At 36.6% G+C, this 72,089-nt stretch overlaps 1 protein-coding gene across 1 annotated transcript; it reads left to right on the forward strand.

Annotated features, from left to right (window-relative positions):
• The first annotated feature begins 14,291 nt into the window (after positions 1–14,291).
• On the forward strand, positions 14,292–27,536 carry TMPRSS11B (transmembrane serine protease 11B). The gene is made up of 10 exons (XM_042936717.1): positions 14,292–14,296; positions 17,226–17,341; positions 20,384–20,502; positions 20,599–20,666; positions 22,970–23,130; positions 23,838–23,876; positions 24,403–24,577; positions 25,689–25,948; positions 26,396–26,538; positions 27,375–27,536. Exons 1-10 carry the CDS (start codon positions 14,292–14,294, stop codon positions 27,534–27,536), a joined length of 1,248 nt encoding a protein of 415 aa, XP_042792651.1.
• The last annotated feature ends 44,553 nt before the right edge of the window (positions 27,537–72,089 follow it).

Below are 72,089 nucleotides of genomic sequence, written 5' to 3' on the forward strand. Positions count from 1 at the left end.
ATAATGTGCGTAGTTCTAAATTGTCCATGTTGTCAGTATTTATACCATAGAAATTGACCAATGTCACAAATTAGTGACACAAACCCCTAACCCTGACACCTGGTTTAAATACGTACCAGTACATCACTGAATGTACCTATTCTTCATTTATGCTTTAAAAAAAACCACCAGATAATGCAACTGGAGCACAATTTCTATATCTTGACATTACAAACTGGGTTTTTGGTCATTGTGCCAGATGTTTTATTGAGTGCCTTAAGTGCTCATCACTGAGGTGAATGAGGCTTGATACTGGTTTTCATTTTTCGTAATTTTAATGCAAAAGGAAGTTCCAGAAGAAGCTATCTTTGAAACATGTCATAATGATTTGTCAAGGACATTTCAGATTTGCAGTTTGTAGTGATTAAAGGATTCCAGAAAAGACAATTATTTATTATTACAATGTGTTGTATCCTCTACAATTATTACATTTAATTATGGAAATAAAATAATCCTATCTTATTTTCTTATGTTGTTTCTTCAAAAAATTTAATTATCTTCACTTAAAATTTGTCACAGTTGACATAGCTGAGTAAAAAAATTTTATTTACACTAAATATAGGAGTACGTATTATGTGAGAATTCAATTAAATAACCATCTCTGGTTTTAAAAGCCTATGTTTATACTCTTTAAGTCACATTTATCTCTGAAAAAGTGATTCAGCAAGGGAGGAATTACTAGCCAGGGTAATGGGAGATTGTCTGCACATTTTCCTTCTAGCTCACTGATAAAAGAGAATTAGGAGCAATCAAACAAAGCCACAATCAGAGGAAGGACAAAGTTTTAGTAATAGGGAGAATTAGTCTAGGAGCATCTCTTTCTCCTCCTTAATTAACATCCTACTCCACCCTAACCTCAACACCCTCAGAGAATAAAACCTAAACTCTGTATTATGACTTGTGAATCCATAAAAGCCTTGACTCACTCTTCCTATTCTTCATTCAAGACACAGTTCAGGTGTTACTTTACCTGGAAGCTTTTCCTGACATCCCCCGGCTGGTGCTCCAGATTGCCCCAGGCGTACATCTGGTCCTTATGCTTTCCACAAGATGCAAAACTTTTATTTATGCATCTGAATATCCTACTAGACCATGAGCTTCTCAAGGGCTCTTTTTCATCTCTGTGTTCCTGGACCTGTGGCTGGTTCAATGGAGGTAATCATTGTGTCCAAAGGAATGATGCTGAAATGCACTGTTGGGATCTGGCTGTTACATATATTTCTGTTATATCACCCATTGGGCCCTTGCATTTAACCTGTTCTCCAATCTCCTGTTACTGGAGATTTCTGAAATGTGCTATCCCAGGCCTTTCCAAATGATATACTCCTTGTCTAGAATGTCTTTCCCTGATTTTTTTTTCTGGTAAACCCCTTCCATCCTTTAAAAATTATCTGACACCTTTGGGAGATTTTTATCCTTTGTGCTCTCATGGATTTTGTGCTTATTGTCATCAAGCCATCATCTCACCCTGGAAAGTCCTACAAAGCCAACAGATATGATTTATTTTTAGTCAGTATTAACTTGACCTGACTCCCTGGGAGCTTGTCTTTTTTTTTTTTTTTTTTTTATATATTTTTTTTTTATTTTTTAATATATGAAATTTACTGTCAAATTGGTTTCCATACAACACCCAGTGCTCATCCCAAAAGGTGCCCTCCTCAATACAATACCCATCACCCACCCTGCCCTCCCTCCCACCCCCCATCAACCCTCAGTTTGTTCTCAGTTTTTAACAGTCTCTTATGCTTTGGCTCTCTCCCACTCTAACCTCTTTTTTTTTTTTTTTTCCTTCCCCTCCCCCATGGGTTTCTGTTATGTTTCTCAGGATCCACCTAAGAGTGAAACCATATGGTATCTGTCTTTCTCTGTATGGCTTATTTCACTTAGCATCACACTCTCCAGTTCCATCCATGTTGCTACAAAAGGCCATATTTCATTTTTTCTCATTGCCACGTAGTATTCCATTGTCTATATAAACCACAATTTCTTTATCCATTCATCAGTTGATGGACATTTAGGCTCTTTCCATAATTTGGCTATTGTTGAGAGTGCCGCTATAAACATTGGGGTACAGGTGCCCCTATGCATCAGTACTCCTGTATCCCTTGGATAAATTCCTAGCAGTGCTATTGCTGGGTCATAGGGTAGGTCTATTTTTAATTTTCTGAGGAACCTCCACACTGCTTTCCAGAGCGGCTGCACCAATTTGCATTCCCACCAACAGTGCAAGAGGGTTCCTGTTTCTCCACATCCTCTCCAGCATCTATAGTCTCCTGATTTCTTCATTTTGGCCACTCTGACTGGCGTGAGGTGGTATCTGAGTGTGGTTTTGATTTGTATTTCCCTGATAAGGAGCGACGTTGAACATCTTTTCATGTGCCTGTTGGCCATCCGGATGTCTTCTTTAGAGAAGTGTCTATTCATGTTTTCTGCCCATTTCTTCACTGGGTTATTTGTTTTTCGGGTGTGGAGTTTGATGAGCTCTTTATAGATTTTGGATACTAGCCCTTTGTCCGATGTGTCATTTGCAAATATCTTTTCCGATTCCGTTGGTTGCCTTTTAGTTTTGTTGGTTGTTTCCTTTGCTGTGCAGAAGCTTTTTATCTTCATAAGGTCCCAGTAATTCACTTTTGCTTTTAATTCCCTTGCCTTTGGGGATGTGCCGAGTAAGAGATTGCTACGGCTGAGGTCAGAGAGGTCTTTTCCTGCTTTCTCCTCTAAGGTTTTGATGGTTTCCTGTCTCACATTCAGGTCCTTTATCCATTTTGAGTTTATTTTTGTGAATGGTGTGAGAAAGTGGTCTAGTTTCAACCTTCTGCATGTTGCTGTCCAGTTCTCCCAGCACCATTTGTTAAAGAGACTGTCTTTTTTCCATTGGATGTTCTTTCCTGCTTTGTCAAAGATGAGTTGGCCATACGTTTGTGGGTCTAGTTCTGGGGTTTCTATTCTATTCCATTGGTCTATGTGTCTGTTTTTATGCCAATACCATGCTGTCTTGATGATGACAGCTTTGTAGTAGAGGCTAAAGTCTGGGATTGTGATGCCTCCTGCTTTGGTCTTCTTCAAAATTACTTTGGCTATTCGGGGCCTTTTGTGGTTCCATATGAATTTTAGGATTGCTTGTTCTAGTTTCGAGAAGAATGCTGGTGCAATTTTGATTGGGATTGCATTGAATGTGTAGATAGCTTTGGGTAGTATTGACATTTTGACAATATTTATTCTTCCAATCCATGAGCAGGGAATGTCTTTCCATTTCTTTATATCTTCTTCAATTACCTGCATAAGCTTTCTATAGTTTTCAGCATACAGATCTTTTACATCTTTGGTTAGATTTATTCCTAGGTATTTTATGCTTCTTGGTGCAATTGTGAATGGGATCAGTTTCTTCATTTGTCTTTCTGTTGCTTCATTGTTAGTGTATAAGAATGCAACTGATTTCTGCACATTGATTTTGTATCCTGCAACTTTGCTGAATTCATGTATCAGTTCTAGCAGACTTTTGGTGGAGTCTATCGGATTTTCCATGTATAATATCATGTCATCTGCAAAAAGCGAAAGCTTGACTTCATCTTTGCCAATTTTGATGCCTTTGATTTCCTTTTGTTGTCTGATTGCTGATGCTAGAATTTCCAGCACTATATTAAACAACAGCGGTGACAGTGGGCATCCCTGTCGTGTTCCTGATCTCAGGGAAAAAGCTCTGTTTTTCCCCGTTGAGGATGATGTTAGCTGTGGGCTTTTCATAAATGGCCTTTATGATCTTTAAGTATGTTCCTTCTATCCCGACTTTCTCAAGGGTTTTTATTAAGAAAGGGTGCTGGATTTTGTCAAAGGCCTTTTCTGCATCGATTGACAGGATCATATGGTTCTTCTCTTTTTTTTTGTTAATGTGATGTATCACGTTGATCGATTTGCGAATGTTGAACCAGCCCTGCATCCCAGGAATGAATCCCACTTGATCATGGTGAATAATTCTTTTTATATGCTGTTGAATTCGATTTGCTAGTATCTTATTAAGAATTTTTGCATCCATATTTATCAGGGATATTGGCCTGTAGTTCTCTTTTTTTACTGGGTCTCTGTCTGGTTTAGGAATCAAAGTAATACTGGCTTCATAGAATGAGTCTGGAAGTTTTCCTTCCCTTTCTATTTCTTGGAATAGCTTGAGAAGGATAGGTATTATCTCTGCTTTAAATGTCTGGTAGAACTCCCCTGGGAAGCCATCTGGTCCTGGACTCTTATTTGTTGGGAGATTTTTGATAACCGATTCAATTTCTTCACTGGTTATGGGTCTGTTCAAGCTTTCTATTTCCTCCTGATTGAGTTTTGGAAGAGTGTGGGTGTTTAGAAATTTGTCCATTTCTTCCAGGTTGTCCAATTTGCTGGCATATAATTTTTCATAGTATTCCCTGATAATTGTTTGTATCTCTGAGGGATTGGTTGTAATCATTCCATTTTCATTCATGATTTTATCTATTTGGGTCATCTCCCTTTTCTTTTTGAGAAGCCTGGCTAGAGGTTTGTCAATTTTGTTTATTTTTTCAAAAAACCAACTCTTGGTTTCGTTGATCTGCTCTACAGTTTTTTTAGATTCTATATTGTTTATTTCTGCTCTGATCTTTATTATTTCTCTTCTGCTGCTGGGTTTAGGCTGCCTTTGCTGTTCTGCTTCTATTTCCTTTAGGTGTGTTGTTAGATTTTGTATTTGGGATTTTTCTTGTTTCTTGAGATAGGCCTGGATTGCAATGTATTTTCCTCTCAGGACTGCCTTCGCTGCATCCCAAAGCGTTTGGATTGTTGTATTTTCATTTTCGTTTGTTTCCATATATATTTTAATTTCTTCTCTAATTGCCTGGTTGACCCACTCATTCGTGAGTAGGGTGTTCTTTAACCTCCATGCTTTTGGAGGTTTTCCAGACTTTTTCCTGTGGTTGATTTCAAGCTTCATAGCATTGTGGTCTGAAAGTATGCATGGTATAATTTCAATTCTTGTAAACTTATGAAGGGCTGTTTTGTGACCCAGTATATGATCTATCTTGGAGAATGTTCCATGTGCACTCGAGAAGAAAGTATATTCTGTTGCTTTGGGATGCAGAGTTCTAAATATATCTGTCAAGTCCATCTGATCCAATGTATCATTCAGAGGCCCTTGTTTCTTTATTGACTGTGTGTCTAGATGATCTATCCATTTCTGTAAGTGGGGTGTTAAAGTCCCCTGCAATGACCACATTCTTATCAATAAGGTTGCTTATGTTTATGAGTAATTGTTTTATATATCTGGGGGCTCGGGTATTTGGCGCATAGACATTTATAATAGTTAGCTCTTCCTGGTGGATAGACCCTGTGATTATTATATAATGCCCTTCTTCATCTCTTGTTACAGCCTTTAATTTAAAGTCTAGTTTGTCTGATATAAGTATGGCTACAGGGAGCTTGTCTTTTATTGCCAATTTCACTTTTTTCCTCGACTCAGATCATATTAAGGACAAAGTTTTATTTCATTTCAATAAGCATACTTGAAAAAAAAATAATATTTCATAAATTAATACATCGATTTAAGTACACATATTAGCATCCATTTAAATGTGAAGTATTATTTACTCTTCCTTTGAAGTATTAATGATATCATATTGAATTATCATTCCGTATTTTCTTTTTTTTAAGTTTATTTATTTAGTTTGGGGAGAAAGAGAGAGCACATGCATGCAAGTGACAGAGAGAAGGGAGGAAGAGAGAATCCCAAACAGGCTCCACACTGTCTGCATGGAGACATGCTTGAACCCACAAATTGTGAGGTCATGATCTTAGCTGAAATCAAGTGTCGGACATTTAACCAATGAGCCACCCAGGTGCACCTCTGCATTTCATATTTTCACTCAATACTTTTTCTTGAAGTCTTTCTATATTGATCTACAAATGTATCAGTCATAGTTCAGAGCAGGAAAGGCTTGTTAAACAGAAAGGAGTTTGAAGCAGAAAACTATGTTGTCAAAAATTGTCATAACAGCTGGGGATGAAGGCTCTAGGCTAAGCCTCAAGGGTAATTCATAGAATAATGGAAAACTGATGCCAGGGGAAGGGATAGAAACTGGCATTTCTGATTTTAATAGTTAAGATCCAAAGGACAGAAAGCATTGGCAACACTTTGTTTTGTTAATAGTACCCTTCACTGTGCAAAAGCATTTATTTTGGTGTGGTCTCAGTTTAATGTTGCTTTTGTGTCCCTTGCCTGAGGATACATATCTAGAAAAATATTTCTATGGCTGATTTCAAAGAAATTACTGCTACATTTTCTTCTAGGAGTTTTATGGTTTCCTGTCTTCTATTTAGGTCTATAATCTATTTTGAATTTATTTTGTGTATAGTGTAAGAAAGTGGTCTAGTTTCAATCTTTTGCATGTAGCTTTCCAGTTTTCCCAGCACCACTTGTTGAAGAGAAAACCACTTGTTTTCCCCATTGTATATTCTTGCCTCCTTTGTTGTAGATTAATTGATCATATAATCATGGGTTTATTTCTGGGCTCTTTATTCTGTCCTATTGGTCTATGTGTCTACTTCTGTATCAGTACCACACTGTCTTGATTGCCACAGCTTTGTAGCATATCTTGAAATATGGGATTGTGGTAACTCCAGCCCCATTCTTTTTTCTCAAGACTGCTTTGGCTATTCAGGGTCTTCTGCACAGCAAAAGAAACCATCAACAGAACTGAAAGGCAACTTCTTCAATGGGAGAAGATATTTGCAAATGATATATCTGACAAGGGTTTAATATACAAAATATATAAAGGGCTTATACAACTCAACACCAAAATAAAATGATCCAATTTAAAAATGGGCAGAGGATCTGAACAGACATTTTTCCAAAGAAGACATACAGATGGTTAACAGACATACTAATCATTAGGGAAATGTAAATAAAAACCATAATGAGATATTACCTTACAACTGTCAGAATGGCTAGAATGAAAAACGTAAGAAATAACGAGTGTTGATGAGAATGTGGAAAGAAATGAACACTCATGCACTGCTGGTGGGAATGCAAATTGGTGCAGCCATTGTGGAATATCGCATGAAAGTTCCTCAAAAAATTAAAAATAGAATTACCATATGACCCAGTAATTCTACTACTGGGCATTTACCCAAAGAATACAAAAACAATAATTCAAAAAGATACATAAACCCTTGTATTTATTGCAGCATTATTTATAATAGACAAGATATGGAAGCAACCCAATGTCTACCCATAGATGAATGGATAAAGAAGATGTGATAGAGAAGATACATTGGAATATTACTCAACCACAAAAAAGAATGTGCCATTTAAATGTTGCCATTTAAAACAACATGGATGGAGCTAAAGGGTATTATGCTAAGCAAAATACATCAGTATATACTATATACACTATATACTTTCACTCATATGTAAAATGTAAGAAACAAAACAAATGAACAAAAAAGAGACCAACAAAAAAAGACTTCTAAAAAAAAGTTCATTTATTTAATTTAGGGAGGAAGGGAAGAGAGAGAGGGAGAGAGAGAATCCCAAGCAGTCTCTGCACTGATAGCTTGATCCCACAAAGTGTGAGATATGATCTGTGCTGAAATCAAGAGTCCAAAGCTTAACCAGCTGAACCACCTGGGTGTCCCCCCCAAAAGATTCTTATATACAGAGAACAACCTAGTGGCTGCCAGAGGGGAAATGGTGGGGTGAGGGGTGAATCAGATAAATGAGATCAATAGCACACTTATTTTTTTTTAAGTTTAATTATTTATTTTGAGAGAGAGAGAGAGCGCACATGAGAATGCACAGAAGGGTTAGAGAGGGGAAGAGAGAGAATCCTAAGCAGGTTCCATAATGTCAGCACAGAGCCTGATGTGGGGCTCAATCTTAGGAATCATGAGATCATGACTTGAGCCAAAATCAAGAGTTGAATGCTTAACCAACTGAGCCACTCAGATGCCCCAAGAGCACACTTATCTTGATGAGCACTGAGTAATGGATAGAATTGTTGAGTCACTATTTTTGTACACCTGAAACTAATATAACACTGTATGTTAATTATACTTCAAAAGAAAAACAGGATAGAGGTTACTTTTGGGGGAGGGTGGGAGGCTAAGGCTGTGATAGGGTACTGGGGAGCGGTTGAGGTGGCAGACAAAGTTCCTTTTTTTAAAAAAAAAATATTTTTAGAGAGAGAGAGAGTGAGAGCGAATGGGGAAGAGGGGCAGAGGGGGAGAGAGAGAGAGAATCCCAAGCAGGCTCCACACTTGGTGCAGAGCCCGACTTGGGGCTCATGACCTGAGCCAAAATCGAGATTTGGTGCTTAACCAACTGAGCCACCCAGGTGCCCCCAAAATTCCATTTCTTAACCGTGACAGTGGATACGTGGATATTTTCCTTACACCAACTAACTCATTAAACTTATTAAGTAATACCGAAAGAAAGAAAGAAAGAAAGAAAGAAAGAAAGAAAAGAAAGAAAAGAAAAAAAGGAAAAGAAAGGAAGAGAGAGAACAACAGGGAAGGAGGCAGGGGAAAGAAAAAAGAAAAATGAAAAGGAAAGGAAAGAAAAGAAAAGAAAAGAAAAGAAAAGAAAAGAAAAAAGAAAGCACCAGCACTGATGATATTATCACTGCATCCTCCTGATACTCACAAGCTGGTCTGGTCTTTTGTCTCTAAAATTATTTCTTGGCCCCCAGAAAGCTGAAGAACAGAGAGTGAAATGCTGCTACAGAACACATCATATATCCATGAGCTTTTACCAGCATAAATCCACAAGTGACTTCATTTCTGCCTTAGAAGGCATCTGACATGCTTCTCCCTTTCAAGTTTCATGTGAGTGGATCTAGCTGGCAAAACCCAAATTGTAGCCAGAATCCTAAATGCAAAGGAGTCTGGGAGATGTCATGTTTAGCTTTCCAATCTCTGCAGCAGAAAAAGGGATCTTAGAATGAGGATGAGCACATCAACCCACTATATTTTACTATAAACTCTTTCCTTTTAACACCTAATAACATTCCAGAATATTGATACACCACTGTATGTTTGTTTAATTTTTTTTTGAGAGAGAGAGACAGACAGAGAGACAGACAGACAGTGGGGAGGGGCAGAGGGAGACGGAGAGGGAGAGGGGGACGGAGAGAGGGAGAGGGAGAGGGGGACGGAGAGAGGGAGAGGGAGAGGGAGAGGGAGAGGGAGAGAGAGAGAGAGAGAGAGAGAGAGAGAGAGAGAGAATCTTAAGCAAGCTCCATGCTCAGCACGGAGCCCGACTTGGAGCTCAATCCCATGGCCCTGGGATCATGACCTGAGCTGAAATCAAGAAGCAGAGGCTTAACCGACTGAGCCACCGAGGTGTCTCGATATGTCATAGTTTATTTAACCGTTTTTCTTCCAATTAATAGTTTCCTTTTTTTTTGCTATTGCAAACTTTTTAATAAATATTTTCATATAATCCTGTTTGATTACCTATGCCAGGATAGAAATCTAGGTGGATACCTAAAAGTGAAACTGCCTGGTTATAGGGGATAAAGGTATAAAATTAAACAGGTTCTCCCTCTAAGGTTGCTGCTTTGATTCTCCTACCGTCAACATATGGGGGCCCATTTCCCCACATGCTTACCAAATCTTAAAATAAAATGTTTGATCTGGGTAGTGCTGTATTATTGTGCTGATGTATATTTACATAATTATTAATGGATGATATTAAGCATTTTTTATATTGTCCATACACATTTCTTCTGTGAATATTCTTTTAAAACCCTATCTACACTTAATACTGAGTTTTTAAAATATTTTATTAGCTTTTAGGAGATCTACATATATTTTGGTTGTTAATCAGTATTTTAAACATATAGTTTATTTACTGAACATCTACTGGATACCAAGCACTCTGATGATCATTATGAAAAATAGAAATACAAGATATAGTCTTTGCCTTTAAGTTCAAGCAGGTTACACTTTCACTGGGGTCATAGGACCATCCACAGGACATATTTAAGTAGAAATCAATACAACATAGATGATTAAATCTAAAATGAGCACTAATGACAGTAAATATTAGAAGCCAGAAAAAAAGAGATCAAAGAGAATAATACTTTACAGGGAAAGCTTCATGAAGGAAGTGGCAATTAAGTTGGACCATGACGCATGAATAAACATTGAATGGGTAGAAATGACAATCCTGAGAGTATTAAACAGCATGAATAAATGCATGGATGTAGGAAAACACTTGCCATTCAAGGAATGGAACTGTCAGAAATGGCTAAAGTAAAGTCAAGTTTTGGGCAAAGTCATTATTAAGGTAATACAATGTCCTGGATATTGTGCCAAGCACTTGGTCTCAGCTGATATAACAAACTTACAGGTATGATATTGTTAGACTGCATTTTTACCTATAAGAAAGCTGAAGCTCAAAAGATTTATACCAATAGCTAGTTACCAGTAGACCTGGCATTGGGATAGAGGTCATGCCCTTTGTTTCACCAAACTACTTTGGAACAACATAAATAAAAAGAAATGATGTTCTAGAGAGCCTTGAATATTAACCAGAGAAATTTATATTTTATCCTGAAAGCAGTTGAAAATTTTGAAGATTTTAAATAGACAAGTGTCATGAATATGTGTTTTAGGAAGATGATTCATGTTAATATCATCATTCAGGTCTCTGTTCAAAAGCCTCCTCTTCAGAGATGCCTTTCCTGACCACCCTAAAGATAGCTGCTACCCTCCGCCCTCCCAACACACACAGCACTCTCTATCCAATTGCCCTGCTTCATTTTCTTTATAACATATATAAATATATTAAATTATGCATTTACTATTTTGAGTGTTTATCTGTTTTTCTCATTAAAGTGTAAGCTCCATGAAGACAGGGACTTTATCATATTCCTTGTTGTATTTCCACTACTAGGAACGATATGTAAACCTCAGGAAGTTTTCAACAAGTATTTATTAAATGAATGAATGAAGTGAATAAATGGTGAAATATATGAAAGATAGTGCCAATAGTCTATATATTTATATCCAAAATATCTTAATGACCTCCTGATTTTTTTGTTTTCATAAGAAGTTGGTGTCACCCAAAAGCCTAATCCATATTCATTTAGTAAAACAACTCTTGACTAGATTAATTCCTATAAACATTTACCAAAATAGGACTGATATTTCTTACACCAAAACCTATCTCCACCTGCAAATCCATTTCTACAAAAGTATGTACACAGTTCCAGAGAGAATTTTTAGATTAAGCATGTTTCAAATAGTAATGCTGTAGTAGAATTTTCATATCAAAAAAAAAAAAAACACAACAAAATAATGTATATTTGTCATTTGTCAGAGACTGCTCTGGTGGATACAGCTGGTTTCACTGAGGAGGAGTTTTCCATGAAAGGAATGGATGGGGTTTGAGTCAGAACACTGATTCATCAAACTGTGGTAGTATTTCCTGGGTGGATCTCTCAGCGACCAATCCAAGTTATGTCTATTCTTTTTCTAAGTATCCAACTCAAAGATAATTTTCACGTCTTCCTTTAAACCACAGATCCATAGCTGTCATCAACACTTGCTAAACGAGTTTCCTTTTAATTGCTTTCTGCTATTGCAACCCAACCCTTAAAACCCCAAGTATCATTGTGGTTAGCACAGTTACTGAGAACCACCGACCAGGACAAAGGAAGTGCAGAAGTTTCCTTTATCTTCATTAACGTCAACAGCCATTATATCAGCACATTATGTACAGGTAAGTAGAGATTTGCTTGCCCAGAATTCTGACATAATTAGAATTAACTGTTTCGCCAATGACTCCCACCCAAGGGTTGCAGTAAAATAACTCACTTTAGAGGGGGTTTGTAATATTTTTCTACAGCATTTTGGATTTTCTGCATGGAGACACTCCTGTCACATACGTGCATTTGTGTCTGGAATCTGTAGTTTTATGTCATGTTTTGGAGAATGCTTCAGAAGGGTGACAGGTAGCTTAACATCCTATGAATGAAAAATGACGGTGTGACTGTTGTAGAGAGGAGGAAACAGAGAGAAAAATTTCCCTTATAAACCAAATATTAAATTGTTATTAATGATGATTATGACTCCTCTGATTTGTTTAATATCTTGTGTTTTCTAAACTGCTTTCATAAATATTGCCTTGATTCTCACAGTACCATTTCTTTATAGGTACACTCTGTAGAATTGCATATAAACCATGTATTTTTATCTGTAAAATGTTCATGAACTAGAATAGAATCATTATGCATAGACATGTGCTATTTATTTTCAAAGTATATAACTAGATAGTTATTATGTTAAGTGAACAGTGATCATCAATGCCATTTTGAAAATACACTTTTAGCTTACAAGACGTTTTCATCAAAATATATGCAAATAGCAAAATGAAGTGGAACTAATTATAAAATATTTAATGTTCAGATAAGTGTAAAATATAAATGCAGGCCTTACACAAATATTTCTCTTAAAATTTGCATCTTGAGTCAAATTTTTAGCCCTCTAAGTACACATACACACACACAAACACACACAATTTACAGTGTCAGTATTCATGTAAAAATGTGATTAGAAAGAGCATACTCACAGAGACAGAATATACTAAGAACATTTTTTGAACTAAAGTAAATAATTTACTTTTGTGCAATTTCTTTATTAAAAATATCATATTATTCATAACCCTGATGTTTTCTTTTAGTCACATCTCTGATTTATCAGTAAAGGAAAGGGTGATCATACACATTTAATAAGTGGAAAGTAAACAGCATAATTATTTTTTTTTAATTATTTTTTTTTTTTTAACGATTATTTATTTTTGAGACAGAGAGAGACAGAGCATGAACGGGGGAGGGGCAGAGAGAGAGGGAGACACAGAATCGGAAGCAGGCTCCAGGCTCTGAGCCATCAGCCCAGAGCCCGACGCGGGGCTCGAACTCACGGACCGTGAGATCGTGACCTGGGCTGAAGTCGGACGCTTAACCGACTGAGCCACCCAGGCGCCCCATAAACAGCATAATTATTAAAAGACATCACTTTTATGCTGGATAGATGTGGATTTTTTTTTTTTTTGATTTTGGTTAGGTTTGGTTTTGTGTTTATAGTGTCCCTTCTTCTTTTTGTACACCTTAACACTTTTGTGAAGTCTTCACCTGAAAGATTTCAAAGGATTATTAATGCATTGTTTACAAGCACTCCTAGTTACTTAGAAAAGTTTCAAACCTTAATTTAGTGGTTAGTTTCAGGCTGAGGCATTAATCTGCCCAGAAGAACTTAAAGGGATTTGGAAACATGGTTGTTTCTGCAGGTGCTTTTGAGGAGACCTTAATCAATTTTGTGGTTGCATTTGGGTGCCTAAACAATGAATAGCCAAGAGGAAGAAAAGAAACACTAGACATGGAAATAAAAACTTCAATGCCATATTATATCAATTTCAATTGTTCTCTTAGGGTTAGTTCTCTAGGACAGAACGGAAAAGGTCTCAGAAGAAAGTGATGTTTTAGATCCTTGCCAAGGTAGCATTGAGAATTCACAGCCAAGAGTTTGTTATTTTTATATTTTTTAATGGCAAGATATAATTGATATTCTGTATCCTCTTATGTATCCTCTATTCAGTAATTCCCCTTATGTGATTTTTCAGAATTTATAGTATGCAGTACCAGAAATATTGGCTGAATAGCTGAGTGGTTTTTCTGCGTGGGAAGTATTTCATTTTTAAGCAGATATTTCATCTGCATCATGGTTCGTAAGATCTTTAGGTTATCAGTTAAAGGTAGCTACAACTGGGAGAAGCATCTGAGCTGGTGACAAGCAATAATCAAAATGGAAAAAGAGGATAGGCAACATAAATATGAAATTCTACAGCATTTTCAATGAAGGGCAACTGGAAATTAGGAAGTGATTTCAGTCCTCCACTTTCAAGCCATAGCGTCTGGATGAATTCTAAGATAGCTTATTTGATCACATTTTAATAGATTTATTTATGTTCTTATAAAAATACCAGTTCTAAAACAGATTGCAAAGATAAAAGAAAAAAATTGCCCAAATCTATATGAAGTCGTGTCCGGAGGTAAAGTTCTAAAAATAAAACTAGACAAAACAAGAAATGTACCAGTATATCCCCAGTTAAGACACTCCTAAGAAAAGTAATTCGTGAGAGTTTATGGGAGACAGAAAAGTAAGGAAAGGGTGTGGAACAAAGATTAGAGAATCAAGCAGTGAGCAAAGTAGTCTTGGTGGAGCCAAATGCCTAGGAGATGAGGTAAGTACTTACCCATCTCTGAAAGGTGGACAAGATTTTGAATTGGACAGTTAAGGAACATATGCTGACAATTTAAAGTCTTTTGAGTGATTTCAAACAATGAGACTGTGAAATTCAGGAAAGCCACGAAACATGGAGATAAATTAGTTGTAGTCAGAATGGAAACAAATGTTTGCCTTGGAAAGAGAAGTGTCGATTCTGTACTATGTTTTATATAACAAGCACTGTAATTTACTAATTCAGTTTCACAGCTTTGTTTGTTCCCTGTTTTCAGATGAATCCTAAATTAACCCCAACTATGGTTCCTCAGTTAACTACTGGTGTGACATCTCCATTTGTGTACTAGAAATTTAAATGTCTCTTAAATTCCAGATACATATCTCTTAGGCTTCATCTGACTCTCTTTTACCTATTCTTTACAAACATAGCTAACTAATTACCAAATTCTGACAAAGATTCTACTGTAAATGTTCTCAAATTCATCACTTTGTTTCTTTTCTTACTACCACAATCCAGAATGCTATCATTCCATTCCCATTGATTATATTAGCCTCTTTGCTCATTGGTCCTCCCCTTTCATTTTTCTCCCTCCTTTAAACTACAGTTATCCAGACTGAAGATTCATCTTCCTAAGCACTGCATGTCCTCATGTTAGTCATTTCCACCAGATAAAATCAAAATCTCTTCTGATTAGCACTGAAGGCCTTCCATAATTTGTAACCCTCTGATCTATTTATCCTTCAGAGTCTCATTGTCCTTGATATCCCTTGGCTTCATTTATATACTATTTCAACAAATATTATCAATAATGTGCTAGACACCACAATATGGCCTGGGTATAAAATAATAACATCATGAATAACAAATAATGACATGGGCCAGATGATAACAAGACCTCGACCAGAGGTGAAAAGACTGCCATGTAAAAATAAAAAATACTCTCAGTGTAGATCCATATTAGGGTGAGCCATGGAAGGCCTCAAGAAAGAGGAGATGACAGAGTTGAGGATAAAGTTTGAGTGGGGGCTCACTGGGTAGGCTTGAGGCAGACATTTTAGGCAGAAGGACCAGAGCGTGCAAGGCCATGGAGGTGTGGAAGAGTCTGGTTGTTTGTGGAACTCTGAGTAGTTTGAAATGGCTGAAACATAGATTAGAAACAGGCTTGGAATGAGATGAGATGGTGGAGGGCTTGTCTTAAGTCAGGGGCACAATTTATATGTGGAAACACGAGGAAAAAGAAGGATGTGGGGTACAGATGAAGAGAAGTTCACAAATGTGATGATGGAGTTGTAAATATTCTCTTCTGATGCTTTTCATTTTCTCAGTGGACTAGGAAGTAAGGTTACCAGCTAAGCTTGAGAATGGGGCAAATGGTGCTGGAGGTTTGAGGTAAAAAGGAGAAGTATGAAGTCATTTTTAAAGAGAGTGGAAAAAACTCCGTAGAGGATGTATTTAAAACAACAACAACAACAACAAACTTGTTCTCCTGGAAGTATCAACCCAATTTATTTTTATCTGAGACCTAATACATCATACATACTCCTCTCCAATGCCGTTTCTAATCTGAAAACTCTCACAATATGTCCAGCTATATTAAAGTTTTCCAGTTTTGCCATGAAGATAGCATACAGTTTAGTAAGAATCTGTATCACTAACAGTGTTAAACTGAAGATTCTCAGACTCTTTTGGGAATTTGAGTTAATTAGATCTGGGGTAGGATACCATAATCTGCATATGTAACAACCACTCTCAGGTGATTTTGATAAAAGCCATCCTCCAACCATACTTGGAGGAGCCTCAATATTTAAGACAAAATCTCAAAACCTTTGTGTGGCAACAAAGTCCTTGTTGTTGCCTCCATATCAGGATTTTCCAGAGAAACAGAAACAAGAGGATATCTCTTTCTGTCTCTATTGCCTCCTCCTCCTCTCTCTCTTTCTCTCCTTTTCTCTATCAATAGATGGTAGATAATAGATCTATACAAATATATAGATACATAAACATAAGATATATCTATGTACCTAAGGTAGCTTCACACAGTTGTAAAGTTAGCACGGCTGGAAACTCAGGCAGGATTTCTATGTCATACTTCCAAGGCAGACTGTTTTTTTCTTCTGATGAAAATCTCAGTTTTATCTCTTATGGCCTTCACCTGATTGAATGAGGCCCACCCACTTGCAGAGGGTAATCTCCTTACAGTCAACTGATTAGAAATGTTTATTTCAGCCACAGAATACTTTCATGGCAACATGTAGACTCATGTTTGACCAAACAACCTGGCATCATAGCCTAGCTAAAATTGACATTTAAAATTAGACATTATACTGTCCAGCTTTATCTTTGGTCAATCCATGACAGTTTGCAGCAAGAAAATTGAATTCCTGGCTAGTAAGCTAGCAAGAAAGATGGACACTGCTCTCACCCAATATAGCACTTCATATTTGCCTGTGTTCTCTGGATATAACAAGGACATAATAAAATAGAATTGTGATCATAATTCAAAAATTATGATAAGCTTTGGCATAAAGAACTTATAAGACATTTCTATTTTCCTCTCTTCTTCCTCCCCAACCTGGCAAGGTCTTCACTAGTTGATACTAACTCTGTCACTACCCCATTGGTCATGGGAGACAACTAGATGCTAAGTATAGATAACTTGACATTATCGTATTCCTGAAAAATAATTTCACAGCACAGATCCAAAGAGGTTTAATTGTAAATTTCTTTCCTTCTTTCTCTTCCTCCCCTTCCTCGTTTTTCTTTCTTTCTTTCTTACTTTTTCCCTTCCCTTTCCTTACCTTCCCTTTCCTGTCCTTTCTTCATATATCTTTTGCTACCCCTATGCCTAAATTGAGCCAATAAGGGTGAGCAAGAGTAAAGATTTGGAGTGTCTGTGACTTTTTTTTTTTTTGATATCCTTTACTTGCAGACCAGTCACAGCTTCCCGTCCATCTTTGCCACTATGGATGATTGCACTGATTGTGTTCGGAGTGTTGGCAATCCTGGGAATAACCATTGGTCTCCTGGTTCATTTTCTGGCAGTAGGTTGGTAAAGAACACATTTTTATTTATTTCAGTTTGTTGTAAACTTTATTTACATTTCTACCAAAGACAAAGAGATAATTGCAAATAATAAATTATCTGTCTTCCTTTATTTTTTTAAAAGTTTATTTTATTTATTTTGAGAGAGCATAAGCAGGGGAAGGGGAGAGAGAGAGAGGGAGAGACAGAATCCCAAGCAGGCTCTGTGCTGTCAGCACAGAGCCCCAAGCGGGGCTCTATCTCACGAGCCATGAGATCATGACCGAGCCAAATTCAAGAGTCAGACACTTAACCAACTGAGCCACACAGGCACCCCTCTATGTTCCTTTAAAATGGCCATCAGTGACCCAAGATCCCAGAAAGAAGCATTTGCCAAGCTCCCTATTGCAGACATCTTTTGTATATACACAAGTAAAAGAATATATATGATACAGCGACATGAATACACAGATAGACAGTTGATAGGCAGAAAAAGTAATCTACCAAGTTGGTATTAATATGTGTTACCTTGTAATTAAAATACTAAGACAAGAAAGACAAGAAAATCAGCATATGCTTACACTGCTCATTTTTCTCCCAACTTCCCAGTAGTTTGTTAGCAATATTATTCTTTTTATATTCTCAACCTTTATAATACTTCATTTGCAATCATAATTACTAGATGTTTTCTAAAGAATACTATGGGAAGTGATTCTAGGGGTGGGACATAGGGAGTTTGCAGCTTATATTTTGATTCATCATCTCAAACATTCTCTTATGCAATCTGTTATTTTAACTCCATGGAACACTTGTCTTCAGTTTTTAACACAAGAAGCTGGGGTAGCCCTGAGGAAAGCTCCTTAATATACAGACTCTCTGAACTATAATATAGTGATCCTGACGTCTCTCCTTTGTTCATCCCAACTCACCTCCAGAAGGTTGCCTTAACCGGGAGATTAGAGCACATATAATAAAAATGGCACATTACTATGGATTCACATTTATTTTCACTGCTGTCATTCTGCAGGGTCAAAATAGGACCTTTGGAAATATTCCTTGTCTTTCTTCCAGGCCCTGAAGTCTCATTACAGTAATAACAGAGTCATTGAGAATTTAGAAAAATCCTCAATGAACTCAGCTTGTGAGGAGATGTATCTCTGATATGTATCATTTTTCAGCCTAGTTTATATTTCACATTTGGGGGAATATTTGCTTCATAGTTTTTAGCCTGGAGTTGTGTCTTTCTTTTGCTTCCTTGGAAATGAGCCCTTTACCCTTGTCTTTGGGTGTTTTTATAAGTTAGAGGAAGGAGAACATAAAAGAAATGCCTTAACTCTGTCAGATTTAAATAGAAGTGTTCTCATAATTTATGCTTAAAATATTATCGCACTTCAAAACACTGCACAAAACCAAAACCAAAAATGTGTGTATGTTTGTATGTGTGTGTTACATGTAAGTTGTAAGTTTTCTTTATAGAAATAACTTCTAAGTAATCAAGTCATGAAAAAGTCATAAAACAATTTCTTTCTGTCCCTTATCCATCTCAATTCATATTGGCATTTGAACCACTTATAGAAATGGGAATATCAATCATAAGGTGCAGATGTGCCTTATGGATATCTCATCCCTAAGGGTTGTTTTCATTTCATCAGGTACCAACAGATCTCAGTGACTGATTTCACAGTGACCTCAGCATAGTGAGCCATCTCTGTGGCTGAATGCTGTGTGGAATTAAATTAATACTCAATTCCTTGTTTTAGGGTATGGTTTCTTAGTCTTAATGTCTTAGACATTAAATGTTTAGTTTATGCACTGGCTCTTGGAAAAGTGTTCCATGCAGTTGTAATAAAAAGTTTGTATCTTGTCAATTTATTAGTCTACACTGAGGAATATTCATGGCAGCCTAATTATCATAGTAGGTAGAAATATTTAGGAATCTAAATAAAGAACTGAAAGATACACTATGAACACTGAATTATAAAAAAAGAAAGTTGAATAGTTTAAAGATCTATGTTTTACTACTTATGTTAAAATCTAATAAGCTACCATTGCAAAATTCGGTCTCTATAGTAAAAGATCCATGATCCCCAGACAAACTAACTATAATTAGCAGTGTTGGTTCACAAATTATTATTCATAAACAACCCATTTTCAGCATTTTGTTTAGACATTTCTGGCTTCTTTTTTTATCACACTTCTCACTGTAAAATATTTTCACCACTTATAATAGAAAGTCATATTTCATTTTAATTATGGTGCTTTCCTTCTCTGCATTTGTATAGAACCTGCAATTAGATGATTAATGTTTTTCATTATATCCTTATTAGTACCTTGTGTAATGATTTCAACCATATTGAGCCTGTCACTTCCATCACATAGTCTTCAAAAGCAATGATCATATTGCACAATAGTATTAATATTTATTCAGTGCTTACTATACGCTAGGTGTTGTTATATAGCATCTAGAATATTTCTAAGTGGTTAGTATCTATCACATATTAGAGGTAAGATATATCACACGTCTTACCTCTGATAGGCATCTTAGTATCTATGAGAATTTAAGGAAATAAAATGGATTAGGTGTAGTCTTTGTACTCAAATCGAATTTTTGTTGATTCTTGGCTTTTAGTATCCATATGATATTAGTCAAGTTACTGAATATCTCAACACTACATTTTTCCAGAAAAAAAAGGGGTATACTTCATATGTTCTTTTATAAAGTATCTTCTCATGGTACATACTTAATAAATGGTAACTATTTTTACTCATAGTTTAATAATTATACGACAGAAATCTCACTTACAGTATATAGTTCTATCTGTCTCAATCAAGATATTACTCTTCTTGCTGACTTTTGTCTATATCTATATATGCTGCATTATTGGTCCCGTAAACACTTTTCACAATGCCCAGGATATCTAACCGGCTGTGCCAGAAAGATTCACAGGCTTTATCAATGTCTAATATGAACACAATATTTACTAGTTGATATTACTATGTAATTTGTATCTGCATTTGAAATCCATTTCACCTAAATAATTCTTGGATGATGTTTTTATCTCACAGAAAACACGACTTACTATTATCAAGGTAGCTTCGAAGTGCTGGATATCCCATACAACAGAAATTATCAAAGAGAGACATCACCAGAAAATAACTATCTTAGCAAAATTCTTGAGACTAAGGTAAACTGGTATTTTCCTATATTTATTTCATTGTTAGTTCTCTGAAATACAAATATATTATTGGAATATGACGTTTGATTCTGTTCTCTTTAACAGATGGTTGATGCATTTCAAAGTTCTAGCATTTACAGACAATATATCAATTCTCAAGTCATCACACTGGTGTAAGTAACTAATAATAGCAGTTAGAAAAGAGATCAACTCATTCATACATACATATTTCAAGCACCTCTGTGAAATGTCACAGTCATTAGCCAATAAGTTACTAATACAGTATTATCATAAGTTAAATGCCAGACTAATTGTTCAATATAAAACCAAAGCAAAGATGGGGCTATCTAGTTTTATCCACTAGATCTATTGAGAATTTGTTATTCATATAATGCGTTAAATTATAATTGCCTCATCACTCAAGCTTCTTAAGTTTTTATGTCTAGCAAATAGTAGGTGATCCCTTAGACCAATGTTTGATAGTCTAAAATTTTTATTTAGTAGTTGTATAAATACAGACCCTGTTTTCTCATGTCTTTCTTTTTCCTTTTTTGGTCTTATGTAAATCTATTTAATGACTCATGTCCTTCTACTTGCAAATCAGCCAGACACCTTGTGGAAATACCCTGGAGTTCTTTTAGGGTAGAAAAGAGCATATCTACATCAGGCTTTGATGTCAAGGAAGTCCTTGTAGTCACCATAACAAGAAGTAAAATAGCTATCGTATGTGGGTTTAGAGTAGCAGGTAATAGCAGAGGAAGGCCTAGAACAGAAGTTAGGCAACTTGATCCCAGTCTTTACCACTTAGTAATCCCAGAGTCATTAAATCACTTTGACTCTATTTACCTCTCTGTGAAATACTGTCATAGCACCTTCGCTGCCTCTCTCATGTAAATGCACTTAGGGTCAAAGAAGGTAATGTGTATGGAAAGATTTGTAAATAAACACATTTCCAGTGAAGGCAATTATTGCTTTTACCTTCATCAGTGTCACCAGCTATGCCTGCTCCTGGAATTCATGGGACTCCTGGAATTGCAGAACACATCAAGATCTCCACTACAATTAACCTTGAGAGATGATTTTAGTATTGGAAAGAGATGGGAGCTAAAATTGAAGGGCCCAGGTATCTTTCAGAGAAGTCTGCAACCACTGCAATCACTTCCAAAGGAAGCGATGGAGAGGCTACAGGACAGACGTTTTCATTTTGACACCCCTTTCTATGATAATCAAACCTGCATGAGCTGAGTGCTTCCTAGCACTGATTACTGATTTATATGCCAAAAGGTTAATCATCTGTCAGGGAGAGCCAAAGCATAAAAATGCCACTTTGGACACTATCCTCAAAGCTGTTTGACAATTCCTACATGTCCACCCGTCACCTTCTTGGGTTGCTTACCCCTATCTGAATTCCAAACAAATCTTCCCTGAATGACATGGTCAGGTTCATCTTCCTCAAGCACAGTTTTATTCAACAACTTCTCTTTACTTCTATCTCTTGGCTCACATTAAAAGTCCTCCTCCATCTGAGCCCAATCTCTTAGACACTGCTGTCTCTGTGACCTGGCACAGGGAGACAAAACAGTGTAAAGACTCTGGGTTATAGAGTCAGTTGTACTGAATCTGATTTGAGTTTAGTAGCTGTATAATCTTGAGCCTATTAGGTAACCTGTCAGAGCCTCCGTTTTTCCTTGTCTACAAAATGAAGACAATGACACCCATGCTGCAGGCTTGTTGTGAAGTCTAAGTGTGACAATAAATGTGAAAATAAGTACCTAGAACACAGCAGATCCCCAGTAAATGCAAATTAATTATCGCTAGCCAGTTATTCTGGAGTGTTACTCTTCTCTACCTGATGAAATTGTCTGCTTGATGTTGAAGTAGTGATAAAAACACTTTAAATCCCAGTGTGTATGCCACCTCTTTCATGAAAATTACTCTAATTCTTTAAATAAAAAATAACTTATCCTTCCTCTATTTGCAGATAAGACAAAATAAATATTATCCCTTCTGCCTCATTTATTGTAGTCATTTGTATACATGTCTAATTTCCTAGAAATCTGGAAATTCTTGGAGGGTAGGTGCCATGTCTTAGTCACGCTTGCATCACCGACTAGCACCCATTCCAGTCACTTGTCTATAGCAGTTGCCCAATAAATGATTGATGAATACATGAATAAGCGAGCCCAGTTCTCACATGATATTTCCACCCTGTGCCGCAGGCCTTTCCTACTTTTCAGATTTGTAGAACTACTTGTCCTCTAAGATGAATGCTGTAGCTGCTTGCATACTGTCACCACGTAAATGTAGGCAGATGGATGATCCTGTGATTAACCAAAAGTGAAGGTACTGCACAAACCCATAAAAAGACAGAAGATACAAAAATATGAAAGATCAGGGAATGAGGAAGGAAATGCTATTTTCTTAGCAACATAAGAAATATGCTTATCTTGTTGAAACATACTTATCTTGCTTCCAGTCCTCATAACAACAGTCTAACTGCACATATATGGCTGATATTCAAGGCTCCCAGATCAATGAAGGAAAACACCAGAAGAAGAATTGAAAGTGTCTTACATCAGATGCTGAGAAACCACGCAGGCTCTCTGACTACAGATCCTAATTCTCTTAGGCTCAAGGGTAAGCTTATGAATTAAATAGGAGCAGTGTTATTTCATCTTTTTATTTCTAACATATATCACAAGTACCAGGAACAAAGCCGATCCTGAATTTTTTAAATGAATAGACCATTATTTTATTTCAGAGAAATAATTTGTATTCTTCATTACTAAAAACATTATAATCAAATCATAATAATACCACACTTTAAAGCACTTCTGGGAGAAAAGCTGCTTCTGATTATAAAGCAAATAGTAAGACTTTGAACAGTCCTTATAAGTAACAGTGTGTCTTGTATATATTTTCATGATCTCCTATAAACTTCAAAAATATCAAACAATCTGCCATTACAAGACAGGTCAGTTTTTAAGTTATTTTTGTCTACTGACAGGAATCAGTTTCACTTGTGGGTCTTTTTGATCTTCTAAGAAAAGATACTGACCGTTTTCCACCTTAGATGATAAAGATTATATTCCAATTAAATAAAAATGAAGTCTCTCATTTGGAGCTATGGAAGTGGTATTTCCATATCATACATTTGCATATAGTAAAAGAACAATTCAAATAAACCAATATTCTCTCCTTTCTACTAACATTTTCTCCTGAGATTCAAAATTATTTCTGACCTCCTCTCTGCTGAACCTAGCTAGCATCTTACTCCATTGTCTCCAAGGTCAATGGCTTATGCTAGGTATTATATTTACCATGAGCTTTTTGTTCTATTTCAGAAATCAGTAAGGTTGATGCTGAAAAGATTATCAACAACCGTAAGTTCAGATCTTCTTAATTCAATGTGTGAGATGATCTAAGACATAACAGTCAAGATTTGTTACTGTTGGCTAGTTACAATTCTAACTAGGTACCTTACATACAACTCATTTAATCCTCACAATAATCCTAAAGATAGATATTATTTATTATCATTCCATGTTAGAGTTGGGGAAACTGAAGCACAAAGAAGTGAAATAATTTGCCTAAATTCAACCAGCTTGTGAATGGTGTGGTCAGAATTCAAACCAGGGAGTCTGGTTGCAGAGCCCATGGACTTAACTGTGACTTTATCTGCCTCCCAGAGCTCTCATATTCTCCAGGTGCTGAGGTATCTTGGAGATACTGTGCTGGGTATGGAGGTGATCTAGGGGTTGCTAGTGATTCCTTTGCAGATTACATCCTGTTCTCTTCAGTGCAAGATATTGTCAGATAGAACCATACAAGAATAACTCAGCTCAGTTTCTGCTTTATAATCAAACAAGTGTCTTCCTACTCTCAATGGAACAAAACTGACTCTGACAGGGTGTGGGACACGAGCAAGGATGTCAGCTACGTATGATAGAATCAAAGGAGGTTCCAATGCTCAGAAGGGAGAATGGCCTTGGCAAGCAACTCTCAAAAAGAATGGCCGACACTACTGCGGGGCATCTTTGATCAGTGAAAGACACCTGGTGACTGCAGCTCACTGCTTTCAAAAGTAAGTTCATCATGTTGCTCAAGGATAGGGAGACCAAAGACTGGAACTGGGCCAGTTCACACTTGTTATCTCAGTTAATTATCAATAGCTCTCTTCTCAAGTGTCCTGGTTTGGAAAACAAATTATATGGGAAGCCAATCTAAGATTTTCCTGCATTACCTGTAAGAATGGGAAGAGTCATTCATTCTTGATATGGCATTTTTTTCTCACATGATTCTTATCTCTCATCACTTTATACTGCAGACATCCTTAACTACTCATAGTTGCTAAAACACATCATCCTGTTTCATAGCTTCCTCACCTTCTGCACATACCATCCCCTTCTCATTTTTTAGGCAACTCTGACCCAGCTCTATGGTCTCATCCAAAATGCTACTTTCCTTAAGAAATATCTGAATACTACTTGGCAATGAGAAAGAATGATATATGGCCTTTTGTGGCAACACGGATGGAACTGGAGAGTGTTATGCTAAGTGAAATAAGTCATACAGAGAAAGAGAGATACCATATGTTTTCACTCTTATGTGGATCCTGAGAAACTTAAGAGTAGACCATGGGGGAGGGGAAGGGGAAAAAAAGATAGGGAGGGAGCCAAACCGTAAGAGACTCTTAAAAACTGAGAATAAACAAGGGTTGATGGGGGGTGGGAGGGAGGGGAAAATGGATGATGGGCATTGAGGAGGGCACCTGTTGGGATGAGCACTGGGTGTTGTATGGAAACCAATTTGACAATAATTTTCATATAAAAAAAAGAAATATCTGTTCCCTAGAGCATGCAGATTTAAGTCCACCTGTTTTCTTGTCCCACTAATTATACACAAATCACTTAAGCAATTAGAACTGTCTGTGTTTATGCCCATCCTTCGTTATATTTAAGTTTCTGGAAGGTATGGCTATTAATTTTTATTTCTATATCCCCACTGCTTTACACAGTATATGGTATAGCGAGGGACTCAAACAGTTTTTTAATTTATGAAAAAAATCAGATTGTATCACTGCTAATGAGCTATGGCACAAGGGAATATTAATGTCATTAAAAAGTACAGTAGATGAAGGCCATGTTTCTACTATTTTGAAATAAATACAAAATATATAATTTTTGCTCTTTCAGGACAAACAATCCAAAAAACTATACTGTCAGCTTTGGCACCAGAGTAAATCCCCCCTATATGCAACATCATATTCAACAAATTATAGTTCATGAAGACTACATCCCGGGTGAACATCATGATGATATTGCAATTATACAGCTCACCAAAAAAGTCTTATTCAAGAATGATGTACATCGAGTTTGTCTTCCTGAAGCCACACAGGTTTTTCCACCAGGTGAAGGAGTTGTTGTTACAGGATGGGGAGCACTTTCATATAATGGTAAGTCCAGTGAAAATTTAACAGTGTGTCAGTACAAAAGCACGAAAAATGGTGGGCTAGGCACAGAGTCAAAGGCATCATTTACTTCAGGATGCCTACTTCTCCCAGGCAATATCTCAGGAAATGATGCGTATGGACTTATGGCTTTGCAAATTGCCTTGGTGTGGAATGTTCTGTGGAGACCAATTGATTGTAGAAATTCCCTAGCCTGGAGAAACTAACTGAGAAAGTTCTGGTTCAAAGATATAAGAAGAGAGATAAGGACATAGAAAGGCAGTATTTAAAAGATTTCAAATGATTCTTTGAAGATGTCCTTTCCATTGGTTCAGGTGAAGGAAATGAGTAGGCAAGAGTCAAATACAGGTTTTATGCACAGAGGACAAAGCAAGTTTTCCATCCTGCTCTGTTTTAGAACGGGTCTTTTACAAATTTGTATACTTCCTTTAGGTAAATACCCAGAGGTACTTCAGAAAGCATCTGTGAAGATTATTGACACAAATACCTGTAATGCTCAGGAAGGATATTATGGTATGGTATTGGACACAATGCTATGCGCTGGGTACTTGGAAGGAAATATCGATGCCTGCCAGGTAAGTCTGGACACTAGTCACATTGACCATCAGTTACAAATAACTGCTATTATTTTATGAATGTCATCAATACAAAGACAATTTCTATGCTTCAGTTAATTTGCATTTTGACAATCCTGTTAAACTCTTCCAGCTAAAGTAATTCTCCACTACATGAAATATATGTTTATAAGTGTTTAACAAACACTTAAGTTGGACTTACTCTGAGCCCAGCACTGATTGCAGTTTTTTACAAATAATTCATTTAATCCTCATACAACATTGTGATGTGGGTACTATCATTATCACTTTATAGATGAGAAAACCGAGGCAGAGGAAGGTAAAGTGATTGGCACAAGATCACACAGGTAGTAACTGGGAGAGCTGGCATATAAACCAAAGTAGTCTAGGATCACAGTCCATAATCTTAATCACATTTCAATAAAAGATCAGTCTCAGAAAATTTTAATCTACTTCCAGCCTATTTCTCTTTCCTTCTTAGCCTCCTCATGGCTAGGGTTCTGGCTACTTTTCTCAGATATAAAGCCCTGTTTTCTAAGTACATCTATAATATTTGCTTCCCAAAAGCTTTCTCTTAGAACTAGCTAACTAGTTTCTCATAGAACTAGATAACTTATCAGCTCATGCCTGCAAGGTTCAGGTCAACACCAAAGAGTCCCAGAGAATATAATCTGGCCAAAAGTGAGGTTAAGGGTGATGCAGGGATTTACACCATACATTTTCCTATGGTCTGTATGAAGGATGAGTCACAAACTTTATCTGGGCTTATCACTTAGTGTAAGTAAAGTATCTGGAAGTTAATTCTCATAATGATAAATATTATTTGTCTTATTTAGGGTGATTCTGGAGGACCACTAGTTCATCCTAATTCTCGAAATATTTGGTACCTTGTTGGAATAGTGAGCTGGGGAGAAGAATGTGGTAAAATCAATAAGCCAGGTGTCTACATGCGAGTGACTGCCTACCGCAACTGGATTGCCTCCAAGACTGGTATCTAAGAGAAAAGCATCTTGTAGCAACTATCTGAAGTCATTTTCACCTAAAGTTACTCCCAACCTTAGTTAACATGCATTTTAAATTAGTGTGTACGGTGGCTGTTTTGAAAGAACTGTGGTCCTGAGGGAGTATTTATGAACTTTAATTTTAAGGAACTTACAAAACAACAAATCTAATGTTTAGTCCAGAAAGGCCTAAGCAAAGAAAATGCTCCTATCAAAAAAAGGACTATTCCTATTTTACTATTTCATGAACCCACATCATGGCTATCTCACCATAGAATAAAGCTCTTGGTTTTAGTCATTCAGACTTTTTTCAATTATGAATATATATCCTCCCAACTCAGTGGCAGCGCTGTGAGAAAGTGGAACCAACCCTTTCTGAGGGCTGGGTTGGAACATGCTCTATCTGCCTTCATGTCGTAGATTTTGAGGAAAGGGTATGTTTGTGAACTGACTCTGGTCAGAATTTAGGCACTGACTTAGAGTCTCTCATTTGAACAGGGGTCTTGATCAGCTCTTAAAATCACTGGGAAATAACTTCACTGTCAGTAAAACTAGGCAAAATACATTTTAGACCTATAGAGACCATGTACACTAATTCTTCAGTGTTGATACAGGTTTTTGTGGAAATTCCTCACTTGCAACACATATAAAAATAAGTAGCTATGAACCATGAAATGTACAATGTATTTTAATAAAAACAAATTTAAAATCAGACTATCTTTGCTCAATGACAAGTTCTTTCTTTCTCTCTTTCTCTCTTTCTCTCTTTCTCTCTTTCTCTCTTTCTTTCTTTCGTGTGTGTGTTTTTCTTTGGTTTGGTTTTATTCTTTCAAAAAAAATTTTTTTTAAGTTTACGTATTGTTGACAGAGACAGAGTGCAACCACGAGCTGGGGAGTGGCAGAGAGAGAGGGAGACACAGAATCCGAAGTAGGATCCAGGCTCCAAGCTGTCAGCACAGAGCCTGATGTGGGGCTCAAACTCATGAACTGTGAGATCATGACCTAGGCTGAAGTCAGATGCTCAACTGACTGAGCCACCCAGATGCCTCTTGTTTGGTTTTATTCTTAAAAAGGTCTTTTGTAGGTGGCTTTTCTTCTTTCTCTGTTATTATTTTCACTTGGTCCTTGGCTTGGGAAAAAGCTATACAGTAGTTAAAAAGCTACCTCCAGGCTGCAGGGAGAGGCTCAGGCAGGCCAGCGGGGATGCAACAGGTGGGTCCCTCATTACTAGATGCAAGAGGCTCTCAGTCATGCCTGAGGATGAGGCCGGCCAACCCAGGGTTGAGGCCTGCCTGCCTGCCTGAGAAGTTTGGTCAGGTGGTTTCTCATCTTCTGGGTGAGCTTCAGTTAACCGCCTAGGAAATGGTTCTCTAGGAAGCCACTGAGTTGGGAGTATGTGTAGGAGAGCCCAGGGCTTGCAAATCCACTGAGGACTAGGCCAGGCTCTTCTCCAGGTCCAAGACAGGTTCCATGGCCTGCAGGCTGCCCCCTCACCCCCCACTTATCTCTGGATGGCTTCTGGACCTCCAGGAAGAAAGCTTGTTTGCCTCCCTGTTTTTGCATCTTTGAGAGATACTAGGCACCCTCCAACTTCTCTGCCAACTCTTAGAAAAAATGGCACAGTCACCAGGGGCCACGGGCCATGAGAATAGAGGTCCAGAGAGAGGCAGGTGGGTGAGGCTCACAGATGCAGGTTGACCAGGCAGCTGATGGCAGCTCCCACCTTAGAAGAATAATTCTGGATGATCTGGTGGCTCATGGTTCCTCAAGATCAGGAGTCAACCACACACAAAGTATGGTGTTAGTGCATCTCAGAAATGGATGATGGAATGGCCAAGAAGATGGTTCTAGAAGCTGTTGCTGGGGGCTGAGGAGGAAGCTGAGGGTGGCTGAGGCTGGAGTGGCATGGAGAGAAAAACAGTTCTGTTCCAGCAAGAGACATACCTACATGCTATGCCTGTGCCTCTAACAACTGCTCCTGGAAGCTGTCCCAGAAAGAGGAAAAATAGCAAAAGCAATAAATCCACCCTTTGTCCAGAAGGATTAATAAGGATTCAAGTAGAGATTGGATAACTACCTGTCCAGAGGGTACAGGATGGATTCAAAGATTTGGTTTTCAAAGTGGAGGTAGGATTAGAAGTGGAAAAGAGTGATACTAATGACCACTAAGATTTTTGTCTGTCCTTTAATTATACGTTTTTGAGCCTTCCGATGCAGTTTCCATTATAGCTGAACTCATAATGTGAACTCTTGCCAGTACTTCCTCTTGGGCTTAGAATCCTCTTAGCTCTCACCTGCCTATGAGTGCCAGAGTTTATTAATGTGGGGCAGTAAACTTCATATTCTGTTAAAAAAAATCAATTTATTACAAATAAATGTGCACCTACCTTTTTAAAGTCAAAATGTAAAGAGCTTTATTGAGCTTAGTTGGTAAACTGTTTCAACTTTTAAGTATTACTTATATGCTATTCTCTTTTCTATTGAATATGTTTGTTAATCACAAACTTTGCAGTGAGAAGTAGCAATGCAGAAGCAGCTATTTTATATATAAAATTTTATTGCTTAAAAAAAAAATCAAGTACTGCCAATTAGCATCATATCCATTCATACGTTATTTAAAACAGATGGAAAATTTTGTGGATTTTTTTTAATGATAGAGTATACCATAAAAAAAAGTTAGAATTTAGAGTGTACTCTGTCCTCTGCTTAAGTATGTAAACTGGTAATTTTAGATAAAGAACTAATTTGGTTCTTTTACTCATAATATGAAAATTTTAAATTTGTTATCTGATAGTCTTGATATTATCATTATGTTAAGAATAGTGCAAAATTTGGCACAGACAGAAACATATTTTTATTAGAAACATATTTATCTTTTTAAAGTTTATTTTGAGACAGCATTTGCACATGCATGCACAAATGGGGGAGGGGCAGAGAGAAGGAGAGAGAATTCCAAGCAGGCTCTGGGGCTCAGACTCACAAACTGTGAGATTATGACCTGGACTGAGATCAAGAGTCAGATGCTTAACTGACTGGGCCATGCAGGCGCCCCAGAAACATATTTACCTTAAATACTCTACATAAAGTAATTAAATCTGCATAACAATATGCATGCAGTCAATGCACAATAAAACAGATGTTTCAAATATAAATGTTGAACGTTTATGGCAATGAAGATTACGCATTACGAATGTTAAAGTTCTATACTTTAAAATCCCAAGATTAGGAAAAGAAAAACAATGATTAATTGCAAGGGTTATTCTAGATATGCATTCACTTGTATCAGAAGAAATCAAACCTCAGAGAGATCAGTGTCTGTCAAATCTAGCAATTCAATATCCAGTCAATAATCTTAACATTCCTGTTTTTTTTTTTTTTTTTTTCCCTTGGTGCTGGGAAATGCACTGCAGAGTGATATGGGATTATCCCTGGCTTGACGATTTTCTCTTTTGTGATTGGCTTAACCATTTTATATTTGTTCCTCACTCCTTGTTTGTCCTTATACATTCATCAGGTCTTTGACAATGTCCTCAGATGGTGGTAGCAGATGTTGCAGCTGATTTTTCTATGAAACCAGCATCTAGATCCCATTACTTTTCTACTGGACCTTTTATGGAACCTTGTCTTTTCAGGTTTTAGCTATTTTTTGTTTAAAAATCATTCATTCTCAGCCACAAGGCTTTCCACATGTCTTCTTAGATCTGCTAGTATGTTGCTGGATTTGTTAGTTTATTCATATATGATCCTTGATACCTTTTAGGTCCTATTGAAAACAAAACTCAGCACCACCCACAAAACAACTTGAATTTGTGGCATGTGTTCCTTTCAGGAAAGGCTATTCTTCTGGGAAAGAAGGAGACTTGGGCTCTCAGTAGCCTCTGAAAAGGGTGTTTATGAAGGATGAACCTGGGTTCCTCCATTCTCATCCATGTTCTGCTGGGCTTCCTTCCTTCCCTACTTCCTTTCCCTCCTCCCTTCCTTCCCTCTTTCCTTCCTTCCTTCCCTCCTTCTTTCCCTCTTTCCTTCCCTCCTACCTTTATCCCTTCCTTCCCTTTCTTTCCTTCCTCCCTTCCTTTCTTCCCTTCCTTTGCTTCATTCTCTCCTTCCTTCCTTTTTTCCTTCCTTTCCTTCTCTTCCCTTCCCTTTCTTCCTTCCCTCCCTTCCTTCCCTTCTTTCCCTCCTTCCTCTCTCCCTTCTTTCCTTTCCCTTCCTTCCTTCCTTTCTCCCTCCTTCCTTTCCTTCTTTTCTTTTCTTTCTTTCTTTTTTTTTTTGCTTTCCTTTCCCCAACTCTCCTACATGAGTAATGAATAGTACCTATTTCATGAGGCTATATAATTTCTGTTATAAATGAGCCTATTCAGACTGTTAGCTTCACAGTTTCCAAAAGACAGTTGATTTTCACTATGTTAACTAACTGGGGAATTTACAATTTTTTTTTATTGTTTATTTTTTAGACAGAGAGGGAACGACAGAGTGCAAACGGGGAAGGAGCAGAGACAGAGGGAGACACAGAATCTAAAGCAGGCTCCAGGCTCCAAGCTGTCAGCACAGAGCCCGACCAGGGAGGGGGGGGCTCAAACTCACTAACTGTGAGATCATGACCTGAGCCGAAGTCAGCGGCTTAACTGACTGAGCCACCCACTAACTGGGGAATTTAAATAAAAGCTTAAAAAAAAAAAGAGGGGTGCCTGGGTGGCTCAGTCAGTTAAACGTCCTACTTTGGCTCAGGTCATGAACTCATGGTCTGTGGGTTCGAGCCCCATGTCAGGCTCTGTGTTGACAACTCGGAGCTTGGAGCCTGCTTCAGATTCTGTGTCTCCCTCTCTCTCTGTCCTTACCCTGCTCATGCTCTGTCTCTCTCTGTCTCTCAAAAATAAATAAACATTAAAAAAAATAATAAAAAAAGAAACTACACTGTGAAAACAACAACGACAACAACAACCCGAAGATAGTTCTTTTTACAGCACTAAGTAGCCTTTTAATATTTCTCTTCAACTAAAAACTCTATATGCTTTTCTACTCAATTGATGAAACAGGTGGAGGGGTCCTATAGTTTGTGGGGTGGGTTTCAGTGTAGGAGCAGAGGGTGGCAGTGGCCTAGCCCAGGGGCTGTGGGCTTAGGGGAGTTCAGTCAGGCTGTTGTGAGGAACTCTTCTGCACCTCGGTTGGAGAATGGTGAGAATGGTGCTGCCAATTTCCCTGGAGGCAGCTTTTATTCTGAAATGAGATCGAAGGATTTATTACAAATGTGTGGTATGAGGCCTGTGAACTTGACGATACTCGGCACTGCTTTGAACTCTTTCCCTGCACTCACGTAGCTAGCCTACTATGATGGGCTTTGCCAAATCCATAGCCTGGATCCCAGATTATAGCAGTGCTTCTCAAACTCTGAGCTCTTAGGGTCCCTTACCTTCTTCAAAATTACTGAGAACCCTAAAGAGCTTCTGTTTTTAAAGGCTTTTTGTTTATATTGGGATTCTCTCTCTCTCTCTGCCCCTTTTCTCCCTCAAAATAAATAAACTTAAAAAAATAATCATACTCATTAACATCAGAACTGATCCCATCATAAAGTCATTAAGTATCAAGAGGCACATATAAATTCATCAAAATTTACTTTTCATGCTAGATCTCAAATTTTATCATTAGCAACAAATACTGTCAGTTGTATTCCTTAGCACAAATTTCCTTTATTTATTTTCAAGATAATGTTTGCCAAATACTGATTCTAAATAACCAGAATTTGTCAGTCATTCTTTTCAAATACAATGCTGTTCCATAACAAAAGTGGTGAGTTCACCAAGTGAGTCATACAATTGTTCAAGACCTTTATTTAGGACAGCCCTTTTAATTCAATATGCAGCAAAAATGCTTATGTTTACTTCTCATTTGGTTATTCAGAATATTACAAAGACATACTCAGCCTCAAGATTTTATAGTTTATAGTTCTTACTGTTTCATCCAGGGAATTCTTTTTTTTTTTAATTTTTTTAATGTTTATTTATTTTTGAGAGAGAGAGACAGAGTGCGAGTGGGGGAGGGGCAGAGAGAAAGAGAGACAGAACCTGAAGCAGGCTCCAGGTTCTGAGCTGTCAGCACAGGGTCTGATGTGGGACTTGAAATCACAAACTGCCAGATCATGACCTGAGCTGAAATCAAGAATCAGACGCTCAACTGACTGAGCCACCCAGGCACCCCTCATCCAGGGAATTCTTAAATGAAATTAGATTTTTTCCCCTGTGAATGTGTGGCAATGAGGAATACAATGATACAATGACTCTTGGTAGAGTCAGATGCCACTACCTTGATTTACTAAGGTGCCAGCAGTTTTAACGACTATTGCTTTTTCACTACTGGTTGATTTCACAGACCTCTTGAAAGGGTCTCAGAGACCCTCAGGGGTATGCAAACCAAACTTGTAAAACCACTGATCTATTCTGATTTTTCTAAAGGGAAGTGCATATAACAAATAACTACAAAATAATTCTGTCAATGCATAAAATACCAAGAGTCATTCTTCCATATACATGCACAAAGGGAGCATGTTGAAGAGGTAACTAACCCAGGAGGGGGATGGGGGCAATCAAAGCTGAGATAAGCCATTAAGGGGAACAAGAGGAAATCAAGAGTCTTCTTGATGAAGGGGTGGATGTGCTTGGGAAGGGCATCCAAAGCAGAGAAAATACATTGTCAAACACCATGACTGAATACAGCCTCATTTAGTAGGATAGGCTAGATTATCTTGTAGCACATACCTAAATCTGCACAGCTTAATGCATCACAATTTATTTCTCACTCATAGACTATTGCCAGTAAGATGACTCTTCAAGGCAGCTGGATCAGCAGTTTGGGTTGCTTTTATCCGTGGCTATGGAATGTGAACATGTAGCCTCCACAATCTCCATGGCAAAGAGAGAGCTGCTATTAGATCTGCTAACAGAACTGAAAACATATCCACTAATGGTCCTAGACTATTAGAACTCCTCAAATGGCCCCTTAAAATTTAAAGGGGCTGAGAAATGTGAGAGAGCACTTGCATGTTTGGAGAGGCATGAATTTAATTGGCTGACCTTAGGTCCTTAAAACAGATCTCTGGCACTAATTTCTACTAACGCAAAGAATAGATAGTTTCTAGGATAAACAGTAAAGTGCTCTGTTAGTTAACCAGAATGATGATGAGTAGGCAGATTCACACTGAAGTTTCAGATCAAAAAGGATTAAAAGTAGAGCTGGAGGGCTTAGATAATAGGCAAGAGATTCTTCATGGTATAATGATAAAAAGCTCAGTATTGAAGAGCTATTTTTTTTCCTTAAGTGGGTAGAAGAGGGAAAAGAAAACAGGTATATATGTATTTGTTTTCCATGGATGTGTTAATAAAATTTGTGTTAATCTAATTTTTATAAACTGAATTATACTTTAATTCCCTAAAATAGCCTTGTAGTTAAATAAATATATTACTTTGAATTATTTTCTATATACGATATCTATACATACACACATATATTTGCTTAAAGGATAATAGGCTTTTAATTTTTACCTCTGAAATCTGGGCTTATTTTTTGTTTGCGAACAGAAGAAAACACCTATGTTCTGTCATTTCTTCCAGCAGAGGGCACTACAACCCAAGTATCAAGTTTCACATAGTTTTCATAACTCACATAGTTACTTGACAACTCTCATAAATGTGCCAAGTATAGCCCCATGAGGAGGCAGGGGAAGACAAAGTAAAGACTTCCCTTCCAGACCTTTCTTCTGGTAAACAAAGAATATAAACCAAGATGATTTGCGCATGTTCTTATCAATTGGTACCAAGTGTCAAATAAATGGAGACAGCTAACAGCCCAGAGGGCACAGTTATAAAGGTGCCATCACATCTAGGAGGGGTTAAAAATGGTTTTGGGAAGAGCATAGATGAATTCCATTTTAAAGGAAAGTATCAAGAACATTCTTGTAAAGGACAATATCAAGTTTTGTGATAAATAAAGACATACATATTGACTAATGGATTGTGCTCTAAAAACCACATGATCTAGTGGAGGGAACATATAAATACACAGCAAACTCAGATGCATGACAACAGCAATAACTGCCAAGTTTAGACCTCAAAACTGTTTCAAATTTCCAGTTGCCTCCTTGACCACACCAAACAATTCAAGTTCCCATAAACTTAACATCACCACAACATTTCATCATCTGACTCACATGTGGTCCTCTTTCTCTGTCCATTCATTATTTAATGTCATTACTGATCTTGTATATTACACCATATTCACCAAATTTAAAGTCAAACAGTACATTGAGCATGGTGTAATTAACATACTGAATCTTAGTACAAGTTAGGGTATCTTGGGGCGCCTGGGTGGCTCAGTCGGTTAAGCAGCCGACTTCGGCTCAGGTCATGATCTTGCGGTCCATGAGTTCAAGCCCCGCGTCGGGCTCTGTGCTGACAGCTCAGAGCCTGGAGCCTGTTTCAGATTCTGTGTCTCCCTCTCTCTGACCCTCCCCCGTTCACGCTCTGTCTCTCTCTGTCTCAAAAATAAATAAACGTTAAAAAAAAAAATAAAAAAAAAAACAAGTTAAGGTATCTTTATACTTGTGTCCTTGTTCATTTGTGCTATCCATTGCTTATATTCACTTCCTTATGGGAGCTGAACCAGAAGAGTATAAATTTATATTTAAAAAAATTTTTTTTTTTCAACGTTTTTTTTTTTATTTATTTTTGGGACAGAGAGAGACAGAGCATGAAGGGGGGAGGGGCAGAGAGAGAGGGAGACACAGAATCAGAAACAGGCTCCAGGCTCCGAGCCATCAGCCCAGAGCCTGACGCGGGGCTCGAACTCACGGACCGCGAGATCGTGACCTGGCTGAAGTCGGACGCTTAACCGACTGCGCCACCCAGGCGCCCCTATATTTAAAAATTTAAAGATCTGTATAAATCTTGTGATTGTCCAGTGAAGGGCTATAGAGAGGGTAGTGTTTTTAACAGTACTTTCAATCAAGGTTTGAACAGTAACACACCTGAAGGAGTAAATTTAGTAAACTGTAGTAAAAAGCACTTTTCAAAGTTTGCATGGTTTCTTTACAGAGGTTTTCTGGATTTTTCAAAATAGGATTTTCAGATTAGCCCTTGTAAAAGAGCAAAATTAAAAGAAAAAAACAACCCTGCCTCTCCAAAAGTAGCTTTTTCTACTTGGTTCTGCTGTATTTTCTTTGACTAAATATTGGCTATGAACTAGCATAGTGTTTCTCTGAGTCACCTTCTATGAAAAGCTGCCAAGCATTGGCAGCTTTTCACAAAGGAGCAGGTAGGGGCCAACCAAAACTTCTGGTACATCAAAAAATCCTTCTGAGAGGAGATTACTTTAGCTGAATTTTTAAAGCTAAAGCTTTTCAGGGTGTCAAAAATATTTTCTGCACTAAATGGGTATAGGGCATACCAAGCAAAGGGAAAAATATTCACAAAGAATCAGAAGTATACCTGAGCATACAGCCTGTTTGCAGGTCTGCAGGTAGTTAGGCCTTTAAAAAAAATGCTTATTCATTTTTGAGAGAGAGAGAGAGAGAGAGAGTCCTTATGAGTGTTTGCATGCACAAGCAGGGGAGGGGCAGAGACAGAAGACGGATAGAGGATCCAAAGAAGCCGCCTCTGCTGATAGCAGAAAACCCCATGCAGAGTTTGAGGTCAGGAACCATGAGATTATGACCTGAGCTAAAGTTGTGCACTTGACCGACTGAGCCACCCAGGCGCCCCTAATTAGGCCTTTCTTAAGCAGAAACGTTGAAGAAGTTGTGGACAATGAGGCAGAAAAGCTAGATTGTTGAAGAAGTTGTGGACAATGAGGCAGAAAAGTTAGATGAGGCCTTTGTCAAACTTACTGAGAAAGAAAATCCTGAGCAGAGAAAAATATAATACAATTAGATGTGTATTTAGCAGTTAATCACCAAATATTTTTGAATTTACACATGTCTAGAACAGTAAACATTGTTGTGGAGTCTGGTCAAGAAATACAAAATATTGTCCTTACCTACCAACTTGTGAATTATAAGCTAAAATATGTGAAATACTAGGGGATGAAGCAAGGCAGGACCAAGATGGGAAGTGTACTTATATCAAGATGCAATAGTTGTCCTGGAATGGTCTGGGAAGGCACACTAGAGTAGTGGTTTAAAGCATGGACATTGGAATCATTAGACCTGTACTGGAATTCTGTCCCTGCCGTCGTCCAGTATGAACTTAGGCAAGTGTCTTAAATCTCCCAAGCCCCCGTGTCTTTGTCTACAAAGTATAAATGATAACAGTACCAAGGCTTGTACATAATGTAAAAAACATAAAGCATTTAACACAGTGCCTAGTGCATAGTAAACCACTCTCCCCCCACAAAGAATGGTGACCTATCGTTACAGAAGCGAGGCCTTGACAGGAGGGGAGAATTTGGACAGGTACAGAGTGTGGGAAAAGGCTGGCATTTCAGGTGAGGGGGATATTGAACCTGAGCAAAGCAATGAACATGGCACATTTGAGGACGCTAGGAAAGAAATGAACATTAAAGGGAAGAGGAATAAGTCTGGGCATATGGGATTGATATGGAGGGTTCCCATATTTAGAGCCCTAAGTGAAGGAGTAAGATGTGTAGTTATCATATGGAGTCCTCAAATCTGTTGGTGCTCCAAATAGTGTTCTTAAACTAACTTTGTATTGCTTACCACTTTTAAATATGTATGGATGCTGTCGAAATTTATAAAGCACAAATTAGTTTAAAGGGGCCCCTGAATTAATAAATATTTAAAAATTTATCCAAGCATACCATTCTTCAGGTCTCAACTTAAATCTTATATCCTCAGACAAACTTTTCCTTATTTAAATACTTAAAGTAGTGCCCATGCCTTCTTTCCTTTATAGTCTTTATTCTGCTTTAATTTGCTTCATAGCACCAAAAGCTAAGCTTGGAATTATATTATGCATTTATTTGACTATAAGCTTCCATAAAGGAGCTCACTCTTTGACTGTAAGCTCCCATGGAGGCAAGAACTGTTGTATTCACTGCAATCACTCTAGCATCTAGAACAGTGTCTCTATATGGTGGGCCTTAGGTATATATTTGCTGAATAAATAAACCTACAAAGCAGTAGTTTCAAGTGCATACTACAAGGCAAATTAATTGATTATGTTATACGTAGTCAGTCATTTTCAGTGAATAATTCCAATTAAAATTGCTTCAGAAGACTCTTTGCTTCCTCTTTATAGTTATCATTGGCTCTTTGCCTGAAAGAGAATTTATTAATATAAGAGGTGACACAGAAGAATTGTCCCAACTATGAAACACATAAGAGGGAAATAAATCTTTGTTCTACAGGGATGCAGCTTAAACATGTGAAAGAACACTGCTTCTGAGATTAGGTATATGGCATAGCCATTTATTTCAGTGCTCAAATGATAAAGACATTAATCAGAGCCTCCTATAACCCAAGACAGGTTAAACCTCTAACATGTTATTTAAAATTAGGTAATGTGTGTTGTCACTTGGATGACAAAGCATCCAGGTGATAATAAATTTTGAACTCCTGCAACCTCAGTCATCATAAGACAATGAACCTGTGTCATAAGATTGCTTAAAGTATAATAGAAACAAGATCCGTGTTTATGTATTAAGCAAGCATGTCATCAGAGGATATACTGACCATTTGATGAGAAATTTGGTATGACCCAAAGTACTTATGTCAGGAGACATCTGATATTTTAACATAAATGTTACATTATTTGATCCCTCGTCGTGTTTTTTTGGGTTCCCTGACCTTTATTCTGACATATACAGACACATATCATTTAATTGCCACTAATTATAGGGCAAAAGTTAATACCTTCACTAAAAGTATTTTATGTGTCTGAACTTCCCTAAGAGTTTGCTAGGGTTCACTTCATTTTCTTCCTATAACAGGAATGGAAATAGTGGTCGTGTGATGCTCCTTTCTTCTCTCAAGACTGGCTGTTATACTTTAAACTGTATATTAGCAAATTTGCTCTGGATATTTGACCGTGAATGAATAGTATGTTTTAATAGAAATCACAATAGTAAGCAAACAAACAATTACATGTGCGATAACCTGTTTATCCATATACTCACCTATTGCTACATCAGAATTATTTCTGACATGTCTGTCCCTAAAAAATCCTAAACTCCACCTCTTGCAAATCAAGTAAGATATTTTCAGTGATAATGACTTGGATATTTGCATGTGTAACTCCCTTCCACCCACCATACCTGTGAGGCACAGAGTTAGAATCGGGAAATTTGTCCTGGTTCTCCTAGTGGCAACCTCCTTTACTTTTTTGGAGCCCAGTACATATGATTCTCTTTTCTGAACAGAAAAGTTCTGAACAGAACTATAAGCAAGTCCATAAAGACTCTGTTTTTACAGTTTAAAGTTGTTGATGATCTTTTTAAATAAGATGCTTAATTTAACTCCAGGAAAAGAGGCTAATGGTAGGGGATGTTAGGATCACCATTCAGTGAGAAAAACATTATTCCAATCCCAGTTCTGTTAGTCATATTGTGGCTTGAGAAATTTACTCAACCTTCCTGATCTTAGTTTGCTTTCCAGAATAATGGGAATAATAGTGTACACTTCACAGCATTGTTGGGATTAAGGAAACAAAGTACTGAAAATACTCAGTGCAGCGACAGGAAATCAACAAATCTTGGTTAAATCAGAAAACTGCTCCAGAACTATATTTTGTCACCTCCTTTTGTCCTTAAATATTTGTTTCATATGCAAATGTGCATGCCACTATATTTTATTAGTTACATAACTCAAATTAACTGGATCTTTGTTTTTTAAATTTTTGTTTTAATTTCAGTTAGTTAATGGACAGTATTATATTAGTTTCAGATGTATAGTATAGTGATTCAACAATTCCATACATTACCTGGTGCTCATTACAACAAGTGTACTTCTTAATCCCCATCACTCCCAACTCCTCTCTGGTAACCATCAGTTCTGTATAATTAAGAGTTTGTTTCTTGATTTGTCTCTATCATATTTCCCCCTATCTCATTTGTTTCTTAAATTCCACATATGAGTGATATCATATGGTATTTGTCTTTTCCTGACTGACTTATTTCACTTAGTATTATATTCTCCAGCTTCATCCATGTCATTGCAAATAGCAAGACTTCATTCTTTTCTGTGGCTGAATAATATTCCATTGTATATATAACACATGTTTTTTTTTAATTTAAATTTTAGTTAACATACAGTGCAATATTGGTTCCAGGAGTAGAATTTAGTGATTCATCACCTACATACAACACCCAATGTTCATCACAATAACTGCCCTCCCTAATACCAATCACCTATCTAGCCCGTTTCCCACCCATCTCCCTCCATCAGTCCTCAGTTTGTTCTCTATAGTTAAGAGTCGCTTCTGGCTTATTTCCCTCTCTCCTCTTCCTCCCTCCCTTATGTTCATATGTTTTGTTTCTTAAATTCCACATTTGAGTGAAATCATACGGTATTTGTCTCTGATTGACTTATTTTGCTTAGCATAATACATTCTAGCTCCACCCACATTATTACAAATGGCAAGATTTCATTCTTTTTGATGACTGAGTAATATTCCATCATGTATGTACATAACACATCTTGTTTATCTGTTCATCAGTCAATGGACATTTGGGCTTTCTCCATAGTTTGGCTATTGTTGATAATGCTGCTATATACCTTGGGGTGCATGTACCCCTTCAGATCTGTATTTTTGTATCCCTTGGGTAAATACCTAATAGTACAATTACTGGATTATAAGGTAGTTCCAGTTTTAACTTTTCAAAGAACCTCCATACTGCTTCAGAGTGGCCTCCAGAGCGGCTGCACCAGTTTGCATTCCCACCAACAGTGCAAGAGTGTTCCCCTTTCTACACATCCTCCCCAATACCTGTTGTTTCTTATATTGTTCATTTTAGCCATTCTGACAAATGTGAGGTGGTAACTTTTTTTTTTTTTTTAAACATTTTTTATTTATTTTTGAGAGACAGAGACAGTGTGAGCAGGGGAGGGGCAGAGAGAGAAACACACAGAATCAGAAGCAGGCTCCAGGCTCCAAGATGCCAGCACAGAGCCCGACGTGGGGCTTGAACCCACCAACTGTGAGGTCATGACCTGAGCTGAAGTCGGATACCCAACCAACTGAGCCACCCAGGCGCCCCGAGGTGGTATCTTATCATGGTTTTGATTTGTATTTCCATGTTGATGAGTGATGATGAAAATCTTTTCATGTGTCTGTTAGCCATCTAGATGTCTTCTTTGGAAGTGTCTATTATATCTTCTGCCCATTTCTTAACTGGGTTGTTTGTTTTCTGGGTGTTGAGTTTGATAAGTTCTTTATAGATTTTGGATACTAACCCTTTATCAGATATTCCATTTAATACAGAAGCTTGGCTTGCAGTAGGTACAATGGATCTTCAATAAGGATCAATGGGCCATGCACATAATGTTTGCTTTGTGAGTGCCAGCAGAAGGTGGTAAGCAAGAATTAAAAAAACTTTTTAAAAAATAATGTTTCATTGTGTGAGTTTTTTGACAATTGCTTCATCTGTTTTTCATTCTTATTAAAAACAACTCTTTAAAAATAATTTGTTAATCAATTATCAATAAGAAAATTGTTAGATATTCAACATGAAAATTTCAACTTCTAGCAATTTCATTCTCTTATCTGCTGAATATTAGTTAGATTTAGTATAGTTTATTTAACCACTCCTATATTGATGGACACTTTAGTTCTTTCTGGTTTCCTATAATTAAGAGAATCCTGCAAAGAACATACTTGTATTTGTTAGGTAACACAAAACTGTTATAACATGCCAGAGCAAGAATGCATAATGGGGATTCTCTGTGCCTTTTGGTTCTGGATATGTGTTTCCTTACCTAGACTGGGGAAGTTTTCAGCTATTATCTCTTCAAATAAATTTTCTCCTCACTTTTCTCTCTCTTCCTCTTCTGGTACTCCTATAATAGGAATGTTATTACATTTGATGGAGTCACTGAGTTCCCTAAGTCTATTTTAATTTTGCCTAATTCTTTTTCTCTGTTTTGTTCAGCTTGATTACTTTCCATTGCTCTGTCTTCTAGGTCATTAATTCATTACTCTGCTTCTTCCAGCCTGCTGTCATTCCATCAAGCATGTTTCTCATTTTGTTTATTGATCCATTTTTCTCTGCTATATTATTACTTTTTGCTGTGTTAAGGGTCTCACTCATGTCTTCTCTTTTATTAAATCTAGTGAGTATCCTTATAATCATTACTTTAAATTCTCAGTTAGGTATGTTACTTATGTCTGTTTCACTTAGATTTCTCTCCATGGGCTTTTCCTGCTCTTTCATTTGGGATACATTTCTCTGGTTTCTCATTTTGTCTAAGTTTCTATACTTGTTTCTGTGTGTTAGGAAAGTCAGTTACATCTCCTGTTCTTGAGGGTAATGGTCTTATGAAGAAGCCCTATATTTCCCTGCCATGTAGTGTCCCCTGTTCCCTAGGGCCTGGCACTTCTAGGAGAGTCTCTAATGTGTGCTGCATCTGCTCTGCTATTTTGTTCTGGCTACTTTATCCTTTAGGTCAGTTGACTGTGGAAGCACTCTTTGCCCATTGTGGGCAGAGGCTGGTCCCTGGCCTGAATGTGGTGCACTTTAACTAGGTGAGCGCTGGTGTGCTTGTGAAATGAGATCTGTCACCACTGCTGCCAGAACCAAGGCTCTGCAAAACTCCTGAGTTGAGAGACAAAGTGTGTGCAGGGATTTGGCTGGGGGAGGGGGCCTGCTGTGCTGGGACTGAGGCAAGCAAGACTGGGAATGGACCTGTGAGAGTGTGAGAGCATGGGGTTTGATGAAAACAAGTTAGGTAGCAAGTGTGGGCACTGTGTTGGTTCCCCCACGTGTCCCTGTGTTTATGTTAAGGGGCAGGGGAGGGGAGTGGCACCTGCCAGTTCCTTTGTTCTTAGAGGGGTCTCTCCATGAAAGCTGCCTCTCTGGGACACATTCTGAGATGAGCAAATAGCGTCCCCCCTGTGTGTGCCAGACACTGTTCAGATCACTGTTTGGGGGCTAATGTCCATGGACTGTTTGCCTGCCTTTGCTCCAAGAGCAGCACAATGCTCTCCAGGATCTATCTCAGCCAAACTCACTGACCTTTAAAGGTTTAGGCTTTAAGCTCCACTTGTTGCCCGAAGTCACAAAATTCAGCCACTCTTGCTTTCCAAGCTGATTGCTATGGGGAATTATCTCTTCCATGGGCTCCCCTGCATGCTAGTCTGTCCCTTGTCCTTCCCTAGGACCTTGGCTCCCTCTCCACCATGGTGGCCTTGATCTTTTTCTCTCCCAAACAGTGTGTGCCTGTACTTCCTACCTTCATGATGTGACCTCTTCTCTACCTTTAGTTGTGGGGTTTGTGTGCCAGTCTTTAGTTGATTTCTGGAATACTTAGGATGATTTGATAGTTATCTAGTTGTGTTCATGGGACGAAGCAAGCTGAGGGTGCTCCTACTCCTCCATCATCTTCCCTCTCCTCTCCTCTTAAATAGGATTTTTAAATATATTTAGAAAAGGCACACTTAATATCTGTTTTAGTCAAATTATCAAGCATTTTAGAATCTGTTCTACATGTCATAGAATGTAAATTACTAAACATACACAGTAAAACATTAATCTAAGAAGAGGTAAGCAATACTAAAATAAGATTTTCAGACTTGCAGCTACAAGTTCTAGAAATCTGATACAGTTACATAATTCAATTATAAAATAGGTATTTATCTGTAGGTTTTAGCATAATGAGTTATTCAAGAATATTTATTGAGCCAACTGCTATTGAGAGTTAATTTGAAAAGACACAATTTCTATAAACCCAGCCAAATGGATGGGTAAAACCACCAAAACCTGCAGGTTAGTATAAATGCATTATTACCTCCCAATGCAAAGACCCCAGTCAAGTTTCAGTAGTTATCCCCACCACATGCGTTACAGCAAGGGACTCAGAATCACTTGTTGCATTTGGTTGTTTAGACTCCTTCAATCCGGAAGAGTACTTCAGTCTTTCTTTGACTTTGATGACATGGACATTTTTAAAAAGTATAGGACATCTATTTTTCAGGCTTTTTTCCATTGGAATTTTTGTGTTTTTTTGCAGAAACTTCATAGGAATGGTGCTTCAGTGTGCTTGTTATATCCTATCAAGTAGAACACAATTTTGATTTGCCCCATTCCTGGTCATATTAATTTTGATACTTAATTAAGCAGTTGTCTGCCAGTTTTCTCTACTGTAATATGGTTTTAATTAGGAATTTTTAAAATATTTATTCATTTTTCAGAGAGCAAGAGTCAGAGCAGGAACAGGGGAGGGACAGAGAGAGAGGGAGACACAGAATCCGAAGCGGGCTCCAGGCTCTGAACTGTCAGCACAACACAGGGCTTGAGCTCACGAACCAGGAGATCATGACCTGAGCCAAAGGTGGATGCTTAACTCACTGAGCCATCCAGCCACCCCTTCACTGTAGTATTTTTTGTAACTAATAAGCAATTTGTGGAAGATGTATTGACTCTATGCAAATATTTTGTTCTTCATCAGCCTTTCCCTTACTAAATTTAACATCCACTGATTTTTTGGCTTAATCAATCATTGTTATGATATTTGCTAAGAGGTAATGTTCCCAATTCCATCATTCTACTTACATTCGTTGATGGAGATTCCATTGTAAAGAAAGACTATTTCTTTTCTCTGCTTCTTTATTCATTTAATTATGTATAAAAATATTGCTTTGTAACCTCCTATTTTATTCAGATTATAATGCTACTATTATTATTTATTTTGATACTAAAATTGTCTTGGATTTGGTCTGTATGAACCCCTTCATGCTGGCTTCCATGCCTTTTTGGCATGTTCCTATAATTCTTTGAATACTTCCATACGTTCTGGCTTTGTGTGAGTCAGCCTTGAAATCAATCATTTCTCTAAATCCCTGTTTAATAAAGAATGGTATTTAGAAACCAAGACCTGACTGCTAGGTGTGATCATTACTATTGGGGTATTGCTTCTCCCAAGCCCTCTTGGTGGACAGAACTAAAGAATATATGCATATGTATATCCACATCTATATACAGTTATTGAACTATAACTATATATATGTATGTACATATTTGCATCTATATTTCTTTATCAATGTATTGAAAACTATGGATTCATACCAATATGCCCAATGTCAAAGAAAAATCACAAGGTTCACTCAACCTTTATCCCTTTTAATATTTGTAATTTCCTTCTATTGTGAGAAGCTTGGCTCTTACTATCCTCAAAAAATTTACTTATTCACTCAAGTTACCACTGAGTAACCTGACTCCTTGACAGGCTGCTGCTTCTGCCTTCTACTTCCCAATCCTGGGCCCCCACGTGAACACACTCTGTGAGGTCCCACCCTGAGTTAGTCTGCTCCCACTGCCACCTCCTTTTTAAAAATTTCATTCATTCATTCATTCATTCATTTTTTTAAAATTTAAACCTAAGTTAGTTAACATATGGTATAATAATTATTTCAGGAATAGAATTTAGTGACTCATCACTTACATATAACACCCAGTGCTCGTCCCAACAAGTGTCCTCCTTAATGCCCCTTGCCCCATAAGCCCATTCCCCCACCCAAAACCCCTTCAGTAACCCTCAGTTTGTTCTCTGTATTTAAGAATCTCTTATGGTTTGTCTCCCTCTCTGTTTTTATATTATTTTTGCTTCCCTTCCCTTTTGTTTATTTGTTTTCTATCTTAAATTCCACATATGAGTGAAATCATATGAGATTTGTCTTTCTCTGACTGACTTACTTCGCTTAGCATAATACACTCTAGTTCCACCCATGTTGTTGCAAATGGCAAGATTTCATTCTTTTGATTTCCAAATAATATTACATTGTGTATATATAATATATAGATGTACCACATCTTCTTTATCCATTCATCTGTCAATGGACATTTGGGCTCTTTTCATACTTTCCCACTGCCACTTCTTTGGATGGATACGTGTCATTCCACTTAGGCTCTCTTTAAGCTGCCACATTTGAACACCTATTTCACTCACCCTTGTTTAATGGATTTTCAAGTGAATTATGAAAGAAGGGAGGAAACAATTAAGGAAAGAAGGAGGAATACAGGGAAGCAAGTAAGGAAGAGAGGAGCATAGGATTAATTGATTTTTGTATCAAGATCATGTTAACATTTAGAAAGACTTTAGGAAAAGTTTATGCTTCCCTCAGCAGTATGAGACTGCCTTTTTTTTCCATGGCCTGTGTTAAGGTCTAGTATTACAAAATTTTTTAAATGCTTATTTAATGGGTGCAAATGATACATCTCTATTTAGAGTTCCTTGATTCCTACTGAGATTGCATATTTTCTCCCATGTTTATTTGGTCATTTGTTTCCTTTTTTGGTATTATTTATTTGATAGGAAGTAACAGTTGCTTAGAGAAATTTTGCTGTAAAGCAAAATAGAGAAATGACAATGGCTTAACCTATCAAGGATTTTCTTTCTTTCTTAAAAATGGGTGTATTCACCTTTTGGTATACTAAAAGGAACAATCCAGTACAAAGTAGAAAAATTATTGATGCAGGAGAGAAAGGCTATCAGTTGCTAGAATGACATCTTAATAGACTAGAGGAGGTCAGCATTAGGGCCCAAGAGGAAGAGTCTCAGATAAGAACAATTGATGCATGCATCCATGGGTCAGAGAAAGAAAATGTGTGGATTCAGATGAAGGCAGGCCACTAGATGAGTGTGGGACTTGACTCCTATTTCTTCAAGAAATAAGTAATAAGACCATCAGTTGGGTGAGAATGAGGAGGAATTATTTGAAAAGAACAGAAGGTCTGAAATAATTGTCTAGGAGAGTGTAAGAATTGAATAGAGATGTATGGTAGGATTATTAAATAGCATTTGGGGGCTACTTGAGGTTAGCATCATGAATGTAAAGACAGAAGAGAGTTGAAAGCTTATTCAGGAAATTGTTTATAGAGAAGGACCATGTAATCTAAACTGGGTAAGCAGGGGTGCCTGGGTAGCTCAGTTGGTTAAACATCTGACACTAGATTTCTGCTCAGGTCATGACCTCATGGTTCATGAGTTTAAGCCCTGCATCAGGCTCTGCACTGGCAGTGTGGAGCCTGCTTGGGATTCTCTCTTTCTCTCTCTTTCAAAGTAAATAAATAAACTTAAAAAAATAAATTAAACTGCATAAGCAAAAGAAATCAGATTTGATTTGGGTGAAAGATCATGTAAAGGGGTTCTGTGGACTGAAGGTCCGAGTGGGGTCCAAGAATTGTTGGAGTCAGGTTACTAGAGGAAGTGAACTGGAGAGATAGGCAGTGAATGCATGACAATATCTTAATTTCTTCCTCCCCTTAAATAATTATGTATCTGAAAAATGGAGTTCTAGCTTATACATTATTTTCTTATATTTTTAAAAGTATTGCTCTTTTTTCTTCTTTTTGCATCCTGTGTTTGTAAAAGAGTAAGCTGTATTTTTATATGTTTGATTTGATATTTTTCCTGGTTATTGATATTCTTAAATTTTACTGAAATATTTTATAGATGAGAACTTTTAAAAGCACTTTATCCTACTTTCAAATTGTTAGGTTCTCTATTCTTAAGATTTATGCTTTTAGTTCTTAGAAATTCTTGGCTATTATTTCTTATAATGTTGTCTCACTGTATAATATCCTTATGAGATCCTATGGAATATGTTTTCATCTTATTTTTACCTTTACAGGTATTTTAGGTAATCCTCTTTGCCATTTTTAAATAAGAAATTCTTGGGCTCAGCATTTTAACTACCATTAACCTTATTTGTTCTAGATGTTTATCAACAGCAATACTTAGAGGTGTTCTTTATAGACTTTTAGAACATGATGCAAATATTAAATGAGACTATTTAAAAATGTTATTATAAAATATTTTAAAAATACGTAATGAATTATATGTAGCTTATTAAAAGTTACCTGGTTATAGGCTGAATATACAAATAGGCAATAGGCAGATTATATATAAAAATGTAAAACTCTGACCCATTACCTTCAGCAATCAGCCCAGAAAACCAACTCACTATCTGTGACAATCAATCCAAGAGGCTCAACAAGAAATTGGTCCCAGATGACTAGAATTTGATTAGTAATTTAATTAATAGCTCACAACTTCCTTAATATTTTCCTCTGCTTCCAACTTAGGACCAATCACAGGAAGCTAAATATGCACCTTTATCCAATCAAGTAGGATGCCTTACTTTTATTTAACCCTTCTAAAGTTTTCCTCTGCTCTGCCTATCTTTGAGTCTGCCAGACACAAATGACAATGGCTAACTCCCTTCCTACAGAAACTCTGAATAAATACACTTTACCTGTTCTCATTTGGTTAGTCTTTGTTTATTACTGTGTGTGTGTGTGGAGAGAGAGAGAGAAGAGAGAGAGAGAGAGGGAATTTATAATGTATTATGTAGTATGGTTCCAACATTAATTTCTAGCACTTTATTATTAAAGAATTAGGTATAGCTAGTGAAGATATCTCAAAAATTAGATATTATGGGGGCACCTGGGTGGCTTAGTTGGTTAAGCATCTGACTTTCAGCTTTGGCTCAGGTCATGATCTCACAGTTTGGTGACTTTGACCACTGCATTGGTCTCTGTGCTGACAGTGCAGAGCCTGCTTGGGGTTCTTTCATTCTCTCCCTCTCTCTCTGCCCCTTCCCTTCTCACAGTGTCTCTTTATCTCTCAAAATAAATTAATTAATTTAAAAAATTAAAAATAAAAAATAGGTATGTATACTGTTTATGTACAAAGTCCTTATGCATGTGTACTTGAATAATTTTTTACTTCAATAATATTTACAACTATGTGCCAAGAACTGTTGTAAGCACTAAAGAGGCAACAATCCCTGTTTTCAATCTACTAATAAATTGATGAATTAATATACGCATATAGGTACATATACATATGTATATATGATATATATGTATACAGAGACAGAGATAACAAGCTGTAAATGCTAAGACAAACAAGTAAGCAAAGGTTGAGGATAGAGAGTGAAGGATTCACTATTTTAGAGAACATGGTCAGAGAACTACCTTTGATGAGGTGACATTTCAGCAGAGATGTGAAAGAAATAAAGGATCAAGACTTGTAAGTATCTCTAGGAAGAGTTTCAAAGGAGAGAGAGAACATAAATTACAAACCCGGAGGGCGCCTGGGTGGCTCAATGGTTAAGCATTGGACTTCCGCTCAGGTCATGATCTCACCGGTTGGGAGTTGGAGCCCCGCATCGGGGCTCTGTGCTGACAGCTCAGAGCCTGGAGCCTGCTTTGGATTCTGTGTCTCTCTCTCTGCACCTCCCCTGCTCATGCTCTCTCTCCCTCTCTCTCTCTGTCTCTCAATAATAAATAAATGCTAAAAAAAATTAAAAAAAAAAAAAGAAATTACAAACCCGGAGGACAACATGGCTGGAACTGAGTGAAAATGAAATTAGAAAGAACAGAGAATTAGTAGGGCAAGATTATATATGGCTTTGTATGCTAAGATAAAACAGTAGTATTCTAACTGTGCTGAAAAGGCATTTGAGCAATATAATCTAATATTTCAATGAGATCACTCTAATTGTTGTATACAGGATAGATTAGATGGAGCCAATTATGGAAGCAGTGATGCCAGTTAGGAGGTCATACAGTATTTCAGATGACTGATGATGAAGTTATTGATTAGGGTGGTATTGGTGAAGATGGTGACAAGCAGTCAGATCTGAATATATAGCTTGAAGGTTGAAACTCCAGGATTTTCTAACGGATTGGATGTGGAGGGCAGTCTAGGATCACTTCAAGGTTTTGTCACAACCAACTGGGTGAGTAATGGTGCAATTTACTGAGATTGAGATTGAGTGGGAAGAAGCAGTCAGGAGGTTTAGGGAGAACTAACTGTTAAGGTTGGGACATGTTACGTATAAGATGCCTGCATGAAATACAAGTGAGTATGTTGAGCAGAGATTTAGATATGCAAGTTTGGGGTTCAGAGAATGTATCAGAACTGGAAATATAAGTTTGGGAATCATGAACAAACAGAGAGTATATTTGAAACAAAAAAGACCATAAAAGTCAGAGAGTAAATGTGATAGAGAAGATATTTGAAGGCTGAGCCCTGAGAACGTGCAAGATTTACCGGTTGAACAGAATGGAGGATTTTGCAAGAAGTTTCTCAGTCATTGCCCTGTAATTAGCCGTTGGTGAGAAGTCATCTAAATCTTAGCTGATTCATGTTTCAAGTATTAGATACAATCTACTACTGCCACAGGTGCACTAAGAGCATGGCGTGTGGTAGTTTGAACACATTTTCATTATTAATTAGCAATAATTTAAAGCCAAAAGGTAGCTACAAATTATTTTCTTGGGTAATTGTTCAATAACTTTTCGAATTAGATGTTTCAATCAAACACTAAAAGTACTGTAATTTAATTTATGTAATAATAATGTCTGCCAAACCACTCAAATCTTTTGTGCCTAAAAGCATGCCTTATAGTAGTAGGAGCCAAATAAATATTAGTTTCATACTGTAATGTTTTGTTGGCAGATATTTAATAGTCACAAAACCATTTTATATACTAGCAAAGAACACTCTAAAAATTATTACTGTAGAGGATATTTCCTATTCATTTGCTTTGGCAGCAAAAAGGGAATATGAATAAGAAATGTATTCCTTGAAATAAAGATCCCATATCCAAGTTATTTCATCAATATTTTCTCTTCTGACTTACTGTGAGGCTTAGGTCAAACTGCATAACTCTTATATAGAGTGAGCATAATTTTTTCTTGCTACATGTTGGAAGCTATGTCTTGATAGGATGGTGTGCTGTCCTCAGAAGTCTCTGGTACAGAGTCAGCGTTAATGATAGTGGTGATTATATAGATGTGTTAGAATGATATCTCAATTAACCAGCTGTTGTTTTTAGCATGGCCCTATGATTGGCTGAAGAAAGATGGCATGTGACTAGCTTCAAATTGGCAAGAACCCTTTTGAAATTGGGCCCATGTCTGACTCAGATTTAAAGGGTTAAGTCCTGGGAGAAGGAGGTTAACTCTGCATTGTCTTTAATATATTTCGGATGTCAGAGAAAAGATTCCAGATTGTATCCTAGGACCATTTCCAACAGCTGCCAGCCAAAGAAGTAGAAATTCTCTAATGATGAAACCAGTTCAGACTATAAACTACAAGGTATGGAAGCAATGGTTAAAAGGATTAAACACATATGTAAAAATCCATTTGCTTTCTTCCTTATGCCCTATTATAGTTTCCTATGACATGCTTTTTTTTTAATTTACTCCTTATGCTTATATTTTAAATCTATCTTGTTCAAATTTTATTCTCTCTACTTGAACCTTGAATGATTAGGCATTTCAATTTATTGTGTAAAAATGTACTTATAGTCGTTTAAAAAAGTATCTTGGGAGGTTTAAAATGGCATTTATTTTGCTTGAAAACTTTAATTCAGTACGTACTGAAGACTCCTGGGAATTCCTGAAACTCTCATGGACTGCTAATATCAAACTTAAAGTACTACTAGTAGTTTTGCTGTGTTGACATTTGTACTGATTGAAGCAAAAGCAATGGCATTGAAAACTGCTGGCACCTTAGTGTGAATCAAGACAATGGCACCAAACTGCCATCATATTTTTGCTTTCAAGAATTCCAGAAAAAAAGAATTCCATTTTCACTTAAGAATGTTATTGATGAAGCAATAAAAAGTATTAATTTTATTAAATCTTGACCATTGGGTACAGAGCTTTATTAATATGCTGGGTGACAACATGAAAACCATGCATAAACACTTCTGGTGCAATGCTGAAGTGCAGTTATCTTGAGGAGAGTTCTTGGATATTTGAAAAAAACTGAAAAAGCTACTATTTAACATATTGTACCATTTTTACTTTAAAGAGCGACTGATGACAAATTAGGGTTACTTAGACTTAGTTTTTTGGCAGGTGAAATTAATAAAGTAAGCCTGCCACTTCAAAGAAAACACTAATTTGTTGTTTGTGATAAAATTCAGACTCACAAGTGTTAATTAGAATTTTAAAAAACTTGTATAATCCTCTAAATTTTACAGCTTTCCAATATACTTACTTTTTATAATGAGGTTGGCGTTATATTAAGAAATATGGCTTTTTTGATATTACATAATGAAATGTGTCAACACTTGAGAGATGTGCATGATTATGTGAATTAAGTGAATCAGAACTTTATAAATAGCAAGCTATTACAAAATCATACACATTAAGAGATCCACTCAAGTGTGACAGAGACTGATGGATTTTAACATAACAAAGTATAAAAATTTCATTGATGTGGTCTCAGATTCTACACGGCAACAACTAATCTCTAAGAAGCGACCATTTTTCAAGTTTTATCATAAAATCAGAATATCCACAATTATTCAAAAGGCTATCAAAATGTTCCTTCTTTCTAATTACATCTCTGTGTGAGATAGAATTTTCCTAAAATACTTCAATCAGAACAACACATGGCAATACAGTGAGCTTACAAGCAAATAAACATAAAAAATTCACATTTTTTTGAAAATATAGTTTTTTCAAAAATAAAAATGTCATTTAAATGGCTTATTATTTTTATTTTAAATAATGTTTCAAGTTTCTTAGTTTTAATATATAATACATTAAATATTGATAGATAGTCCACATAAACCATAGTGCTTAAGGTCCTCAGTAATTTTTAAGGGTATGGGGTGGTCCTGAGACCAAAATGTCTGAGTACCACTGATTTAATTTTTTGCAAGGGAGAAGCCAGCCATAACAGATTTATGTAATGGTAGGGTGCTAATTCATTAGCCTTGAAGCTAGATTTTAAAAATATATAAGCCTACAAAAAATGTTATCTCTTCTTTTTTCATTCAGTGACTCAGTCCATGACATATTTAACATAGTGATTATACATACGCAGATCAGAAGCTGTGCAGATCAGAAGCTTTAAAATGTATAATTCTAGTGCTCTGGGTGATATATATATGTATTTTGCTTGTTTAATTAATACTTATCTCCTGGCTCCCAGCATTTAACATAATCATTTCCACAGTCACACTGAGGATCTTTAACAAGATATATTTTTGATGATCAGAGCTTTGTGTGACCCTACGATAAATAGTCTTAGGTTTGTTATAGGTCATGTGATTAAAATCATGGAGATATAATTATTTTAGAATAGAAAAAGACATGGGATGAGGTAGTCCAAACTTTCTTTTGGCAGAAACAGAAACAGAGGCCCAGACAAGGATAAATAACATACAAGGTCAGCATGTGACTAATTCTGGAACTGGAATCTGGTTTCCCAGTTGAATATTCTTTTCACTGTACTGCTATTTATTCCCTACTTTCTGATATGTGAAATATTTGATCTTGAGTGCAAAATATTGAATTATGATGTTACCATAATTCCATAAATTGCTGATCTTTGAAACTTTCACCCACTTCTTCAGTCCACTAAAAGGGCCCAATTTTATTAAGTTAATGTTTTGAGGTATTAAATTAGAGGTGGAAAAATCCAATGATGAAAATCAAATTTGGAACTTTAGCTTAACTTTCCAGGTAGTATTATTCTAGTTGTTACCACACCTGCTTTGTAAAAAACATGTATTTTTTACTATAATTATTTGGGTAACATAACTAAACTGAAGCCTCTGAGAAACTATAGATAAAAAGCATTTGAAGAGCCACAAGCTGAAAACATTCTGAAGTTTATACCTATAGGAATATTTGAGCATTAAAATCTACTAATTTTCTGTTTTTTTCTCTCATTTTCATTATTTTTTTATTGTTTTCTGCCCATTCTCTTCTTTCTCTTCTCTACTTCTCCCCTTCCTCATCGTCAAATCTAATATGAATTTTCACATTTAAAAAATATTCCATTTATTCAATAATTGGGTGTTATCAGTTTTCACATATAAAATCATCCATTGAGAGGTGCCTGGGTGACTCAATCGGTTAAGCGTCTGAATTCAGCTCAGGTCACCATCTCATGGTTTGTGAATTCAAGCTTCGCGTTGGGTTCTGACAACTCAGAGCCTGGAGCCTGTTTCAGATTCTATGTCTCCCTTTCTCTTTGCCCCTCTCCCGCTCAGGCTGTCTCTCTCTCTCTCAAAAATAAATAATAAACATTAAAAAAATTTAAAAAATCATCCATTTAGCTTTTCTCTTGTAATATTTTTCTGTATATCTTTGTAGTATTTTTTTTCTCTTTAAAATGTGTATAGCTTTCTTTATGTGGGTATTGCACATTTCTTAAGGCTATTACTAGTTACATTTAATTAGTTTTGCTTTTGTGAAAAGATTTTATTATTTACAACTGGCTAATACTGATAAAGTTATTGTTTGCTATATTTACTTTTCAAATCAAGTCACTTTGAAAGCTTTTATTAGATTAGCTAATTAATCCTTAACTAACTTCGATATTCTATCTAGAAAATCACATTGTATGCAAATATTAATTTACCCAACAACTTTTTAATAGTTAAATGTCATTCTATAATTGTGGTCATATCATATTATCATGAGCATTACAGAAAACTGTTAAATAGCATTTAAATCCCTCATTTTAACAATGGGAAAAACCATGGCTCAGAAGAAATGATAACCTATATTTATACTAGCTAGAAAAAAGTATGCATATTAATCTGTAATCAATCCCTACAATCCCTACTGAAACAGATTTAAAATCATTTTCTCACATGGTGTAAAATAACTGAATGGTTATTTATGTAGAACTCAGAATAAATCATCCCCTTTAAAATCTTTATCTAAATATATTTCATAAATTTTAGCTGTTTAGAATACATTTTTGGAAATTTTATACTAATGATTAAATCCCTGTTTATCATAAACCAAAGAGTATATAAGGGAGAATAATTTGTAGTATTTGAAATGTATCATTAAATATAAACTTCTCATCTTGCTGTTAATTAGGCATCTAACCATAGTTTTCATGAAGAAATCCTGGCCAGCCAACATTTCATCATGACTGGTTTCATTAATGAATTATGGGCATAGAATAACTCCTCCGGTGAGAAGTACTTGAATTATGCATAGATAATTATAGAGATACCTAAGGAATTAGTACACTCACTGGAGATGAATAAAACAGGACACATGGTATAAAGAGGGATGGAGATTAATGAACTTCAGTGTTATGTGAATTTGGAATGGAACTAGAAACTGGCCAGAGTTCAATGAGAATAAGTATGTTTTGAGATGGGGAATAGGGTTGAGGAAGAGATTGAGAGAAGGTACTCAGGTCAGGGCCAGATTTGGAAATGGAAACTCCAAAGAACAAGGGTGTGTGTGGGGGGTGGATTTTGGGGTGACACCCACCTCTCAGCCTGGACCGATGGTGGGGCTCGAACTCACAAACCGTGAGATCATGACCTGAGCCGATGTTGGATGCTTAACTGACTAAGCAACCCAGAAGCCCCAGGAATTGCACTTTAAACTGCTACCCTAAACTGTCAGAGATTTCATTAAGGAGGTGGTAATTGGGTTGAGCTTTTACAAAGTGTCATACTTAAGTGACAGAAAATAACAGGGAGAACACTCCAATGGGAAGGAGTCTATAGTAATAGAAATTACAAAGTCAGAATGAATATTACACATTTTAAGAATGACAAAGCTTAATTAGGCTTAAAATTCATGATGCAATGTAGCATGGGAATTAAAGGTGGGATGAATTTGATTCTTGGAGGATTAGAATTTCATTGAGCATATTTTTGATGAGGTAGAAAACAAGGAAGCTATTAAAAGGTTTTTTAATAGTGACATGATGAAAGTCATGTTTATAAACAATTAGTTTTTAATGAGCATGAAGGTGAAATGGAATAAGAAAAGAGTAAAAGTCATAAAATTCAGCTGGAAAGCTATTATAATAGTCATGAGAAAGGAATATATGGACCAAAGAAATAATTTGAGGGAATAATTACCAAAATCATTGGCTTGATACAGAGAATTAAAGTGACCACTGAGTCAAAGATACATTTCAAATTTTGAGTGTAGCTGATTGAGACATTTGGTGGTGCCATTGACAATGACAGAGAAATTTGGAGGCACAAAGATTTGAGTTTGAGATAACTGACTAGACTGTAAAATTCTCTGAGAGCAGGGTGGTATCATATTTACCATTTTAGCCTTAGCAAGTTGATAGGCTCAATGCCTGGCACATAGTAGTTGCTAAAGAAAATATTTCTTAAAATATATGATTGAATATAGTTACGGTAAGACAATGAAACAAAACATCAATAGGCATCTATAGGACTACAACTTTAATGAGGGAGTAATTGGGGATACAGATTAAGGAATGGTCTGAATAGAGGAGAGTCCTATAGAGTCATGAGAATTAATTAATTCATGAAAGAAATTGTTTTGAAAAAAAATCTAGAGGACCTGGTATAGAAACCTCCTACTTGAGGTCTTAAGGGACTTCTTTCAATTTAGAAATTATGAAGAAAAATAAATGCTTATTTAGTGCATGTGTCACTAAACAGTCTTTTCGCATGTAACCCTACTGGGGGTGTGTTGATTAGTTTGACGTATTTTTTCATTCAGTCAAAGACACTGACATGTAACTAATACACAAGAATGTAAAAAATACATTAGTCTGTCTTACTCAGATCCAGTATCATTTGATGACAATGGGAATATCTCAGTCTGCTTAATTACAAATGAGAAACATGTAATGATTTTTAATTTTTTTAAATTTTATTTAAATCCAAGCTAGTTAACACATAGTGTAGTAATGGTTGCAGGAGTGGAATTTAGTGATTCATCACTTACATATCACACCCAGTGCTCATCCTAATGAGTGCACTCCTTAGGGCCTGTCACCTTTTTAGCCCATCCCCCCCACCCAACACCCTGTCAGCTACCCTCAGTTTGTTCTCCGTATTTAAGAGTCTCTTATGGTTTGTCTCCCTCTCTGTTTTTCACTTTATCTTTGCTTCCTTTCCCCTATGTTTATCTGTTTTGTTGCTTAAATTCCCCATGTGACTGAAATCATATGGTATTTGTCTTTCTTTGACTGACATTTCACTTAGCATGGAACATTCTAGTTCCATGCACATTGTTGCAAATGGCAAGATTTCATTCTCTTTGATCACTGAGTAACACTCCATTCTGTATATACACCACTTTTTTATCCATTCATCAGTTGATGGACATTTGGGCTCTTTCCATACTTTGGCTACTGTCGATAGTGCTGCTATAAACATTGGAGTACTTGTGCCCCTTTGAATCAGCATTTTTGTATTCTTTGGATAAATACCTAGTAGTGAAATTGTTGGACTGTAGGGTAGTTCTATTTTTAATTTTCTGAGGAACCTCCATTCTGTTTTGCAGAGTGGCTGCACCGGTTTGCATTCCCACCAGCAGTGCAAAAGGGTTCCTCTTTCTTCACATCCTTGCCAACATCTGTTGTTGCCTGAGTTGTTAATTTTAGTGATTCTGACAAGTGTGAGGTGATATCTCATTGTGATTTTGATTCGTATTTCCCTGATGATGAGTGATGTTGAGCATTTTTTCATGTGTCTGTTAGCCATCTGGATGTCTTCTTTGGAAAAGTGTCTATTCATGTCTTTTGTCCATTTCTTCTCTGGATTATTTGTTTTTTGGGTGTTGAGTTTGGTAAGTTCTTTATAGCTTTTGGATACAAACCGTTTATCTGATATGTCATTTGTAAATATCTTCTCCCATTCTGTTGGTTGACTTTTATTTTTGCTGATTGTTTCCTTCACTGTACAGAAGTTTTTATATTGATGAGGTCCCAATAGTTGATTTTTTCTTTCGTTTTCCTTGCTGCTGGAGACATGGCCAGTAAGAAGCTACTGCGGCTAAGGTCAAAGAGATTGTTGCCTGCTTTCTCCTCTATAATTTGATGACTTCCTGTCTTAATGCTTAGGTCTTTCATCCATTTTGAGTTTACTTTTGTGTATGATGTAAGAAAGTGGTCCAGGTTCATTTTTCTGCATGTCGCTGTCCAGTTTTCCCAACACCATTTGCTGAAGAGACTGTCTTTTTTCCATTGGATATTCTATCCTGCTTTGTCAAAGATTAGTTGGCCATACATTTGTAGGTCCATTTCTGGGTTCTCTATTCTGTTCTATTGATCTATGTGTCTGTTTTGGTGTCAGTACTATACTGTCTTGATTACAGCTTTGTAATACAGCTTGAAGTCTGGGATTGTGATGCCTTCAGCTTCGGTTTTCTTTTTCAACATTACTTTGGCTATTAGGGGGTCATTTCTGATTCCATACAAATTTTAGAATAGTTTGTTCTAGCTCTCTGAAGAATGCTGGTGTTATTTTGATAGGGATTGCATTGAATATGTAGATTGATTTGGGTAGTATCAACTTTTTAACAATATTTGTTCTTCCAATCCATGAGCATGGAATCTTTTTCCATTTTTTTGTGTCTTCTTCAGTTTCTTCCTTAAGTTTTATATAGTTTTCAGTGCATAGATTTTTCACCTCTTTGGTTATGTTTATTCCTGGTATTTTATGGTTTTTGGTGCAATTGTAAATGGGATCAATTCTTCGATTTCTCTTTCTGCTGCTTCATTGTTGGTATACAGAAATGCAACAGATTTTTGTACATTAATTTTATATCCTGTGACTTTGCTAAATTCATGTATCAGTTCTAGCAGTTTTATGAAGTCTTTCAGATTTCCCATGTATAGTATCATGTTGTCTGTGAAGGGTGAAAGTTTGACTTCCTCCTTGCCTATTTGGATGATTTTTATTTCTTTTTGCTGTGTTATTGCTTAGGGTAGGACTTCCAACACTACATTGAACAACAGTGGTGGGAGTGGACATCCCAGTCATGCTCCTGACCTTAGTGTTTTCCCCACTGAGGATGATATTAGCTGTGGGTCTTTTGTATATGGCCTTTATGATCTTGAGATATGTTCCTACTATTCCTACTTTCTTGATGGTTTTTATAAAAAAGGATGCTATATTTTATCAAATGCTTTTTCTGCATCTATGGAGAAGTTTATGTGGTTCTTATGCTCTTTTATTCATGTGATGTGTCACATTGATTGATTTGTGGATATTGAACCATCCCTGTGCACACCTTGCACTTCTGGTCTGACACTGTGCCATCGGGCACCTCATCCTCGTGACTGGGCTTTTTCTCCTACTGGTTCTCCTCCCCGGCCCTGTTCTGCTTGGACACCAGCTGCGGCTCCTTCAGCTTGTGCATGATGAAGAGGTGCTTGGACAGCGACGGGTGCGATGTGTAGCTGGCACTGGTAGGAGGAGTCATCTGACTTGTGCCGAGGGTGAATACTTGTTCATGGTGAATAATTCTCTTTTTTTCTACCTTGTCTCTTTCTTTCTTTCTTTCTTTCTTTCTTTCTTTCTTTCTTTCTTTCTCTTTCTTTTTCCTTCCTTCCTTCCTTCCTTCCTTCCTTCCTTCCTTCCTTCCTTCCTTCCTTTAAGACAGGCAGGGAGGGGAAGAGAGGGAGGGAGGGAGGGAGAGAGATAGAGATAGAGATAGAGATAGAGATAGAGAGAGAGAGAGAGAGAGAGAGAGAATCCCAAGCAGACTCCTCACTGGCAGTGCAGAGCCTGATGGGGGCTCAAACCCATGAACTGTGAGATCATGACCTGAGCTGAAATCAAGAATTGGAAGCTTAACTGAATGATTCACTCAGGTACCCATGAATAGATCTTTTAATGTATTGTTGGATTCAATTTGTTGGAATCTTTTTGAGAATTTTTGCATCCATGTTAAATAGGGAAATTGGTCTGTAGTTCTCCTTTATAGTGGGGTCTTTGGTTTTGGAATCAAGGTAATGCTGGCCTCATAGAGTGAGTTTGGAAGTTTCCTTCCATTTCTATTTTTTGGAAGAGCTTCAAAAGAATAGGTGTTAATTCTTAAATGTTTGGTAGAATTCCCTGAAAAGCCATCTGGCACTGGACTCTTGTTTTCTGGGAGACTTTTGGTTACTGAATCACTTTCTTTTTTGGTTATGGGTCTGTTCAAATTTACTGTTTCTTCCTATTTCAGTTTTGGTAGTGATATGTTTCTAGGAATTTTTTCATTTCTTTCAATTGCCCAATTTGTTGGCATATAATTTCTCATAAAATTCTCTTATTATTGTTTGTATTTCTGTGGTATTGGTTGTGATCTCTCCTCTTTCATTCTTGATTTTACTTATTTGGGTCCTTTCCTGTTTTGTTTTGTTTTGTTTTATCAGTCTGGCTAGGGGTTTATCAATTTTGTTAATTCTTTCAAAGAATTCAAAGAACCAGCTCCTGGTTTCGTTGATCTGGTGTTTTGTTTTTTTGTTTTTTATTTTTTGTTTTTTTTATAGTATTGATTTCTGCTCTAATCTTTATCATTCCCTTCTGCTGGTTTTGGGCTTTATTTGCTGTTCTTTTTCCAGCTCCTTTAGGTGTAAGTTTAGGTTGCATATTTGGGACCTTTCTTCCTTCTTTAGGAAGGCCTGGATTGTTATATACTTCCCTCTTATGACTGCCTTTGCTGCATCTCAGAGGTTTTGGCTACCATGTTTTCATTTTCATTGGCTTCCATGTACTTTCTAATTTCCTCTTTAATTTCTTGGTTAACCCATTCATTCTTTAGTAGGATGTTCTTTAATCTCCTAGTATTCATGGTCTTTCCAAATTTTTTCTTGTGATTGATCTCAAATTTCATAGCATTGTGATCTGAAATATGCATGGTATGTTATTGATCTTTTTGTACTTGATGAGAGCTGATTTGTGACCCAGTATGTGATCTATTCTGGAGAATGGTCCACTGTATTCTGCTGCTTTAGGATGAAATATTCTGAATACATCTGTTAAGTCCATCCAGTCCAGTGTGTCATTCAAAGCGATTGTTTTCTTGCTGATTTTCTGTTTAGATGATCTGTCCATTGGTGTAAGGGGGGTGGGTATTAAAGTCCCCTGCTATTATGGTATTACTACCAATGAGTTTCTTTGTTTGTGATTAGTTGATTTATATATTTGGGTGCTTTCGAGTTGGGGGCATAAATATTTAAATTGTTAGCTCCTCTTGGTGGTTAGACCCCTTAATTATGATATAGTGCCATTCTTTATCTCTTAGTACATTCTTTGTTTTAAAGTCTAGTTTGTCTGATATAAGTATGTCTACTGAGGCTTTCTTTTGACATCCATTAGTATGATAGATGGTTTTCCATCCTCTTACTTTCAATCTGCAAGTGTCTTTAGGTCCAAAATGAGTCTGTTGTAGGCAGAATATATATATGGGTCTTTTTTAAAAAAAATCCATTCTGTTACCCTATGTCTTTTGATTGGAGCATTTAGTCCATTGACTTTAGAGTGGTTATGGAAAGATATGAATTTAGTATCATTGTGTTGCCTGTAGAGTTAGTTGGTGTTTCTCATGATGTTCTCTCGTTCTTTCTAGTCTTTGTTTCTTTTGGTCTTTTTTGTTTTGTTTTGCTTTTTCAACATTCAAAGAGTCCCCCTTAAAATTTCAGGGCTGGTTTAGTGGTCACAATCTCCTTTAGTTTTTGTTTGTCTGGGAAACTCTATCTCTCTAATGAATTTTTGGAAGTGTATACTGAGGGATGCCTGGGTGGCTCAGTCAATTAAGCATCCAACTCTTGATTCAGCTCAGGTCATGATTTCATGGTTCATGAGACTGAACCCCAAGAAAGACTCTGTGCTGACAGTGTGGAGCCTGTTTGGGATTCTCTCTCTTCCTCTCTCTCTGCCCCTCCCTTCCTCTCTCTCTCAAAATAAATAAATAAACAAAAAAATGGCATATACTGTAAAATGTTAGATCATATTCTGAGCTCATGTTTTATCATCTGAGAATGGTATACATCAAAACAATGGCAGTGGTTAACTCTGAGTGGTATGGGGAGATAAAAGAGACTAGAAGAGTAGGTATTAATCCAAAGAGACTTTAGTCATATCTTTGATATTTAAGAGGCTGGATATATTATTTAAAAGTATTAGAAACAAGAGCATGACTTCCTCCCATGCTTCTCTGAAAGAGTTAACCTTCCCAATAGGTCAAACTTCATACTTCTTTATTATTTATACTCAACCTTTCCCATTTTTTGAGGAATGTTTATAAAACCAGGTATATTTACTCATAAAAAGTTCACCTAATCAAATACATGAAATTTCAATACATCAAAATATGATAAAAGCCAAACAACAAATACCAGTGTCACTGTTAACTGAACCCTTAGCCTAGGATGCCATCTAATGACCTGACATCCAAGGCTGAGTGAAGATGCCAATCTCAATCAAGGAATTAAACACGAGTAATGTGTTGCTTCTTTCTTAATATTCTGTAGATTTAAAAATACATGTAAAATAAGTTCTAGCAGTTTCTTTCCATACCTCTTCTAATGACCTTGTGCCTCACCCACCTTATAGAGTGTGAGCCCTTCTCTTTGAAGACTAAACTATATCAGACTAGGCTATATATACTCTACATGTCAATAACTCAATAACACAATGGGTGTAACTGCTTAAAAACAACTATGAGAATGCCAGAGAAGGCAAGGAGAACTATGAGAATGCAAAAAAGAAGAAAAAAAGACAAGAAATAAACAACAACTGCCCCCTACCACTCATCTGTCTATGTAATCTTTCCAGGATAAGGAATAGAAAAAAAAACTTGATCAGGAAGCTAAGTGTCCTGATGACAGAACTGACTGCCATCTCAGAGTTATGTGTCTGAACAATGCAGATAACATCTCTAGATCTCATTTTATATATACTTGATGGATAAATGGATAGGTAGGTAGGTAAATGATAGATGACAGATGAGATAGATAGATAGATAGATAGATAGATAGATAGATAGATAATTTCAGTGTTTGGACTAGGTCCAAGGCCCATAGATGTATTTCTTTTTTTCAATGTTTTTTAATGTTGGGAAATCAGCATGGAAGAAATGCAATCTCACCCGTAGCCACAAGCTATACTCTTCATAGTATTGCATGATGACATCAAACATATCATCCAGAAAGCTTTTCAACATGGTTTTGTTGTTGTTGTTGTTGCTGTTTGTTTTGTTTTGTTTTCTTTTCCTGTTTTCATGAGTTTGGTCATTCCTTGTTCTTTGGCCATTCCAATGACCCAGTGCACTAATTATCTGATCATTTGATAACAGAGAAGCATACACACTCCCTGTTGGGACACATGGAAATCCTTCCTTGTATAGCTTTGGCATCATATTATTGTCCATTTGGCTATTTGACTTTAATGCTATACCTATGCTCAAAGAATTTTTAAAGAAAGACTCTTTTGGTGGAAAGATCTTTGGCTTTAAGAAGTTCATATTTTTTCAATTTTTCTGTTATAGACTACCCTTTCATCTAACATTCAAACTTCTTATCAGGTTGGAGATCAAGGTCAAGTTTTTTTTTTTTCTTTCTAAAGATGACAGGTTTTAATCAGTAGTTACAGACTATTACCACGCCACCCCAGAAACATACATTTTTAGGCTTCCTATCATGTGAAAAAGTTCGTATAGATGTTATTAAGCCATTTATGTATATAGAAGACCTATTCATTTTAGAAAGCCAGAGTTAAAAGTATCATGAAAGAAGATATGTGTGAACTATAGATATACTGAAAGTGTAACAAAAGAATTTCCAAAATTTGAGTTGAAGTTGATGTAGTGTTCTATCTCAACAGAACCTACTAATTTTTTCCCAAGAGTTAAACAGCTTGTACATAAACTATTTTCCAGTAATGTCACCCAAAGAATGAAAATAAATTACTTTTTGATTATTAGAAACAATCGCAGTGCTATTGATATTAGACAATTCCCCTTCCATATAAACACTTAAATATCTTCTATTCCCCAACATTTATCTAAATAATAAATGGATCACAAAGCACAAAAAGTGAACTCTATATAAAAGAACTCTATATAAAATGCAGAAATATATCTTATAATTACTTGTAAAATAATTTGAGTAGCAGTATTTTTAAATATAGAGACTGATAAATTATTTTAGATTTATAGATTTAGACAAATACAAATATTTAAATAAATACAGCAAGGAAATCATTTAATACTTTATATTTGAATGAAGATAGAATATTCTACAACTTTGAAGATGGTTATAATGAAGTAATTAAGCTATTTGTATTGAAATAAAATAATTTCTCTTATATGTAAAATATATATTTTGCCTACAAATAAACGTTTTCTAGGGGCATCTGGGTAGCTTAGTCTGTTGAATGTCCGACTCTTGATTTCAGCTCAGGTCAGGATCCCAGGGTTGTGGGATCAAGTCCCAGATAGGGATCTGCACTGAGCATGGAGCTTCCATGAGATTCTCTCTCTTTCACTCTCTCTCTCTCTCTCTCTCTCTCTCTCTCTCGCTGTCTCTCTCTCACTCTCTCTCTGCCCCTTTCCCCAACTCACGTGCTCTCTCTCTCCAAAATAGAGAAGAAAAAAACTATTGACTTGAACATTGGCTCAAAAAACTCCAAGACCTATTCTTTGAGATGAAAAAAAAAAGCTCATATATTATCCTTTGATCTCAGTTCCATGATTTAATGAACACATGGAAGTGATACATGGAAATGAGTTGATCTTAGAGTGAGTGTCTCCAATTTTTGTCACCCCAGTTGTCTGGGCAAATGATATCTGTTAGTTTTTATATATATTAAAGAGAGGCCATTCAATTTGGTGTTATTTTCCTTAGGTCAGTGATACATTCATTCTAGTCCAAAGAACTCATTGTTTCCTTTGAGGGTGGCCTCTTCCATGTTATCACCCTTTGGCAGTGCTCGTACGTTAACTCCCTTACGTTCTTTCTGCAGTGGTGAAATTGAATTAAAATTGTCTTAATAAGTGTAAGATAAAACTTAAGGCCACTTCTCAAACCTTAAGCTGTTAGCAAGTATGAGGCTAATTTATTTGTATGTGATAATGCTATTAAATTCATAAATTTAATTTATTACAAAATCTGCAACTACAGGGAAATGTATAAAAACTTTTTATAGATTCTACTCTAAAAGTTCTCTTTTTTCTATTCCTTTCTTTTATTTTGGACACTGAAGAAACATGATCAGTTTGGGAGTATCTTAACTTTCCCCTTGATGTCATGATGTAACGTCATCTTATTGTTGACTTTCCCCATTGACATTTTGCAACATACACTCATTGTGTTTTGACCAATAATAAATCAATCAACAATGCAGTAATAGAAACCAGTATTGTGCCTGCACACATGTAGCAAGGTGTGCTGAGGGTGCTGAGAACCAATTAAATAAAACTCACATGTAGTAATTTCACTTCTACAGTGCAAACTGTTAATGCCTGCCAATCTTCAGAATTAGCTGATAGTTATTCAGCCTTATAAGGAACATTTATTTAAAAAAAATGCATATGTGGGGTGCATGGATGGTTCATTCCATTAAGCATCTGACTTTGGCTCAGGTCATGATCTCATGTGAGTTCAAGCCCTGTCTTGGGCTCTCTGCTGTCAGCACAGAGCCCACTTCAGATCCTCTGTCTGTCTGTCTGTCTCTCTCTGCACCTCCTGAACTTACGCTGTCTCTCAAAAATAAATTTAAAAAATCTGCATATGCTACATTAATTAGAATCCAATACATCAATATCTTTAATTATGCATTACAATTAAAACTAAGTTAGTTAAAATTAAAAAAAAATTGTGTAGACACAATATATATTGCTGAAAAGAGAACCATATAAACAGAAGAGTTTGGAAATAGCACTTTTGAAGTCTGTTGAAAACAATTAGCAATATAGGACTAATCTTAGAAAAAAATGAGAGTTGGAGAGAAGAGTGTACCTAATATTTTTGTGAGCTTTATTATGAACCAGGCATTACTTTAAGTCCTTTACATTTATTATTTCATTTAAACTATGTACAAGTATTATCCTCACTTCACAGAGGGAGAAACTGGGATGTAGAAAGTTTAAGACTTTTCCTAAAGTTTATACAGTTAGTTGATGACAGCAGCAGGAAATGAACCCAGCCATCTTACTTGGAAGCTTAGGGTACTGCAACCACACCATGGCAAAGACATTACCTCAGAGAGTAAATGGAGTTATTTTACATATTCACTGAAAGTAGAAGGAGGGGGAAAAAAACGAAAACAATTAAAGAAATAGAACATTTAAAATAAGGGGCGCCTGGGTGGCGCAGTCGGTTAAGCGTCCGACTTCAGCCAGGTCACGATCTCGCGGTCCGTGAGTTCGAGCCCCGCGTCAGGCTCTGGGCTGATGGCTCGGAGCCTGGAGCCTGCTTCCGATTCTGTGTCTCCCTCTCTCTCTGCCCCTCCCCCATTCATGCTCTGTCTCTCTCTGTCCCAAAAATAAAAATAAAAAACGTTGAAAAAAAAAAAATTAAAATAAGAAGATAATTTGAGAGAATGGAATAGGAAGAAAGATTCCTGAGCGTAACAATTGAACCTCTAGTTTTGCATATATATGAATGTAAGAAATACATGCTTACCACATGTCTCAGTCCAGAAACCTCAAAGTGGATTCTTGTACTTACAAGGTTCTTGTATAGAAAAATTTCCTCCATTTAAGCCAGACTTTGTGTTCTCTGTATTATCTACTAACATAAAGAACTGAGGGGCGCCTGGGTGACTCAGTCGGTTGAGCATCTGACTTCAGCTCAGGTCATGATCTCACAGTCTGTGAGTTCGAGCTCCGCATCAGGCTCTGTGCTGACAGCTCGGAGCCTGGAGTCTGCTTTAGATTCTGTCTCTCTCTCTCTGCCCCTTGCCTGCTCATTCTCTGTCTCTTTCTGCCTCAAAAATAAATAAAAACATTAAGAAAAAAATTTTTAAAAAGAACTGAGAATATTTTAATATTATAATATTAATTTATGCAAATATATTAATTTATTAATGAGAAATATTTTAATGTAAACATTAAAACAATTTTAAAAGCATATGTGTATGATGTTAATTTCAAGTTAGACATTTTTTTAAAATGTTTATTTATTCTTGAGAGAGAGAGACAGACAGACAGAGCATAAGCAGGAGAGGGGCAGAGAGAGAAGAAGACACAGAATCTGGAGCAGGCTCCAGGCTCTGAGCTGTCAGCACAGAGCCCAAAACGGGGCTCAAACTCATGATCCATGAGACCATAACCCAAACCAAAGTCGGACACTTAACTGACCGAGCCACTCAGATGCCCCACTAATTTCAAGTTAGCATGGTACTATAATACAGAAACAATAATGGGTCTTTATTGTATATTAAAATTAGTATAATTTTTCTAGTACTTTTTTTGGTTATAATTTTATGATTTTTTTCACTCTTGAAAAAAATCAAATCTCCAAAGAACAAAATTACTTTCTGCCAAGTTAAGTTATAATTTTCAATATAGGTAAAGTAATTCAGTAACTTTTCTGCAATTATTTATTCAGAAATTTTTATTCCTTTTCAAAATTCTATTGTCACATGTCTTTTTTTTGCTGATAATTGATTACACAAACTGACAATTTGGCCAGTTTTTCCATTCATAATATGTCTTGAGAAATATATTTCATATTCATGACTATGTGGAATATTATAATAAAAATGTTGGAATTAGATTGATATTGTTTGTAGCATTTTAGATAAAGGTATTCTGTATGAACAACAAAAATGCATGTTTAATTTTTTTTCCTTTAATATTTCCTGGCTCTAAGCCTTTAAAAGCAGCTCTTAAAATTTTCATATCCATTCTGAAACTTTACTGATCTTCATTAGAAGTTCATATATTGAGACCAGAATCTCTGTGAAAGAATGCAATTATCTAAAGTGACAATAGGGGTGCCTGGGTGGCTCAGCTGGTTACATGTCTGACTCTTGATTTCAGTTCAGGTCATGATCTCATGGTTTGTGAGTTCAAGCCCCGCATCAGGCTCTGTGTTGATAGCGTGGAGCCGGCCTGGGATTCTCTCTCTCCCTCTCTCTCTGCCCTTCCCCTGCTTGTACTCTCTCTCTTTCAAAATAAATAATTAAAAATTAAAAAAATTAAAAAAATAAAGTGAGTATAAATACTGAGGAATTCATACCCAGTTAAGATGAACTAAGCTGTTCTTAATGATGAGAAAGAAGAAAAAAGTTTTGTTTTGTTGGTTTTTTTTTTTTTTAATGTTCCTCTTTTGCCTTTTGGGGGATAATTAAATTCTTTCGATAAAATATATAATCTTTAGAGCTAAAATGCACAAAAAAGCTAACACAAGTATTGCCATTTTACTTATGATCAAAATAGTTCCAATGAGTTAAGTACCATGCCTATGGTCATACTACCACAGTGGTGGAGATAAGCACCCTGGCCCATAGCCCAGGTCCTCACCACAGCACCATAAAGTTTCTCTTAAAGGGAAGAGACACAACAATTCTCATTAAGAAGGAAAAAGTACCATTGAGGTGCTCTAATGTTTTGTTGTTGTTGTTTTTTAAACAAATTGGAACCACACCTCAATCCTGATCATACCTCCCCAACCGGAAAAGTATGGTCTTCTGAATCATCAGCAGTTGCACGTTGTGCCGTCCACTGCTTGGAGCTTCTCTATGCTATGAAGTATTAATAATTACTTCACTGTGTTGAACTGGCTGGCACAAAATTGATCATGTTCTTATCAGGCTACATCAGGACAGCAGATCTCAGTCAGTAAACCTGTAGGACTCGTTGCCTTTCTTGTTGCCAGTGACTCTTATTATTTTCCAGCCTCCCAGCCTTGACCTGGCTGATAGAGATCAGATGGTGACTGAATAGAAGCTGCCCCAGTCCTGGGTCCATGATGTACGCGTAAGTACGCAGCTTTTCTCAGTCAGAGTTATCAACAGGGACAGAGGTTCACAACTCCTGAGATGGGCAGGACAAACGGCTAGTGGATAGTGCTTTAAAACTGAGGTTTTTTTAAAAAAATGTGTTACTATATTTTCTGTTGAAGTTTTATTTTGTTGCTATGTTTAAATATAAGATTTTTTTTAAAACAAAAGGAGCCAATATGATCCTTTCTTTCTAAATAACAGAAATAGAAATGATATGCAGTAATATATTAACTATATTATATTTAAACATTTAGAAAAACCTATGCTTCAAAAAATAATCTATAATACAGTTTAGTTAATTTCTTTGGTATGATCAGTAGCTTGGAATAAATTTTTGTCTTATGCTGCTTTGTGAAGTATATTCTGGGAAAATTTGAAATATAAGAGGAGAGTTTATTGGAATTTCAATTTTTAATTCTAAATAATAGAAAGTATGGTAGCAGTAAGATTTATATATATATATATATATATATGTAGGATGAAAATTAAAATTCATATATAAATATTATTGAATTAACAAAATCTAGACTATGTGACATTTGTCATGATAGACATATATATATATATATATGTATGTATGTACGTATATATATACACATTTAGGTAATTTCAGGCTATTGTTTAACAGACTCAGAAATAAATAACTAATATTTTATGTGAGTGATTTCATTCAAACACCTGCTTAGTCTAACCTTGCTTCTCAAAGAGACTCTTGACCCCTCTACAGACACCAATTTCCCACAAGGTTTGCATTGACTGATGTTTCAGACTTAATCATGATTCTTTGATAATTATAATTGTGCAGTCATTTGATTTTGTCTTCAATGAAACATAGTACTTTAGGCCTGTAGGCGCTGGTGCTCTTAGATAATGAGTGTTCTTGCCCTTCCTAAATTACTCTAAAATAAAAGCATTAGCCTGAGGAAGACTGTCTATTTCATGCATAAAGCTTCTCCCCACAGGCCTTTTAAGGACAGCCTGATACAGCATATTATCTGTACTTTTTATTAAATATGAGAGGTGTACTTCTTATTAAATATGAGAAAGTATTATTTCTAATTCACCACGATAAGGACAGAGTAAGACAAAATGTGCAGTAGGAAAAATTAGTTTTGTATTTAATAAACATTCACAAATACATGCTATGCTCACAATTTCAGTTGTAAACAATTAACAAAGAACTTGAAGTTCTCCCATTCTCATTTTGCTCAGAATTGTGTAGTATGGCTTTTCTGTCAGCCTGGTTCCTCTCTTCCCAACTTCTGGTATCATCTCTGTTCACTCCTTTTCCCACTCTAAAAGTATCATTACGGACACATCAAATTTCTATATTGAAACCTCATCAACTCTGACCCAGAGTTTATAATTCTGAGGATTTTAAGTATCTTTTCTAATTGGATTCTATATCAGTATTATTTTTAACATGGATATTCTTTCAAAAATGTGGGCTGTGCCACAAAAGTAAGAAGGGTAGGTAGCAGGCTTATTGACTTCCTTAGTACAGGTATTTTGCCCATGGGCAAAGAGTCTGTCTCAAAGAATGAATGACTTAGATGCTATAGCTTCTTCACAGCAGCTCCGTCTTTCTCACTGTGGTGTAGTGGAAAGAGCACTAGCCTGACATTTAGATGTGTCCTAGATCCAGCTTTGGACTCATTGTCTGGACAAGTCACTTATCTCTCAAGACTTCATTCCCTTTATGTGTAAAATGTGAGGAGAGTTTACACTAACAGAAATGGGGGAGTAGTTGTCACTATTAATGGGACTAGAAATCATTTTTTGGTGGGTAAGCACAAAGCTATTTTATTTATTATTTGGCTTATTTTGATATTATTTATCTTGGGTTTTTTTCTTGGTTAAATTAAATAATTGTGAAGTAATATCTGATATTGGGGTTTTTGTTATATTTTTACCATATCATACCTAGTAAGTCTAGATATTGAATTGTGGAACTGTTGTTTTAGATACATGATTATGTATGTGTTCCATGCTATGATGCAGAACATTTCTTACTGTGGGTCATGGCAAAAAATATTTTAAAAAACTGCATTAGCCTTAAAGTCATTTGAATTCCATGATTTCAAAAGTGTTAATAGCTAGTTAATATGGAGGACATTAACTTTCTTAAGGCACTAGAGAACCACTTAAATTATCCCAGAGTAGAGCTTTTCTTTTCACTAGTCCCTATATCTGGTGCCTCCCACAGGTGAGACAGAGATGAGATATGGCTACCTGCAATATAGATACTTTAGTGGCAGGATGCCACACCCTGAGGGCACAATCTGACAAGTGTGGAAAAAAAAGTATAAACAGAATGCTATAGGGATACCCCCTCTATCTCATAAAGGCCTCTCTGAACATACAATGATTGAGTTTAGTCTAAAAAAAACCTTCAGAATCAGCTGGAGGAGAAGGAAGTCAGGATTCTGGACTGGTCAAACACAGCTCTTGCAAAGGTCATGAGACTTGACATACACTGGTGAATGGATGTTGGAAATTACCAGATGAAATGAGCAATTGGTCAGACGATGAAGGACATTTTGTGCCAGATGAAAATCACTGAGCTGTATTATGAGAGTTGAGTAAAACTTTAGGCATAAGGAAGGAATGACAAAATTTGCTATTGAGAACCATTCAGGTAGACAGAGCAGTCTAGGGGGGCTCTACTGGT

This window comes from Panthera leo, chromosome B1 (assembly GCF_018350215.1).
Source record: "Panthera leo isolate Ple1 chromosome B1, P.leo_Ple1_pat1.1, whole genome shotgun sequence".
NCBI lineage: Eukaryota > Metazoa > Chordata > Mammalia > Carnivora > Felidae > Panthera > Panthera leo.

Excerpts from the sequence above, each read along its gene's own strand:
- TMPRSS11B (XM_042936717.1), top strand. Across the intron at positions 20,503-20,598 it reads GCAAAATTCTTGAGACTAAG|ATGGTTGATGCATTTCAAAG; the intron begins GTAAACTGGTAT and ends TCTCTTTAACAG. Across the intron at positions 23,131-23,837 it reads TAATTCTCTTAGGCTCAAGG|AAATCAGTAAGGTTGATGCT; the intron begins GTAAGCTTATGA and ends GTTCTATTTCAG.